Source organism: Zonotrichia leucophrys, chromosome 2, assembly GCF_028769735.1.
Source record: "Zonotrichia leucophrys gambelii isolate GWCS_2022_RI chromosome 2, RI_Zleu_2.0, whole genome shotgun sequence".
Taxonomy (NCBI): Eukaryota; Metazoa; Chordata; class Aves; order Passeriformes; family Passerellidae; genus Zonotrichia; species Zonotrichia leucophrys.
In genome coordinates, this window is record NC_088171.1 from 136,834,085 (window position 1) to 136,906,173 (window position 72,089).

Sequence of the window (72,089 nt, forward strand, 5' to 3'; positions counted from 1 at the left end):
ACATTGAGGGGCTGGAGGGTGTCCAGAGAAGGGCAACGGAGCTGGGGAAGCTGCAGCACAAGTCTGATGAGGAGCAGCTGAGGAAGCTGGTGGTGTTTAGCCTGGAGAAAAGGAGGCTCAAGGGAGATTTTATCAATCTGTACAGCTCCCTGAAAGGTGGCTGTAGCCAGGTGGGGGTCGGGCTCTTCTCCCAGGTCACAAGGGACAGGAAAGCAGGAAATGGCCTTAAGCTGCACCAAGGAAAGCTTAGTTTGGATATTAGGAAAAGTTTCTTCATGGAAAGGGTTATCAAACATTGAACAGGCTGCCCAGTGGTTTAGTTGCCATTCCTGGAGGTATTTAAAAGATGTGCAAATGTAGCACTTGGGACATGGTTTAGTGGTGGGCTAGGCAGTGATGGATTAGGGGTTGGACCCAAGGATCTTAAAGGTCTTTTCCAACGGATTCTGTGATTCTGAAACTGTAACATATAACAGTGACCTTGCTACTTGCATGTAAGTTGTGTGCTGATGAAATTGCTAACAGTAATAGTGAGAAAAGTCAAAACAGCTTCTGAACAAGCTTCTCCAAAATCAGCCTCTGCCTTACAAAAACCATCCCCCTGCATCAGGTCCCCTCTAGTCTTTTCAGTTTATTTGTGACTGAAAAAGGCTCTACCCTCATCTGTGAAGAGTTTGCTTCAGTTAAGCTTGGAAGAATAAAGATAATAAAACACTTTTTGTGTGTTGTGTCCCCTGAGGAGAAGGACTGATACTCATAAGAGGATTAGAGAAACAACTTCAGTGAACTGATGTGGATTGCATTCATCCTTATATTAAACTTTATATTAAGGCCTCAATTTCACCTTCTAATGAGAATTTATGGGTAAGGTTGGTGCTTCTTGGAAGTTTGTACTCCAGACTGATTCATCTTAACCTGTTAAGATCTCAATGCTGGCATGTCCAGGTATAAGACTGAGGAAAGTTTTGATACAGGTTCCCAAAGCTCCTACTGAAATGACATTATTCCTCCATGGCTGATTCCTTTGGTCAAAGTCTGGTTTGCAATTGTAATTTCAGAGTCCCCCAGCAGAAGAAAGGCATTTACAGACTGGAGAAAGTCAATGAACAGAGCAACAAAATGGTTGGGGGTTCAAGCACATGACTAGGAACAAAGGCAGAGAGGGCTGGATTTCTTTCAACCTGGAGAAGAGACAGCCTAGGGAGATCTTACTGCTCTCTGAAACTGCCTAATGGGAGGGTGCAGAGAAGACAAGACTCTTTCAGAGCTGTGTGCAGCAGCAGGATCAGAAGGCAACAGACTCAATATGAATTTTGGGAAATTTTTCTTTGATACAGGGAAAACTTTTATTGAGTCAGTGATCAAATATTGGAATAAGTGGCCATGAGAGGAGTGGAACATCCATCCTTGGAGACATCTGAAACTCAGCTGGAGTCGAGCAGCTTCCTCTAATTAGGCCTGCATTGAACTGGGTGACTGCATTGAACTGTTGAGCTTGGTGACCTCCACAAATCCCGTCCAATGTAAGTTATTCTGTGGGTTTAGGGGCCAGGAAAACAAGAGGTTTTCCCTGGGTGATTCAAAGACTTTGATTTCCGGTGTTGGCAGAGTGCAAATCCCAGGGGAGAGTGGAAACCTTGCTCCCAGCTTCTGCTACAGTGGGTACCAGCATGACCTGCTTGGATCTTCACAGTCCTGGGCAAGACCAGACCACCTTCAGGCAGAAGGAAGGGGCTGAATGGCAGGACCACAGGTGACAGCTAAATTCAGCATTTGGAGTATAAAAGCTTTGTTCATTTAGCTGTGCTATGCCCCTTTTTATTCAAGTGGAAGGATAAGGTCTTTGGAAGTCTTGTAAAATATCTTGTAAAATGTTTCAGCTGCAGCTGCTGGTTCAGACTCTTAGGAGGACAAGAGAAAGTGGTTAAGGCCATTTGGTATAACTACAATGAAATAGAAATATATAAATACTCTGATATGACCAAGCCTACTTCTTTAGAAGCCTGAGGGAAGTAAGTCAAGTGAGATAAACAGAAGTAGATGAGACCTGAGAGCATTTCACCTTGCTTTTCCCTAAGAACCAAGCATTACTCTGTTTTTCAGGTTAATCTTGGACCTTCATCTCATGTCACACTGGCATGCTTGCAGATCAAGGGAATATTTAGGTAGAATAATTCACAGCACTCTTTTTCTTCCTTTATGAACCGATTTCTTTTTTTTTCTTTTCTCCACACTCCCCATACACATTCACCAACCCAAATTCTGCTTGTTACATAAGCTGTCAAATTATCTGTATAATATTGTGTTAAGGATTTAGCTAGAGAAACAAATTCCCTTGGTGTGTGAGTCAGATTAGAACAGCAAGTGTGTGTGATGGATTTGTGGACTAAAAACTCATTCCATTTTATTTTGATTATGAAGGCAAGGTTAAATATGAATGATATTAGCAGAAGTATAAGCATGACTCTTGAAAAACTCATGAACTTTAAAATCTCTGCAAACCTGTGTTTGGTGCAGCAACATCACATTAAAATTGGCATGTACTTCCACACTAGTTTCCATTTCTTCCCTTAAGCAACTAGAATTGCTAAATGCTTCAGGAATCAGCTTTCTAGCCCAACTTATCTTTCTCAAAGCCAAATCTTCTGGATACCCTCACAAGAAGAGTTAGTGTGTGCTTTTTGAAAGACAAGAGAGAGCAAGACAAAAGCCCTGACTGATGCTGCATCTTGGCATCATTGACACCATTGCCACAGAAACACCTTGAAAGTGTCTCAGGAGTGCCCTAAGCTCTGGAAATGGCCAAAACACACTGATGCAAGAGACTATGCAGCAGCAGTGAGTCTGAAGCTCACTGAAACTGCTCTCAAGCCCCTGTCTACTGTTTCTGCCTTTGGAGCAGTCAGAAAACATAAGTCAGGAAGGACAGGCTTGATGTCATGTAATTTATTGTCTACAGGTGTCCCCAGCCCAAAGGCGCCCTAAGCATCAAGAGGCCCCCGGTGTTAGCTATGAATGGGGCACATATGACTGAGTGAAACACTTCCCATCCAAATGTCAGGTCTGTATAGGACACCAGTGTAACTGAGGCTGCCACACCGTATTTCATGGTGTTTCCAGATGCAGAAACATGTCAGCTGGAGTGGTCCCTTAAGCCCAAACTCCCCACAAGTCTGCTGAATTGACTAAACTTAGGGAAAAGTCTGTATTTGATCTCACTGTAAAAAGTAGATTTTGATAGTAATTTTAAATAGACACACTCACATTGCCAGAATCATTCCAGTCTGCTGATTGTTGCTACTTAAGTGACTTTCTGCAGGTACCTACTTCTAAATAGCAAGATACATTTCTCTGTTAGAGAGCAACATGACCACTGACATGGAATTCAAAGCTTCTCCATATTCCGCTACAAGAAAAGTGAGCAAATAAATCCATGCTTATGACCTGTGGTGGCCAATTTCCTTTCTTGTGTGTGCTCTTGTTAATGATCTACAGAATGATGGAAAAACATTTAACAGGCAAACTGAGACTTGAAGTCTTCTCCTTGCAAAGTCTTCTCCATGTTTCTGTGGGAGTTGGACTGCATTTTGCTCTTTAGCTGTTGGAATAAAAGCCTTACAACCTAAAAGCCTTTGCACTTTGAACACCTCCAGTCAGAGGAGACAGTAAAGTTGACACCAACAACAGTTTTAGATCTGCTATAACTCTTTCTATCACCTGGTTTTGTGATATAAGGAATTGTTTGCAAACTGGAATTGAACACTGGCAGCCCCAAAATTTCTTCTCAATATGCCAACTGCTTTGTCTCATTATCTGTATTCTGTGATGGCAGAGATTTCAGTCCCTGTTCCTTGTCAGAAAGTTTGGTCATCTGCAGAGGGCGAAAGGCATGATGCATACTTCACTGTGGATTTACTGTTATTTCATGTCACAAAGTGCTGTGCTTTGAAATACAGCCTTTGGCTCCTGGCTTAAGGGCAGATTCACATGCCTTTATGCTCCAAGTTATGTGCAGGTAAAGCAGCTTGGTTAAACACAGCTTTTTAAGTAGAGAACAAATAATTGGTGATCACTGTAGCTGTTCTAGGAAGTGGGGTAGGTGTTAAGATCAAGGGAGCAAAGCTGCACTGAAACAACCGCCTGTCCTCTGGCGTCAGTAGGTGCAAGTGATGGAAGTTGCTTCAAGTTCTGGAACACACCTGGGAGACACTAAAAGCAAGAGAGAGCTCTGCCTGACATCTCAGATACTGCAATTACAAGACAGGAAAACAGATTTTCCAGGCTGCTTCTGACTAAACACTAACAGGTAGCTTGACACATAACTTGAAACTTCAGCATCATCAAAACTGAAGCTACAAAAATGTCACCTTGAGCAACCAAACACCTAGAATCCACTGCTCCTCATCAGTATGTTTTCTCCCTGTTACTAGCAGTGCTAGTTCCTGCTGTGAACTGGTCAAAGTTTAAGAAATATTGAAATCTCAACAGCTATGCAAGATATTAGCATATAAATCATAATACATGGGTCATGACATTTTCAGCTTCTTCTGGTCAGACTTATATTCCAGTCGGAGTATGAGAAGTGAAGGACTTAGAGCAGAGCCTTTTGACAGCAGCCATGGTTGTTCAATATCCATGATTTTGAGTATTACAACAAAATTGAGTTTGGATGGTGGTGGTGGTGGTTTGTTTGGGGAGACTGGGTTTTTGTTTGGTTGTCGTTGTTATTTAAGAAATGAGAGAAGTATTAAGTAAGGATTTCTCAGTTTATCAGAGGGTTTCTAAACCCCAGAGAACTGAAGGCTAGGTGTTGCTGGAATGCAGCAGATTTTTTTCCTTATCATATTTTTTCACATAACACAGCAAAGCTACAATTTGAGCTAAAGCTGCAAGTAAAAATTATCCCTACCTTATTTAACCAAAGCTGTCTCCTCTGGTACTAGCAACATTATAATCCTGTTTATTCTCCAGTGAGTTTGGTTTGTGGGTTCTTTCAGGGGAAAAGACTTTGCTAAAGCAAAATAAAACACTGAGGGAAAATTCCACATTTTTATTCCTTAAGCAAAAAAGATAAAGCTCCAGACTTCTCCCCTTCTGCAAATCCTCTTTGAAATAGCCCAATGAATTCAATGGTTTAATGGTTCAAACTGAGAACAAACACATACCCACTTACTCTTTTGAACAAACACATAAAACATAGAGCTGTGGTGATAAGGTAAGGTTACTGAGGCACTTTGTACTTACTAGAGCTTTAGCCTCTCTTATTTGATGGACTCCTAACCAGCTTTGACTTTTCATTGACTTTCCTCACCTTTAATTTAAGACTGCATTGACTTTTCCTGTCACCTTAATCCATTTCTAGCATTAAATTGCTGCACAGCTAGCTATAATGCTACTCAGTATTGATTATATTCTTTCCTCTCAATAATATTTTGTTACATACATTGAAAAATAGCCCAAGAAGGCTCCTGCTGCTTTGCTGGTTTTTAGTAGTTAATAATCCCACTTTTTTTTTTGTTTTGTTTTTACTATTTCATTGCCCGCTTAAACCCAGGTCAGTGTTTTGGAGAAAGGAAAGCTGTAAATTACATGTGCTGCAGTGTCTGTACAGAATGTATTTGATCTCTGGCGTTTGTTATAAATGAGAGCTGCTTGAGAGTAAATCCTTGCCAGGTGCCAGTGGTGGCTCTCCGAGACACCGAAATCTTGTTCCCATGCACAGCTGGTGTCCAGGCTGGCTCACCAGAGAAGGAGTGGGTGACAAGGAAGAATGGAACAATGAAAATTCTCTCGGCCTTGGGACTTCCCAAATCTGTAGCCAGCCCACAGGAAAGCCCAGCGCCCCTGGGGATGTGCAGTTCACCCTTCAGACACTCGGAGGACCCTCCACAGCTGCAGATGAGCTCCTCAGGGATGCAGCAATGCTCGAGAAGTGAGACCTGTCCTGTGCCAGCTTTGCACAGACAGAGCCTGCAAAGGCCAGCCCTCATTTCCTCCATGTCCTTGCCCTAAAATGGTGGCAATAGTTCCTTTTTACGCGTGCATTTTTTCATGCAGGTTTTTATGTTAAGGTAGGACCTTACCTCCATTACAAAAACCCAAGCCTGATTAATAGGCATTTATTTCTTATGAAAAAACTGGAATTACAGAAGTGAAAGGTTGAAACAAAATACAGTATTCTGCAGGCAACTACCAAATGGAATAACACTGTGTTAGCTGAGGCTTGAAATACTCTCTGAAAACTTAAAAGTTGCCTGAAGAATTACACAAGGAAAGATAAAATCTTTTTTTCCAGCCCCAGGATTTAAGCCTGAATTTATTGTTCCATGACAGGGTGTCTCCTCTCACCATTTGTGGATCATAAAAAGAATACTTAAATTTTCTTGTAAAAAAATGAGTCATGTTTTCAGCCAGGCTCAGTTATGTGGCTGGGTAGGTCTTCAATGCTTTTTTGGTAAAGAAAGTATGGGATATATCCATGATAAATATAAAATGGTTTTTGGTTTTTTTGCAGGAAAAAGTACTGTGTTTTACAGGAAAAATACTGTGTTCATTGCTGTCTGTCTGCTTGACTGTGCTGTCACTCTGCAGGCTCATTCCCTTTCTTGGGCATCATGCAGGGATGTAACACAGGGCTCGTGGTGAAGTCTGCAGACTCTCCCAGGGCAAAAAGGTGCACCCTTGGTTGTCCTCAAAGTCAACCTGCTTACACAACCTGTGGACACACTGCTAAAAATAAAGTAACATGAGGTGATATGTTCTAATGCACCTCCCTTAGTACCTTTAAAAGAAGCTTTTGGCTTGTTGTTTTGGTTTGTTTTTCCTTCCTGTGTCATGTGTTTGGTATTCCTTTTTTTTGTGTCACTAATGTTAAGTCCTCTCTAACTTTCCTTTCTTCTTTCCCATAACATTAACATAGCTGTCTAATGAGGCCAGTCTGCACAGGTAAGTGCTGACAGGTATTTGTGGTTATGTGTCTGTTTCTGGGCAGGCCATTAAAGCACACTCAGAGAAATCTGGTTTGCACAACAGCTTCACCACAGACCTCAGATATGACCTCACAAAAATCACTCTGATTTCCTTCATCAGGCTCCCTCTCCTGTCCCTGGTCTCTCCAGCCCTGGCAGGGCAGAGCCCATCTCTGACCACAAAAACCTGAGCTGTGCCCGCTACAAACTCTGTGTGCTGGGAGAATACAAATTAATGACATTAAACTGCTATTGAAAAGCCTTATTGACTCACGTCCTTTATACCATACTGAAGCCTGTATGACTCTTAAGCCTCTGTCACAGTTAATACCAGCTTTCAGTCATATCTTTGCAATTGAAACTCAGCAGGAGACTAATGGATGACCAGCTATTTTCTGCTAATACACCATAGAAATGAGTGTGCCTGATCAATTCTTGAAAACACTCAGAGTGCAGAAAGTACCCAGAGAAAGTGGAAACTATTATTTTTAAGAGAACATTTTTTTATGCTCCCTGATTCTGCATTTAATTCTGTAAGTGTAGTTAGGGGCAAAGGGAGTTTTTAAATTTCATTTCACATTCAGACTCTTCTCCTGTTGGCACTCCTGTGGAATTGTTGCTGCTGCTCATGCATATTGAGGGGCAATGTGCACCTTTGCAGGCAGAGTACATCTCTGCAGCTCATTCCCAGCCTTTTCCCAGGTGCATGGCACTGTGAGAACATTGCAGCCCATGGGGTTTCCCATTTATACTCTTATAATTTTTCTTCTATCCTACAAAGGATTTCCTTCTGCAAAAACTGTCTGTATGGTAGGGGAGAGCTGGATGCAATGTCCTCAGCTCATCAGCAGTTCATGCTGCTCCTTCAAAGTGCACCACATCCTTCAAAGCACAGCATGTCTTCCAAAGCACTGCTAATGCTTGCCTGTCAGCAAATGAGAAAGCAGGGCAGGAGCCAAAAGTTAAAGACCCAGGCTGCAGGCTGCTGCTGGGAAGCACACTGTTTCCAAGCATTTTGATATCAGAATTACTGCCGAGACCAGGAGCTAGCCCACAGTGCCTTGTGCCTCTTTGTGGATTAGCAGGTTGTGCCATGATTAATGAATTCCTGCTCTTTCTTATTTAGACAGAAGGTACATGAACTGTTCCAGTCAGCTTCAGCCTCCAAGAAAAAAATGAGCACAGAATACAATGCCACAGTAAGAAGAAAGGAGCTGGTGCTTCACCAAAGCCTGGGTGATGGCTCTGCCCTTGCAATTCACGAGGAGTCCCAGTAGGTGAGAAGCTCACAGCTTGTAGGAGGGACAGCACAGCTGGCAGAGCACTAGCAGTGCAGTTTGGGAGGCAAAGCTACAGAGCCCTGCTGTTGGACTGCAAGCCATGGGGTAAAATCTCTGCTGCCACCAGGAGTGTTTCACAATACAACCCTTCTAGCTTCTGTTCATTCATTTCTTTTCATCCTTTTTTCAAAAATTCAAAGTCAAACCCTGAGACTGTAGTGAAAAGCAGACATGTCTCTCATCAACATAACACCTGGGATGGAAAATCCTGAATGTGCACAGCAACCATGCTAAAAACCCTCTGTTGTGCTTCTGTTCCAGACACTGTTCTCACCGGGCTGCTGTCCAAAACTTCCTTTGCTGCAGTGCACTCCTGCTAGACACTGACTGTCTGACACAAAGTCCAAGCAGAGAAAAGTCAAAGGAGGCAGTTAAGCAACTGGAAGTCTGTAATTTCTTTCTTGCTTGAACTGTGTGTACTCAAGTGAGAAAGGATTTTGGTTTTTTTAGCTGAAAGAGATTATCAGAGAGCTTGAGAACATGAAAGAGTACCTTAAGCTGGAGAGGGTTCAGATAATTTTTTTGCTATGAACATTCTAAATAAGTTTAGTACAAAGTAAATATATAGCAATATTGGACATGTGCTAATATGTGATGTCTGGAATGGCTGTTGCTCTTTGTTTTTATTAAGTTCCTGTTGTGAAAAAAGATGCATCACTATGCCACATTTTCAACAATCATGGAGCAAAAGGCAGTTTCTTTCTGAGGAGCTTTTATCTAACCACACAGGTTGAAGAGGAATGGGAAGAGTTGTAACTAGAAAGGATATGCTCCAAGTACATGTTGGCATTGAAATTTGAATAGATGGGGAATAGAGGCATTGATGAAAAAAGAGACATGGGCAAGAATAAAAGAGCAAAGCAGAAGGGAACAATAGTCAAAGGGAATGGAAAAGGGAGGAGAAAGTATCTGCTCTGGCTGAGGGGAAGGCTCTGGGGAATGTGTCTTGGGGCATGCTAGCTGTTACAACAGAGGAGAAAATGCTCCAAGACAAAGTTGATAAAACCTCTTGACATTGGAAAGAGACATTGCAGACCTGCACAGTCCTTGTTCCTTAGGCCACCATTTGCTGCCATGGACAGGGATATCTGTTTGCCTTCCTCTGGAGATGATGAATTACTGTTGTGATTTCTCACACTAAGTGGACAATATAATCCTTGATTTCATGTACAGTTCTCATAATAACATCTCAGGAGAACACAGAACTATGTCTATGACCTTAGCTGCAGTAAGACACTATTTTATTGGTGATAATAATAGATTTTTTCCTTAACTCTTCCCAGTTTGAATAATTATAAATACTTCTGTCAGTGCTTGGTGGTCATCTCAGCACACTATTGGCACTTTGAGCTTTTTTCCACTGCTGAATGAGGAAAGTTTAGCTTTGCATTTTACTATTTCAAGATTTCTACTCCAAAATGTCTTGAGTTCTACAAGCTCCTTATCCCTTCTGGAAAGTGAAGAGAGAGTATTTTTGGGGATCAGAGAAATACATAATTTACAAGCTGCATAATGACTACCTTAAAATGTAGAGGAAAATAAGTATACACATGTTCATAGAATTTCAGTATGGGCTACTCAGTAAAGTCTGTACTTGCCCATATGAACTGAACTCCATCAGAAAACAGTCAGGCATGGAAAACAGGCCCCTTACATGAGAAACACTTCCATTTCACAGTGGCTCCAAGAATAATTTAGACAGAGCAATTTTTGGTCAGTTTTTGCGTAGTTATTCTTCTGACAGTCAAAAAGATGTAAAATTAATAAAAGCAGACAAGTCTAGAAATTGTCTCTGACCTCTGCATATCTCAGTAGCATTTCTGCAGAAATCCTCCCCAGTCAGACAGTATTCTGAAGACAACCTTGTACCAAGATCATAACCCTGAGGATCAGACTAGACAGGAATGGAGAACAAACATACATTTTACATTTATTTACATTTGCATATGCACAGCAGGAACATTAAAAATTCAGCTCCTTATAGCAATATTTATAACTACAAGTAAATATTTTCTCTAAATTCATCTTCAATCTATCATATTTAGGTAAAATTCCCTTAGGTCTCTAGCTTTAGCTAAAGACATGTGGTTAAATTCTTTTTGCTTGAAATATATTTACTGCTGCTAACAAACCCAGACTTCTCCTCTGCCTCCCTAATCCTGCCCTGCCCTTTGCTACTCACATACCCAGGCTACACTACTGTGGATGGAAGCTGCTGCCTCACCTCCTACTTAAAACTTTTTTACCACTTTCCCCTCACTCTCTTTCATTTCAGATCATTATTTCATGTGAACTCCTTTCCTTACATCCCTGCATTTCACTGCTCCTTTTTCCAAAGCATAATGAAACACTTTCCCACTTTCCCTTTCAATTAATTTGCCTGATGGCCTCAGCAGTCCTGTGCTGACTGCCGAATCTCCTTTTTCCCAGCCCCTCTTTTGTTGCTTCCATCCAGGTTTTTCACAGCTCTACTACTCAGCATAACTTTCTTAGTGGACCATATCACTGGCCCATTTAAATCCTTTCCAAAATCCACTCTTGCTCTTAAAATTCTGGTCTTTTTCCCTACCTCAGCCTTAATCTCAGAACTAAATCCATGTCCTATATGGATGTTTCTGTCACCCACATGTTGTCTTTTACACTGTCCTTGACCACAAAACTCTTCCTCAGAATTCCCTATTATATTCAGGTCTATGCCCTCATTTTATTCCAAACACTTGGAAAGACATTTTCTTTCATATGAAGGCCACACTATTAACTTGTCCTCTCTAAGTAATGAAAAGAATACTCAGGTTACCTGACAAGCACTGCTGAGTTGCCTTTGGAAGGAAGCAACTATGCTAAATTACACCAGCAGAGAAACTGGCTGAAATACAAGTGAACTTCGTCATTTAGAATTTCTTACTGTGCTTTGATTTATTTGTGTCTTATCTTCTGGAGCTTCAGCTGTGAAGGGCAAGAATTGTCTTTATCACTGTACTGAATATCACTGCCATAACTTCAGCTCTTTCAACCGATAAATAATGAGATACTCATGAAATTCCTAGCGGGTGTTTTGTTTTAATACCTCATCTGATTTCAGTGGGAGGTTTACCTGAGTAAGATCTTCCACTAAGCAGAATAATTTCCTGTTCCCCCTACCAGGTAACAAATGCCAGCTTAATACATCAATCCATCATCACGTAGTTATGTCTTATCTGTAGTCAAAAGCTCCAATAAAAAATTCTAATCTCCTTAGAATGATAAAGGAGAAAACTAATGTGAACCTATTGCTAATAAAACTGAATTTCCTAAAAAGCAAGGGCCATTTATACCTTAATAATACAATGGTCCTTCCATCTATCAGTCTGGAAAGTCAGTACCTCTTGGTATCACATAATTTATTTTGTTCTAACAAACCTGTTAGTAAAGTGAGCCCTACAGCTGTTGGAGAGAGAACTGTGGAGTGGGAAAACATTATGTCTAGTTCTGCATGGTAAGCACTGTTAGGGCCAGGGGCAGAATTGAAGCTGTTTTTTGGAGCACTGGAGCATGCATTTTGAAGTGCAGCCCTTGCTTTTGCCAGGAGGTGAGAGTTTAATTCAGTTGGTTGGATAAAAATAGAGGGATTGCAGAAAGACCTGACTCTTTGTTCTCAGTTCTGCTGTAAGCATTGCCAGGTATGTAAAAGAGGAATATTTAACACATTCTCCTGGCTCTGGCCAGGGCAGGGTTAATTTTTGCAGCAGCCAGGAGGAGGCATGGCCAGGAGCTGGAGGTTATTCTATACCACCTCCTATCATTCCCAGGGATGGGGAAAGGAGTCAGTAGTGTGGCAGCAGGGTGGGGAATTGCCAGGGGTGAGCACTCACATGTGAAACATTTGCCTCTTGTATGCTCTGTCATTGCTATTGCTGCAGTTGCTGTTCATTTTCTTACTTCATTGCTGTTTCCAGTAAATGGTTCTTATCCCAGCCCATAACCTTTCCCTTTTGTGCCTCCAATGCTCCTCCAGTCCACCACAGGGGAAGGGGAGGGGGAATGTGGGAGTGAGTGAGCAGTGGTTTGGGGTGGTTTTGGTGGAAACACTCAGCTGGGGAAGCCACGACTCACATCTTGTTAGGAAATGTGGGAATTAGTTACCTGAAGGAGAAGTATGTCACTTCCCTTTATAGTGAATGGCAGTGTGATATGCCAAAGGGGTTTTTTTATTATCTGGTATAACTTCAGGGATTGGGGTGTCACTGGGTAACACCCCACAGGCCACTCTGAGCTGTGACACCACACAGGATGTTCACAGTGGGTCACAGTTTTCCCTTGCCCTAATTATTTTTCCATTTCTAAGAGCACCTGGTCTGTTTTATTGTCATGACTCAGTGGTATCTTGTGACATGGACACACAGAAATCCACCTTAACCCTTCTCTCATAACTTATGGTGCAGCGCTACTCAAGTTATGGGTTTAGTTCAGAGTACTGCTTATGCCTGGCAGAAAAGAGCTTGCCTGAAGGCTGAAAACATAAATAGGGCTAGCTAAAAAACCAAAGAGCTGTTTGCCAAATAAGAATGGAATGAACTCTCTTGTGAGCCATTCTCTTGACATCCATTCTCTTGTGATCCATAGTACCTGTCTGATACTTCCCTTGGTAGGCAGGAAGAGGAGCGTCTGCCAGAAGGCAGGGAAAACATCACCACTTTCTTCCCCCGATTTCTTCAACTCCGGTAGTAATTTAAATTTTCTCTTTCACCCTGAGTGCTGAATTTGCTAACACCAAACTCACATTTCATTACAGCTGTGATAATTTGTCTGTTGGTAATTTGAAGGTTGATTAGTTTTTTGTTACCTGTAATTACAGACAGTCACTCTGAATGTTGCTTTACTGCCAATCTGCTGGTCTAGTCAAGAATAATTTGGATATTTCTCCTCTAATTGAAAGAAACAGCTGATGGACAGACAGTCTAGCAAATGGCTGGATTTAATCCTTGTTCTCTCATGGCAGATGATACCAACAAAGAAAAGCCCATGCTCTGCTTGCAATGGCAGGGCTTGCTATGTCAGCTAATTACCATTTGCTGTTAATCAATCACACTCAACCAGCACATACAGCCTTTATTGACCTGTAAGAGGGGTGGTGGTTATTTGGCACAGCACGGTGCTCCCTTTAATCCCTGGGCTCTTGGCAGAAGACACAGTCTGGTTTCTGATCCTGCCCTGATTCAATCTGAATGGTGACGGAGTGGAAGCTGTACTGCTCAAACAGGGCTTGGGTGACATCTCTCAAAATCTTCTGGCTGTCTGTTGAGTCTGCTGCAGATATCAAGAAGAAAATAATCAAAACATACATTTTGATAATACTTTACAGTATTGCATAGTTCTAATATAGACATTGATAGCTAATATAGATATTGTATACTTCTAGGAGAGAAACTTTTAACAAGAAGTTTGTTTGAAAAGCGTTTCTTGTCCTTTTTATCCTCCTTTCAGGAACCTCCATGTCAGCAAACCTTTGTTCATTCAAATGTGGTTGGAATATGCAATTTTGGCAAGAGTTAAGCTAAGTAATCACCATAGAAATTCAGATTGGCAGAAGACTGGAGGAAAGCAGAAATACTTAATAAAGATTAGTTCATCCAGTCAGGGAGTAGCAGCAGTGCCAAGTGATTTGGGTGGCTGATAGACCCTCTGTTTTTGGAAAGTGAGGACTCCGTGGAGGACTTCACCTCTAGCCCTGTCCTTGGCCAAACACAGCTGGCTTTTTTTTCCTAATACATTAAAAGCTTACAGACAGATAAGAAAATTGACCTGAGTAATGGACAGTTTGTCAATTGGGATAAGAACTACAATTTAAAATAATATTTTAAAAGATGAACTGGAGCTACCTCTAAACTCCACCTAGTTTTAAAGATTGTTTTACTTTTGCAGATACCTCAGGAATGCATAATGGCCCTGTAAGGTCTTCTTGTAGAGATCAACAGTTTTCATGTTTGACAGAATTGTGATAAAAATCCGGTTTTAGTCTAATTCTTTTAATTTATTTTAAATATCTTGCCATTTACATCATTGTCCCACAAACTCTTAAGTTTTCAAGTTTTGGGCTAAGTAGAGGTCCCTGTTGTTTAGACAAGGTTTCTGGGAGGAGGATCTGAGAGCTTTATTTGTTATTATTGTTGATTTTGATTTTCCAACAAAATTATGATGATTTTTTTAAACAAGTAACCGATATACAGTCAGCTTAATCTGAATCAAGAAAGACTGACCTTTACTAGACAGCAGCTGAATAGTCACTCCCTGCTTACAGAAATTTACTGACCTGTGGCAATGTGAGCAGAGAGAGCAGTTTGATTCATTGTCAGAGCCCAAACATGAAGGTCGTGAACAGACTCCACTTTTTCAACTGTTAAAATTCTTGCTTTTACAGCATCATAAGCAAATCCTTTTGATGTTCCTGAAAAGGAGAAATTGATAGAAAACCAATATTTTTATGGGATAAGAATTGTGATCAATAGAGGAAAATGAATCATGGACCTTTATTCACTTAGATGTATCATTTTTATAAAAGTATTCAATGCTTTGGAAAGCCCATCTATTTCAGAGTTCACTGTGCTATATAATCTCATCCCTTGGTTTAAACTTCTCCATGGAGGGTTGAGACTCATGCTTGTTTTAGGGGACAAGTCTGAATGTCCAGTTTACACAGGTAGTGAGCTGTTTAGCCAGATCATGTCACAGTTTTGCACCAACATCTTTTGTGAGTGCATCCCTATCCCTCTGTGAACAGCATGAACTCATCCTGCTCCACTTGGACAAGTAACCTGAAACAGCAGCTCCAACATCCAATTTCTTTTCAGCAAATTCTGGGCAGAATATTCTGCTTAGGAGATAGGACACTCCCCAGAGAGTTCCCAGGAGGAGAGTGGCCTTGGTGCAGAGGGGAACAGGCACTGCTGACTGTGGCATGTCAGCACTGCTCACAGAAGCTGGGAGTCACTGCTTTAAGAAAGAGATTCCTCAGTGTCAGGGGTTGATCCCCCTTCCTGGTAGTTTGATTTTTATTTTTGTTCAGTAACCAAGAGATCTGCTTTTTGGCAGCCAAAATAGAGTCAGTTGCCATGCTCTTGCCTGGGTACACTTCTACATGGAAGTGTCTCTATCTCACAGTCACTGAAATCAAACCAACCCTCAAATGAAACTACTGTAACAATGTTTTATAGCAGATATTTTATTTTTATTTTTTAATGGATATTTTATTTCCTGAAACAGCAGTAGGTGCAAGTGAAAGAGAGGAGAAATAGCCACACAGGCAGTCACATTGAGTACTCATATAAAACCTGCACTTTTAGAGCTACTTTTCCTTTTAATCCTCATGCCTTCACAGCTGAGAAAGAGGTTGCATTATATTATTCAATGTGGGTAAGGCAGAAATATGCATCTGTGACTGCTCAAGTCATTTGGCCTTGCAAATCAAATATTCAGGCCCATAGCTGACAGGATTAAAGATTGCTAAGCCTGGTTCTTCTTGCTGCTGCTGTGCTGAGAATTGTCTATTCCCATGCCCTGGAATGCAACTGGAAAGCTCCAACAGCTTGCTTTTCTGGACTCAGGTGACTAAAAATCTTTTAAACTTCTGTCTCTTGCACTCAGCCTATCTCACAGACACAGTTCAAAGCACAGTCAAAGCACTTTTTCTTGGCAAAGATTTATGTTTCACATGGGTAAAGGAAGTAAACAATGAACAAGGTGAGTAGGCATCTCATATGCCAAAGGGGTGATAGAAAAAAATGCTACACATATGGCAAACAAAAGCAACTCAGAGCTCATTAGCAAAATACCAGTACAAAGGTTTTCACAAAAACTGGCATATATGTAAGTGTAATTTAATGATAGAAAACAATTTTGATTAAAATTAGAAGTAGGTTTAAAGTATGATCAGAATTATGAGACTATTGGAAACTGATACAGAAATGTACTATTATACTTTTTTTTAAACATATATAAGCATTATGGATAAAGCAACAGAAAAAAAATCAAAATGCAATTATTGATTCTGGAATCAGGTCCTACCTTCCATTAATATAGTTAAAATATCCCTTAAAATCGTGATGGTAGTTGCCAAAACAAAGATGGAAAACACAAATGTGCAGATTGGGTCGGCTATTTTGTACTGTGGCTAGAAAAATATGAACACACCACTTTGTTAATTTCATTCTTGTTGGTTATTGTCATTTTTAATTAGCATGAAAGAATAATAAATTGCATTTATTTAGTACAGAATGAATGCTGGCCCTCTTTGTCAGTTAGAGAGCCTCAGCATAGGGAATGAAGGTGCTACAGATGAAGAAAGGGAGACACCAAAGTATCCAGTTGAAACAGCAAGAAGCAAGGGTTACACTCTCAACAGTTATTTCAGTTCCCAAGAATAATTTTCTTTAATACAATTACAGTGTGCATGATTAAGACAGAGGAAATATTTACATAGTACCTAGTGTCACAACGCTGTGAAAATAGCACTTATCCCTGATTGCAAGGCAGGCATATGAACGAATAAAACCAACCTTAAAGAAGATGATAAGTGCACTAATTAGCACACTAATGCTCTGGAATAGATCTCCAATGGCATGCACAAAGGCTGCCTGCAGGCTGGCATTGCTCAGAGCTGGCTCCAGAGGGGCTGAGGTGCCTTCCCTGCCTTGTGCCCCGTGGCTGTGCCCGTGGCCAGTCTGGTGCAGAATCAGGCTTAGCCTGCAAGAGATGGAAAGCTGCAAATATCAGAGGATTCACTGCATCTCTGAAAGCAGTGAGGCCATACACATCACCACCCCTGTCACTTCTGAATGCTGAACAGTAAAATCTGACACATTAAGTAGAAATGCAGAGGTGGCCGAGCAGACAGTTCCTAGGTTTTCAGTGATTTGCATAATCAGGAAAGTCTGTGAATGGGGTAATTATTGAGGCCTCATTTTCTAGAGAGTTCTTGAATATTCTGACATCTAATAAAAAGTGAGATGGAGATTAATCTTCTCCTGGGGTTTGTAGATTCATAATTTTCCTTCCCAGTGTGGCAGCTAACAGAAAGGAGGAGAACAACTGCAACTTCCAATGAGTAGCAGGACCTCTTTTTTGGACCCCCTTCCATATCCTCATGGAGCTCATAAACACGTAATATTTTTGAGGCCATTATCTCTCTATAGTTTTTTAAATTGAATTACAGCAGCATGTTCAAGGTTCCAATGTCACATGAGAGGAGAACAAAAGAACTTACAGGATGTTGGTGAGCACAGCACAAGCAGAGGTAATGAGCATCACTGTAGCATCAATATCATAATCCGGGTGTAGCAGCCTCATGCAAGCCAAATATATCAACACACCAGTCACCATCCAAACTATGATCATAGACATCAAAGCTCCCAGAATTTCTAGGAATGAAAAAAATCTGATTTTAACAGTCAGAATAGGAAAGCAAAAAATTTTAAGAGGTTGATGATAATAGTTCCAGGTGTATGAGCTTTACAGTCAGAAGAGCTGCTTCTTGTATGCTGGCAGCCTTAAAGCTCACAAAGAATGGGCCAAGCTCCTTTCTGACCACAGCAAATCCAGTGGCTGTCCAGGGTAACCCTGTGCATGTGGTGGCCTAATCCTGTTCTACCTGCCCCTACTTCTGTCCCCTTTCCAGTGCTGAGTTCATGCAACATTCTAAGAAATTGGAGAGGTGTAAAAGATCATTTGGGGAGTTCTGGGAGGAGCAAAAGGAGTTTGTCTGTGGTGTGAAACCCATAAAGACCAGCCCTCCTCTCCCAACAAGATTATCACAGGAGCAGAGGTTTGAAGGAAGGAGAGAGGCACAGCCTCCCCTGTTCCTACACACCTCTCACCACTTCACCTTTCAGAGAGACAATAGCAGCTCTCAACGAGGTCCTGTCAGCAAAACTTATCCTGGAACTCATTCTGCCAATGCCACAAAGTCATTTTTGTGCCACCAGCTGTGACGAGAACAAAAGAAGTTATTTTTTCCCCGGGGTAGCAAAATTTAATTTTGTCTCTATTGGCTTTGAGTTGAGCTCAAATAAATCCAGTCCCCAAGGCCAGCTTTTATTGCACTGTTATGGGAGAGGTCCAGGGAAGTGCATATGAACATGCAGCATGCTTTTAATAGGATATGGAACTAGTAATTGCCATGTGACTTGAATGGGTAAATGAGAACAACTGAGACAATACCAAAGAAAATGCAAGCTCACAGTAAAGTGAAAGGCAGTAGACAGCCAGAAAGCACTTGCACAGGCCTCCACTGACAAGCCATTAAAAAAGCTTATGATTTTTAATATAATTTTATGGGGATCCCTTCTTTTGCAGGCTGCAAAAGCTTATCAAATGACTGTTTTGCCTAAAACTGGAAAATAATAAATCAAAGTGCACTAAGAGGGGAATTTAGTTTTGCTTAAATGTAGATAGAAGCAGACATAAATCATACCATTTTTTTTTCTGCAAGTTGCAGGTTGAACCCCTGCAAACTGAAGGTGTTGATGGCCATGCTATCATTGCCATGAAAGCAGCCAAGAGCTCTTGTGAACACATGTATCCACCTGTGTGGATTTATGCATATCTTCAATAACAGAACATGTTAGTGATCATTACATATTAATTTTCAATGGAGTATCTTGGCAAAAGTTTAGTTAAGCTTACAGATCAGTTCAGCAGCACTAAATACTTCACTTGAGATGTTCTCTGTTTTTTCAGAACTGCTGGCACTAACAGAGCACAGCAAACAATAGTGTAGGATTGGGTGGGAATCTCTGAGTACAGCTGAGGAGAATTAAGGTGCAAGAAAGGTTTTGTAACTGAAAATAGTTTGGCTCACACTATCAATCTTTTTCAATATTGTGTTTCTGTGTTTGTGGAAGTAGCTGCACTGCTTTGGCATGGAGGGCAGGAGGCATTCAGATGGCTAAACCTGAGCACTGCCATGAAGAGTCTTTTCATGACAATATCTATCAGTCTGAGAGAAGCAGTGAAGAAACATCTTCCTGTGTCATGGAGGGCTGCACCTGAAAGACCTTGCTAGTCAGTGGAGAGTGACTTTGCCACCTGACTGCCCTCAGCTGCTCTATTAAGGTGCCCACCTGCATATTAAACTGAGAATACAGCTGGGAAAATAAGCAAGAAACAGGATAACAATCGTGGAATACAATTAAATAACTTCTAACATTTGATGCAAGGCTCTTTCACTACCAGGATAAAAAGGGCAATAAAGGATTGGTTTTGAAGTTCTGCATTGCAATGACAAAATAAAAATAATTTAGTTCAGACTGAGGATGAAGTTACATGAAGTGGCTGAGCCTGCCTACATCATCAAGAGAGGAATCTCTTTCACTTTTCTCCCCCCAGGATAAGAGATAATAAATGTGAAAGGTAATGGTAAATCAACTGATGTTAAGTTGTAGTTTACTAAGGCTGCAAAATTCAGCTGTGTGCTGTCTCCATAATGCCAGCCATGCTTGGGCCATGCTGAACCTTCCACTCACCCAGCAGAGCAGGTAGGATACACTTAGGGAGCTGCAGAAAGGCAGGATGAGGGTGGCACATGCCTGGTACTCTGTGCAGCTACAACCAACCCTGGCCTACAGATATTCGAATCAGAATCTGTTTCTGGCCTTTGCTGCTGAACATCCTTGAAGCATTTATCATCTGAGTCTTTGGTTCTGGTGCACAGGTGTCTGGAGCCGTTTGAGGTACACGGACACCTCCATGCATGGCCTGACACAGGGTGTATCATTGACCCACAGACTTCCAGAGTGACAACTGGATTTCAAATGGCACAAATCATTATATATAAGCAACAAAACTGAGCTCTGAGACATCCAACATGAGACTTATTTTCGGATAGAGACAACTAAATGGCCTACCTGTAGGCACTACCTAAAGTGTCTAAGCTCCCTCTGTGGACATCAAATTAATGGTGATTGACACAGTTCCCTCCTTCACTGGCTGACTGGGAACACTGACTGGTTTTGAGCTATGAGTGTCTGGTCACATTTGACAGGCCCTGATTTTGTGCTTGGCACCTTGTGCAGGCTCCTACAGGTCTTGTGCAACAGCTGCCATTCCCATGCCTAAACCTCTGACATCCTAGGGATGTAACACTGGACTTCCATGTTTAGGAAGCTGAATGGAGCCAAGATTTCTGTTGAATATATCAGAGACTTGGACCCTGTGCTTAAAGGTGCTCATGTGCATGTAGGCATAGATATTTAGGTGTCTAAATCTTGAACAGACTCACACTCTCAGAAAATTATTCTCATGGTTAGCATTTTGCTAGTGTCTTGTCTTTTGAAAAACACTTGTGTTTGATTGTCAGGCTTTTGGTGTTAGGTATCATCTGTAAAATGGGTGGTTTAGGTCAAGGACAGAGTACTTTAAAAACCTGTTTGCATCTACAAAACCCAACAGTGATAAAGAGATATGAAAGGAGAAAATCTAGAAAAGGGTAAATGTTAAAGGATCTCACTTTTCTACAAATGTAACATTGTGAACTTTTAAAAATTATTTAATCATTTGCTTTAGAAATGGAGAAAACCCTAATTTTTATGGTTATTGTTGCTTTTATAGAAACTTGTTTCATAACAAGTTGAGAGCCCAGTCCTCCACATACTCAAGTCACTGAGAGAAGTTGCTCTTATTTCAACCAAAGTTAGCACCAACCCAAAACTGTGGTAATTAATGAACTGAAAGACATGCTTTTAAATAAGGAGTGACTCCTTACTTCTTTGAAATTCACTGTTTTACTGTGTTTCAAGTCCTGAGATCTGTGGGAGCATTAGCACAGTGTCTCTAAACGCCTGCAGTCCCACGTTGGACATCAGCACGTTCTCCAGTCCCTGGCTGGGATAACTTCCTTTTCCCATTCCTCACGTTCGTAACAGGACATGTTTGCTACCTGCTCGGTGCCAGCCAAAGGTGCACTGTTTGGTGGGAGGTTTGGAGGTGAGGCACAGCGAGAGGAGGCTGATGAGGAAGCTGGTGAGGTCCACCAGGATGTGCGCCGCGTCGCTGAGCACGGCCAGGCTGCCCGCGATGTGCCCGCCTGTGTGAAACAAACACCGCGGGGTCACAGCTCTGCTCACGGGTCTGAGCCAGCCAGAGCCAGCTCAAGGCCTGTTCTGCTGAGAATCAAAGGGAACACTCAATTTTTAGCCATCATACACAAGACCCAAACCTCTTCAAAGATAATTTCATTTTGTACCTTGTTCATGCAGTGAAAGGGATGAATTAATAGAAATACATAAGCCAAATTTCTTAGTTAGAGAGAGACCTAAGAAAAATGAGAGTTGTGATACATTAGTTCTGTAGTTACATTGCTATTGTACCGTTTGACTATTTTAATATCAGATTTTTTTTTGTGAAAAGCCATATTTTTATGAAATTCCATATTAAGCATCACATTTCCAGTATCCTCCCACTATCTTTTAACAGAACACTGATATTTTTATGTATGTACAACAGTTCAGAGACCTAGCTTGTGGGATTAATTTCCTATTTGTTGCAGGAAAATATGCATGTTCTTCCTGCTGCCTGACTGTTTATCTGTCACAGGCAACACTAAAAGAGGAATACATGGAAAGATCCCTATAGAAGAACTGTGATAAGCAATCAGCCATTTTAGTGAGGGCATAGAGAAAAATGTTCTGTTCTCAGAACCAATCTATCATTTTGAATCTGTAATGCATGACTTAACTTTCCTGCTAGAGCTCAAAAATGTGGCTGAATATCATTTTACTCTGTGAAAGTTTGGATTTAAGTGGATTCTGAAGGAAAAACCCACCAAATTAAAATATTTTTGGGATATTTTAATTCTCATTTCTTTTACTCAGTAAGCCAAATATCATTATTTTGCCAAATTCTTCTAGCCATATCTCAGGGGTAAAGTCAAATCCAAATAAACTCAAAGTTTACATTAAACAGCCCCAACTCCTTGTGGCTGCAGAAGACAAGGATCCCAGGCAGGACACTGTCCTTCCAACACATTACAGCAGAGGAATCTTTTCATCAAAGCACAATGTAAAAAAGTGGATGTGAAATAACAAAGCCAAAACACTTAGCTTCTGCATTTGCCAATGCATTTTCATTCTTCAGTCATTTAATTAATTTCAGCTCACTCATTTCTCCTGTCCACAACCTGTATGAGAATTAATGAATCCTGAAAAACATCATAAAATGCCTCATTCAAATCTTTGGCAGCATATCACTGCCAAAAGGACATGTAGATATATCTCTTGTTTCCTTATAGTTGGAGCTTTTTCATGCCAGCAGGATGGACTCTCTGTTTAATTTCCTCCTGTATGCATATTTTAGATTAGAATAGCTAACACCATAAGTTTTTTCAGCACCGAATTTTGCTCAAAGTTACTTCCCAAAAGGGAGAAAACATGGCTGCAGAATTTGGGGGCATCTCATTCCTTGTGGTAAAATGAAAAATTCATCTGAATAAGTATTTCCCAGAGCATGTTCAAGTGAAAATGCACACATACTTTTTGGTCATGGCACATCTCTTAGACTTCCACTGTTTTCAGGATAACTGTATCTCAAGAGGGAGGTGGTTCTGCTGAGCAGGGGGAAGAAGGCTTGTCTGGCAGTGCCGATGTTAATAACCCAGGCATCAGGTTTCTTTCAGCAAACAAATATGTATATCACAAGCTGTGGGCAAAACCCTATTGCATTTTATATACTCTATTTCCATTTCTATTTTCTGTTTCTATTTCTGTGGGACAGCATCTCAAAAGCTAGCTGCTAGCCTACTGCCTTTGAAAAATGTTTGCAAATTATTATTTTATGTACTGCTGGCATAACTAATGCCTTGGGTGAGTTTCAGAGATCTCAGTCTGCTTAACTGAGCAACTTGTCTCACTGATCAAGTTTTTCTGTCCTGCTCTGACATGAGGCCACATGCAGTGTTCATCTCTCTTTCTACGGCCCAAGTGGAAGTGCTTTGAAATCCATTGGTTCTTAATCACCAAAAATCTTTGGAAAGCACTTTTATAGCTGGGCTCCACACTGGGTAGCACTGGTCTGACTGTTATCTTCAGATCGGGGGAGATTGTGATGGAACTGCCTTAGAAGAACAGAAGGTAAATGTCTTTCCAAGACAGTTAGTGGTGTGTCAGGTTCAACCAGCAGTGCCCCATTTGGGAAAGCAGAAATGGCCAGCACAGATGGTTTGAGAAAAATATCATGGAAAGGTCTAGGCATTCAAAGAATAACAACTTTTCAACCTCTCTGAGAGTGATGCAGCTTTGTTTCTTCTGTTTAGCAGAATAATGTCCACGGAAGCTGTTTGCCCTCAGAGGGCAAGGAAGGGAGGGGAAGATACTCTTTATCTTCAGGAGTAAAATAAGTGTCATAGTTAAAGGCTTTTACAGCTTTTTATCAATACTCCCTACAAGTGGCCTTTAAGACTCACCATTGCCTGTAATGGATGTTTATAGATTTATAGACCACAAGCAGTAGAAATTGTCAGTCACTCAATGGTCAATCATCAGGCACAGCAGTCTTGCCTAATGATTAAAAATATTAAATGTATGGTTCATAATTACAAAAATCTCCACAGAGAGCTGTCTGTAACTGCAGTTAATAACTGGTTTGTCAAAGTTTAATGGTCTGAAGCAAAACGGTCTTCAAGCCTGTTACTTAAGCTGTCACTGCAAAAAAGCTGCATGATTCATTAAGCAAAACGAAACATTTAGTTAACATATCATCTGTCCTTCCAATTACCCTCTAGCACAGCCACATTCACCAAACTTAAGCCTACTGATTAGATGGTTTTGTTAATAATGCATTACTTCTGGCCCTGGGAATTACTGCATGGGGATTAGCAGCATGCACTGGTTTTCCTGGGGGAAATGCAGGTGACCTACAAACAACAGGGCTCCATGCAGAGGGAGCACAGGGGAGGGAAGAGATGGAGAAGTCCCTGCTGGGTTTGGTAGCCAGAGCAGAAGGCAGAAATGCAGCAACTCTTTCAGTGCCTCCACTTCTCACTTGCAAGGAAGACAAAGCCTTTCTGTTTCACTTTCATGGGGCTCCAGAGATGTCTGAGCTGGGAAAATATGGGTTTCAGAGGCCTTCCTGGCTGATTTTTGTTACATCTGCTGGAACACATATGGCAAAAGTCTGTGGGATTCCCCATGCCTCGCTTACCTCAGCTCACTGCAGGGAAGGGCAAATTAAAGAGCCAAGAGCTATCGGGTGGATATAAATATCACAGAATCCATGGAGAGAGCAGAGCAGTGAGACAAAATGAAAGCCAATACTCTATGAGCAAGCCAAGTACTTATATTGGATGTTGTAGGGTGGGTCCAGAAATGAAAGCTAATTAGGTAGGGGAATAATCTTCCATTGATCCAGAGGCACACCAGCAGGCCAATTTAAATGATGAACGTGCCCCGATATAAATACATTGACTTAGCTGTAGAAAAACAGATGGTGAATCTGGCCCTGGATTTCCCTGGATTTTGAAAAGACTCTCGCATTTATTTTCAGATCTACTGCTAGCAGCCTCTATCAGTGCTGAGGTCTCATTGGCCTAGATAAATATGTAAAATCTTTTAATCTTTTTAAAGGATATAGCTCAATTTATTAGAAAACCTTTGTGATGCCAAGACATGCATCAGTCAAGCTTAAAGACCTGGAAGAACAGTTCAGACCATTAACTGGTCTTTGTATTCCTACCCAGATGAAATCCTTGAGTGAATATATGAAAATATTTTGATAATTTCACTTAAACCCTGTCCTCCCCCCAGTTCTTTTAATGACCAGGGACAAAGGAGAGTTGTTTAGTGCCAGGTGGGTTCATCCCTGGCATGGTCCCTGCAGTCAGGGTGCACTCAAGGCAGGGATGTGCCTGTGCTGGGCACCAGACTGGGCTCTTTTTGAGCACACATACTTCCCTGTTATCTCAGCAATCATGAAGAAGGTGCAAATTACTGATGCTACACAGAGCTTCCTCCTGGCTTGATGCTGCTCCCTCTGTCTGTTCTCATAGGCCTGGGAGTAGCTGTGACAGTGATATGCTGGATTAGCTCCTGTAACTTCTGCTTCCTGCTGCTGCCTCTCTTCATTTGAATTCTTCTGATGCCAGTTCATCCTTTGGGATAGAAAGAAATGGGAGGTTAAAAAAGAAAAACCCTGGTTATTCAGGCATCTGGCCCTACTGCCCCAGAAATGATGTAATTAATGCTTTCAAAGGATAAAAGCAGCATTGGGAACAGCAGAGCAGGTCACAGAAGAGGCTTGCTCACACAAGCAAGGCTCTGTGGGAGGGAGCTGCACATGAAATGAGTGTTCTGGCTGTGTTTCCCAGCTCTTTGGGCTCTCCTACATCATTTAGCTGTTTATGAAGCACAGGGTGGCTTTCTGAGGCTGTGTATCTCACACACACTACATGACTTTGAAGAAATTGTACCTCATGCAAATAGCTACCAAGTTCAGCACAACTTGGAAAAATTCTACTAAAAAAAATCAGGATTTTATTCCCAACAGCTTTGTCAGGAAAACTAGTCAAAAAAACACCCCAAACTTCTTTTTCTTAAATATAATCAGCTGAAAATATTTCTCTCCTCTCTTTGCACATAGAACTATTTTATCTCAAATTTCCACATATGTACAAAATCTACCAATATTCCAGAAGAGTCTGAGCACTGAAAATATTTGTCAAAAAATCTCAAAGGTATTCAAAAATCATAGTTCATAGTTTTCATCAAAAATCATAGTTTTCGTTCAAAAATCACTCTCCAAAGTACATATAACCCACAGTACACATAGAACCCTTTATGCCACTGAGTTCATGGTAAGAGGAGAAGTCCAGCAGAAATGGCTCTTTAAGCATTGCTCCATCACAAAGTGATTTTTCAGCCAAGTCTGCTCTGCCACAAACCCTCAGTATTGTGCCTCTCAGGGTTCCTACACAGGAACCACAGGGTGGAGGTACAGAGGTCTGGGCCCAAGCTCGTTGCACAGCAGCTCCGGAAGCTCCTGGATGACCACGATGTTTGGTGCTCTCAGCAGAGCAACCAAGAGACTCCCTCTGGGAGGCCCCAAGGTGGTTTGCTGAGCAAGGATGTTCCCTTCTCCTTTTCTCTCAACAGAAAAGAGCCCAAATTGCAAAAAAACCCTCTAAACCCCCTCCCAGGGGGACTCAAAACCATTCTGTCTCTCCCAATACAACACTTGTTGCCAGAGCTGCTCCTGATGTGATGAGTGCACTGGGCCTGTGGCACCAGAAGGAGAATTCTGCCAAAATGCACATGCACAGTCCCTAAACCACATGGTGCAGCTGTTTGGGGTCTGTGTGTGCAGGGGCTACCCAGGAACACAGCAAACTCCACTGCTTTTTTTCCAAATTAGCCTGGAGACAGGATGTGGGACTGGGCTTAGTTGCCCCAGTGATAACAGTGGCTTTCCCCCATTTTGACTTCAGACTTTCCTCTGGGACTAGGAAGAATTGTTTCTTCAGCTGAAGGAAACCTGTGCTCCAGGAAGTAACACGGATCCTGGTGACTTTCTCTAGCGTTTCTGCACTGTTTGTAGAAGTGTCAAGATGCCTGAATTCTCACTGGAAAGAAATTAGCTGGTGGCTGCCAACCTGCAGTAGTCTGTCCAGAAAAAAAACTGTGCTGAAATCACAAGCTTTTTCCAGCTGCTTCTTTTGGGTGGCCTGAGGGGGCTGCAGCTGCTCAGCAGGTTTGAAGTCCTGCCAGATGCCCCACACTGGTGGGCAAGAGGCAAAGGCACCTGCAGAGCTGATGTCTCGGCCTTTTGTGTTCATCAACATCACAGAGGTACTGACGAAAGAAGAGCTGACCCACCTTGGCAGCCCAGCCCTGCAAGTGCAGATAATCAATGTGGATTTGGTTCTGTAAATATTGAGATGTGCCAAGGGTGCCACGTTCCCCTGAGTCAGCCAGTTTCCCAGCCAGGTTAGCATGTGGTCTCTGTTTGCTCAGTGGAGGTGGCTGATCCCCCTGTACGTGAGGAGCTTGTGTCAAACAGCAACTGGTCACATTAAATGTGTGATGCTTGGAGACAGGGAATTTTCTGAGTCCTTTTGTCAGCATTTTCCTTTATTTTCCTCACATCAACAAACAAATAGGAGTTGGACTGTCTAGGGAACGAGTTGTCCATCTGGCGGCTGGGGTCCCCACCAGCCAGTCCTTCTCCAGTCCTTTAGTTTTCCATTTATCGGGTTCACTGTGTCATTTTTGTACAATATTTTACTGATGAATTAGACACAGAAGGTACCACAAATTAATTCCTTCCAGATGGCTGAATAAAATGCTGTAGTTCTCTCACTCTCCTCTGGAGATCAGGACAGGCAAGGTTTTCTTTCTCATGATCTCTCTCTGGAGTTAACTTCCAATGCTTTTCTATCGTTTTCATGTAAAATTAATTTCCCCTTACCTCAATTTTCATCATCTGGCATTGAACATTAAAATCATCTTAATGACATGAGTCATGATCAGCTCAACAGCCTCTCAGGCAGGAATGCCAAAATTACCATTGCATATTCTGAGTCACCAAGTCCTTTCCTTGTTGTTAACAAAATAGGTCGCTCTGTGATCTCACTCTCTTTTGTTTTTTGTCTTTAAGTGTCTCTGTCAACTAACAAAGCCTCAGGGCATCACTGAGGGGCAGGAAAGCTCTGTCCCCAGATCTTGCTGGACAGAATGCAAAAGCAAACAGAGACTGTATAAACCCACAAATGTCACATTTTTCTGTCTAAAGGGTACCTAAATAGAAGTGCCCTGGTTGCCAGAGGTGGCGAGCATTCACTGCTCCCTTTGAACTTGCAGAAGAGCATCTGGCCTGATGAGTTGGGAAAACTCCTGCCAGCTCCTGTATGTAACCATTATTTTTCTCTTTAAAAAGCTGCCTGCCACTAATTAAAAGAATCTAAGAATCTAGGAGGCAGTTTTATAAAATGTGAATCAAAAGCTTAAGGTGCAAAGATCAGCTCTGTTAGACCAGAAACTCCTTCACAGTGTTTTAGAGCAAGATGTAGCCTTTGAGCTTCAGGTCTCTGTGCCAGCATATTGCAGAGTCACAGATTAAAAAATAATCTTTTCTCCATTTCAAATTCTCTTTTCTTTGTAAAAAAGATAGTCAGGGGAATGTCACTGAAAGGCTCCTACTGAGTCATGGCCGGAAGGGAGAAGCAGAGAATATTAATACATATTGCAGATTTCACACAAATCATTAGCAAAAGCTTTTTATTACAACTTCCTTTCTGTTTATTTTCACTTGGTCTGCTGGGTGCCTTGATCTCCAGGCTTGTGGGAATAATTGCTATCCTCCTAGACCATTATGAGTTCCCCAGCCACAAGAGGAAAATGTGGAATCACTGCTCTTTCCACAGGAGATCATCTCCTTCATGAGGGAAAATAGTAATTTTCTGGTGCCTGAAAGGATAATGAAACTACCTTCAGAGAAAAATTTATCAAAGCCATAGTCACCTCCCTTATGCTGGCACCATTCTGATTTCAATTGATGTACCAATCTTGAATATTTTCAAGGTAGTTAAGACCCTGTTAATAACCTGGCCATCCAGTTTCTCCTTTTCCTTACTGTGGGCACAAAATAAAGGCAAATATTTATATGCTTGCATACTTTTAGATCTCCAGTAGATAGGAATTCATGCCTTAGTTATCTTATGTGCCTCATTTTGAGGGCCTGGCCCTGTATGCATAAATGTATTGTCAAAAGTTTTCCTTCTCCATAACACTATAACAATACAGGCCTGAAGAGTTTTCCTTCTCCTATAATAATAGCTGCCTGGAGACAGACCAGAGGCGCTGGTAGCCAAGCATGCAAATTCTGTCATGAACATGAAAGAATACATAAGGTTAAAGTACCAAAGAGGAACATTCCCAGAGAGTTACTGCTCCCCAGTTCTGAACCAGAGCTCCTGTCCAACATCTCTTTACAGATCTTTATTCCACAAACCCAGCTGGCTTGAAAGTATTGAGTACCACAATTTAATTATGATGTGTGTAAAAATAATGCGTCTTTTGTCACTCTGGAGCTGTCTGCCTGCTATTTTAATTAGTTCTAATATCGTTAGAAATGACTGACTATTCCCTGTTTACCTGCCTCCCATCATTCATGATTTTATGTATCATTGTTATACCTCTGAACCATCAATTTTCTGAGCTGATGCCCCAGCTATTTAATTTTTGTTTCATGTAACTCACTACCTTGGTTCTAATTTTCTTTTTGAGATGAAGTGGGCAAAACTGAATCAGGCATGATGGAGATGGCATATTGCCAGTGCTGGGAAGCCACAGCCCATTCTTCAGGGTGCTGGTGTCAGCTGCAGGGGGGCACAGGCACTGGGTTTGGGTGTGCTGAGTCTGCTGAGTTTCTGCGTGCTACTGGGCTAGCTGGCAAGCCAGTGCAAAGGAGGCAACCACAGGGCCCTCAGCTAAAACAGTCCAGAGATCACAAGAAACCACTCATCATCTTCCTGAGCATTGATTCTGTAAAGGATAAGGAGTGGTGGAAAGCCTATTTTTGATGAGGACTCTTTGATCTCGTAAGAGTTTTCATATCACCTGCAGTAAAGGAAAAAAAGAACAAAATATTTCTTATGTGCTTGCTATAGAAAATCACTCTTCATCTGAAGAAATCATCTCCCAGGTTCACTTCAAACCTTTTGCTTGCTGGTATGGGCCTGGCACACAGGAACCAATTAGGAGTCCAAGGCCTATAGACAAGAAAATCTACAGGTAAATGCCCTCTGTTTAAAACTTCTGCATGAAGACAAACCCTAACATTTCCACACAACTTTCCTGCTATCAGCATTTTCCGCCCCTGGGTTTTTCCCCACCTTGTCTCTTGTCTCAGAGACAAATAAAAACCAAAACTTTGAGACTTAAAGCCTTGAGTTTCATTTGTGTGATAGTATTCAAAATCTCAATATAAAACAGATAAAAAACATAATAAGAAATCTATGCTGGATCAACGCAAAATCTAGCTCATAGCATAGCTGGCACAATCAGATGCAAATCCACTGATTTATGAAGTAGAATATTGAATATTTCTGGTCAATTTACAGTGATCTGTTGCCAGCAAGAAATAAAAAAACTCTTGCCTGTCTTCATTCATGGAAACTTGAAGAATTTGGTCAAACCATTACCTAAACTATGATAAAGGGTTATCTAGATCACTATATAGGTGATAACAAATAGAAAAAAATAGAATATGAATTATTAGTCATTAGAAGAACTTACTCTCTTTTAATACCATTGACTGTGAAAAGGCCATACAAAACTATCTCAGAGACCTAGTTCACACCTAATTTAAAGACAGATGCTGTATGACTTACGGACAACACATTTTGCATGAAGCAGGAGGTTCTGAGTGCTCAGCTTCAGACCCTGTAACCACCATGGTTCATAACCTTCCTCAAGCCTGGTGGGAAGTGGTGTCCTGCCCTGAGACCCATCCTGTGTGATGCCTTCCTCTGTTTCCTGAGACCCATCCTGTGTGATGCCTTCCTCTGTTTCCTGGAGCAGGAGGTATAGGGCACCCTGATCACGGTGGCAGATGATGCCAACCTGAGGTGCAGCTGACAGATTGGAGGGCAAGGCTGCCATGAGCAGTCAGGAGAAAGAGCTCAAGAGGAGCTGCTCAATTTCACAAGAACAAATATAAAGTCCTGCACCTGGGACAGACAGATTTGTGAGACTATATCTACAATATCATGTCCTGCTTTGGGGTTCTTAGCACAGGAAGGATCAGTAAATCAGAGCAGGTTCAGCAGAGGGTGACCTGGATAATTAAAGGCTGGAGCACTTCTGGGGGACTGGACTTTTTGTGAGCACCCAGATGCAACCTGCCAATATTCCTGAGGAGGCTATTGAGAAGATGGAGCTTTATTGCTCTACATGGAGCAAGGATGAGGTCATTGGTCATAAATTGAAACAAGTTCCAATTGAATATGAGGGTAAGAAAAAAAGATTGTGAAGTTAATACCCTGTTGAAGCAGATCGCCCAGGAAGGTTGTGGAGTTTCTATCCTGAGAGATTTTTTTCAAGACTAGACTGGAGACAACCCCGAGCAACATTATTCAATCTCTTGGGTGAACCAGAGACATTCTTAAGGTCTCTCCCAATATGAATTGTACTATAAACCTACAACTGACTTGAGAGGGCTCAGCTGAAGCCCACCCACTTTTAAGCATTTCAAGTTTGACATGGAAAGCCTTAATGCATCCAAACTATCTAGTGAATACAGACAGGTCTGGCACGTGCAAAACACTCTCCTCCACAACCCCGAGTGCAGGGAAAGGGGTCAGCTTTCAGGCTTCCTACTCACATGGTCAAGATAAAACTAGTTTTGTTCCCTGTGTATTGTAATGATGGCATTTATTAAAAAGAAAGAGGCTGGGGGATGGCAAGGAAATAGGCAATCTGTGTGCAAAATACATTCTGCTGAAAGCACTAGAGCTGCTCATTAAGGCTACACATGGGGGACAGAAAAATGTGGTAATTTATACCAAAGGCTAAGATGAGCCTATTGCTACTGTTGGCTTAAGGCAGCTGCTGTGTGAGCCCAGGCCCAGAGGGCTGCATCCCCTAATGGGCTGGCTGTGGCTCATGGGCTGGCACCCTGTGTGACTGGGCTGGCACCCCAGATCACTAGGCTGGTACCCTGTGTCACTGAGCTGGCACCCTGGGTCACTGGGCTAGCACCCCAGATCACTAGGCTGGTACCCTGTGTCACTGAACTGGCACCCTGGGTTACTGGGCTGGTACCCTGGGTCACTGGGCTGGCACCCTGTGTCACTGCGCTGGCACCCCGGGTCACTGAGATTGCATGCTAGGTCACTGGGCTGGCACCCCAAGCTGCTGGGTGCAATGGGAAGCAGGGCAAGGGCTTCCCCTGTGCTACCAGCTCTTTCCAACAGGAGGGAGGGAGACTCTGGCTCTCAGCCCCCATTTCTGGTAATTTCTGGAACAGAGTAATTAAATTGTGCACTTAATCAAATTTCATCTGGCAGAAAAAGCAAAATGGAGAAGCACTACAAAAGCCACATGGCTGGATGACAAGTCCTCTTCATTTTGCAGAGCTACCTCCTCCATCATTCAGCCACCTCAGGACCACCACTGCAGAGCCCTCCTGGGACCAGCCCTCCAGCTCAGGGGCTATTGCATGTAGCTGCAGCATCAGTCCAAAAACTGCAATTGCTGCAGCAATTCATCACAACTAATTTCAATCCTAAATTAAGAAATAATTATCAGAAAACAATTGACTCCAGAAAGTGTGTCAGCTCTCAGATGGGAGGATCAGAGGCCAGGGATTCTTGCCCCCAGTGTGCATCCTGCCCTTATGGTTAGCAAGGATATTCCCCATAACCAGTGATCCAGGGGAAAAATGCTTCCTCACCAGGCAGCCTAACAGCTGTCCCTGTCTCAGGGGACCATATAAAGGGTTTGCCCAGTTTTGTCCTCTGTGTCCAGAGGTTGCAAGGGGCCTAAGGACCTCAAGCACTGAAGCTGTGCACACAAAATTGCAAACTTTAAAAAAACCACTGTCCCAAATAACTAAAATGAACTGCAGAATCATACGGGATCTTTTTGAAATATAAATATTACCACAGAAGTCATTTTGGACAGTGCCATCTATATTTATGGAGCCATGAAATAATATTTAAATAATAACCCAGACGTTAAAATGACTAAAATACGATGGCACTGACCCCAGTGTAAGAACATGAAGAGACAGATTTCCATTTGAACTGACAGTGTTTACGCCAAGTTTCTGTCCCGCATGTTTTAAGAGAGCCAAGCAATAAATAACCTGAAAACCAATGAGATAATGGAAATGTCAAGAGGTGCTAAGCTGTAACTGAGCAGTTTTTTTCTTTTAAAGATACTTGCTAGTCTGAGTTAAGAGGAAGAATGAAAAAAGGTTAAACTACAAAACTATTTTGTGATGGACATTTATACTCTTTTTTTAACCCCATCTACAGTATCATATGTTTTCAGAAGATCTTTCCTCACTCAACAAAACGTTTACTCACCAGACCTCTGGCATACAAGAGTTACATTAACTCTAAGCCCAACAGGCAATCCAGAAGAATAAAGCATTGCCTTTCTTACAAACCAAATGGATAATTCAGACATTCAAGCATGAAGGAGCCTTGAACCAAACATGGTGTCAATAGCACAATTATAATTCAGCCTAAAATTGCAGCATAATCCATGAGGTTTTGCATCCTACAATAAATCTACTAAGCTTATAAAATACATAGCAAGAGACACTTGCTTCAGAAGTAGATTGGTTCAATCCATCACAGACACAGACATATCAGACTGCTGTCTAGTAAGCGCTTCAAATATCTAATAAGAAAGTTTTGGAAGAAAAAAATTGAACAAAACATTTTGAAAGTAGTAAAATGTATGCATGATGAAACTCTCCAGACTTTGACTCCTGCAATCGGTCGGCAGATTGGTGATCTCATATTGCTCTGACACAGAAATGTCAGTGAAGGAAACAAAGAGTTGTGTTACCTGTCTAGGGCCAAGGAGTACTTCTTGGTGTCCTTCTCACTCACAAGGCAAGTTCTTTCAAGACCCCTTTCAGTAGCCATGAAGAAAGTCAATGGGTTTCTGCTGTTTTTTCCCTTTAAACTCTCTTTTCTCTGTCTGAAGTGATATGGGCAGAAATGTCCTCTTGACTTCTGCAGAAGTCTCTGCCAAATATTTTAAAATGAAAATGTTTGAATAATCTTCCCAATAAACCCGAGAGAAGCTGCGAGGGAAAGCTTTTTTCCTTATGCTGGTGGCGTCATTCCCATGCCAACCAGTAACTTGCTGAGCATGTCAGATTGGAGACTTTGGGCCTCCCTCCCTGTTTTTCTTTTTTTCCTTCCATGTTTGATGCTGGATCTGCTCTTTGGTCACGCAGGGGGTGTGTGCTCTCCCAGGCCCAGGGTCCAGCACACGCGGACGTGCACAAAGGAGCTCGCGTGGATGCACTGAAAGAGAGAACCAAGGTCATTTAAACTGCCTGATTTGCCTGGAAACAGCCAAACCCCTGTTTGCCTTTCTGCATGCTTGGCTTGGGAGGAAAGTCAACCTCCCTCACTCCAGCTTTGTGCAAGCCTTTTAATCTGAACAATCACTCCAAGGACTGATTTTTTCCCCTGGCATCTTCTCTCCTAATGGTTTGAAACAGAAGAGGCTGCTTATTATTGCCATTTGCAGCACAGGTTATTGAAATCTTCATTTCAGCAGGAAAGACTGCAGGTTGTTATTTCTGCCTTATTCAGTTTGTTAGTTCTATCAACAGCTGCAGTCCCTGGAGGGGAGGAGAAGCCCTCCAGCCTCACCTCTCTCACAGCCTGACCTCAGACATTTGCTTCAGCACTAATGGGAAATCTCTCACAGGCGTTGGTTGTGTTTTACCATATCATTATTCTGGCAGAAGCAGACTGTGAGTGAGAGCACTACCTGTGCACTGCTTTCGTGGGAGAGATGAGAACAAGGCAGTGGGAGGCTGAACTTAAATTCTGCAACAAAAATATCTTTTTTTACCACTGGTACTCTAATATCATTATGATGAACTGGGATTGCCCCTTCCTTCCCTCAGCTCTCAGAGCGCATACTCTGAAATTCATGGGAACAGGTGGCACATCTGTACATACAAAAGTAAATAATTGGGCTTATGCCATCAGAGATCCACATGTTGCCTCCCACATGTGAGCTGTGCAAACATTTCCCTGGAACCTGTGAGCCAAGGAGCTGACTGTATATCAGGCATTTTTCTGAACAGCCACAGCAGAAATGCATATTTTTTCCACAATGTGCTGTCATCTTTGCTGCTCAAATGCCCTTTTCTTGAGAGCCTTTTCCCAGGTTCTAATACCCGCTTATGCACTCTGATTAGGTGGAAGAGATTGATTTTATTACTCATTCCTGGAACTTCCTATCTTCACTGGAACTGTAAAATGTTGCTCTTTTATGTTTTTTAAAGTTGATGCCACATGCTGGACCTGAAAATGTTTTTGTCCAGCAAGGCTGGTTTGAGAAGAGATTCAGGTCCAAGGATGTGTAGTATGAACCCAGGGCATTTGCAGAAATCTTACAAAACAGAAGTACCACATTTCTTGTCACCCCACCAAGGAGCAACTTTATTCTGCTGCCAAGAGGGTGTAAGGGAGGAAAATGTAGATGGCCTTTCCAGCTGGGCACCCCAGAACCTGACACAGGCCTATAATTCACACCCAGTGAGAGATTCTCCTGGCTCCCCATCCCATAAGTGTCACCATTATTGCAGTGTCTCTGTAAGCATCTCAACTTATCTTTCCTTCAGAAATTACCAAATAGCAACATCCTTTTGCAGACTCAGGATATCAGAAAAATAAACCTGACCTGGAACCTGATTTGCAGTGGATCTCAGCTTTTCTAGGGTGCTAAGCCAAAGTATCAAGTCTAAGCACCTTCAATTAAGGAAAATTTAAAATCCACTTCAGAAGATTACAGGTAAAGCCAGTTTCTGTTTCAAATCACTGTAGGCATGTAACTTTTGTTAGTGAGATAGATGAGCTTCCATCATTTTGCAAGAGGATCTTGAGCCTCAGGTGCATACCAGTAAAAGAAAGCCATAGATCATTCACAGCATTTAATCTAGACTTCTGTTTTGTGTTTATTATTGTCAGTACTGATGGCTGTGCTTCTCAGGAGACAGGCTGTGAGGCAGGATAGAAAGAAATCCCTTCTGAGCTATCCACAAAGACTTGGGTTTCCTCTTTATCAGACTCTGAAACTCATTAAGAGAGAGACAGCAGCTGTCTGTGGAAGTTCTGTTTCAGAAAAATTATTCAGATCATCTCAATACATTCATCTCAGGCTTTCAATAATAATGCAGTTTGTTTCTGAGCCTACATTAAAAATGCCACAAATCCAATCATACCAGTTTTAATGACCCTAGTCAAGGACATTTCTCAAGATTTTCATCCAATACAGACACGTGAGGCATCACACTGGCTTTTGCAATTGAAAGCTCTTCGTCATTATTATCCAAAATCTCCATTAGTAAAAAAGCATATCCTTGATCCCATTTCAACTTTAATCAGCTACACTTTAAACACTAAGAAAATCCAATCCCTCTCATCCTGTCATTATGGGAGCAGATACTGACAGCTTAAATGTACAGAGGAAAAATCAGTGCATCTATTAATTGAAAATGCCACTGAAGTAGATCATTTTTATGAGCCATGAGACATCTTGATGATCATCTGCAAAGAGTTTCTCTACCTTCCTCTGGCATCAGCTTTAGTAGCTCTGTACTACATCACCAGCAACCTGCGGATCCAGGCATTTGTGATTTCTGGGGCTTGGTTATTACAGTTTTCACATTTGTAGTGAGAATATGCTTTTTCCACCCAGTGAAGCTCCAGTGCCTTCCAGCCATGTGTCATTTTGGGATCCAAGGCTGGAAGCAAGATAGATTTAAAGAAAATCCACTTTCCTCTTCTTGTGAACCCATCAATGCAGTAACCCATTATAAGTGAGTGTCAAAAGGAAAATATCTACCCCGATTTCGATCCAATTTAAAAATCATTAAAGGATGTTAATGTTCAATATTTTAAAATACTAAATTTTTAAACATCAATATTTTTATCTTAGGTTTGCTGCCAATTTTTCAAAAGAATGAAGACTTTTGATAGTAACTGACTGAGGGGTAAAAGTCATCTGCAATGTTTTAGATGGATATTTTAGATTGCACAAAGTCATTGAGGAGAAAAAGATTTTTGAGGCCCTTGCCAAAAAAACTCAAACTTGCATTGGGAGTGAGGATCTAGCAGGAACAGCGTACTACTCTGAGTTATACTCCTTTCCTTCCATCAGTAAAAGTATATGCTGCTACCAAATCAAGTAGAAATCCTTCAGCAGAGCCTCGAGCTTCAGGCCAGGACATCTAATCCTCACATGAGCAGAGTTTCCAGAGCATCCAGAGTTTCTCCTGGTAAAGCCAGTGGTATGAGACAGCCCCTCCCAAGACAGGAGTCTCTGGAGGAGCTCAAGGCCTTGCTATGGACGGTGAGAGAGCCCAGGGTGCCCAGGCTGGGCAGGGAGCACTGGGAAATAGATGGAGGAGATAGGGATGAACCTAGAACCAGCATGGGAATCCTGAAGAATTCACACCACAAACATGACTCTTTCACAGCTACAAACTTCCTCTGGCCCATGCAAGGCCTCCTGAAGGTTTTTTCCTCCAAGCTATGATATGAATATGGGTCTAATCTGTGTGGTGGGATGAGGGAAGGAGGGAAAGCAACCTTTAGCATTTTTTGTCCTTTTTATCTTATTTATTCAAACTTTTATCTTGATCTCACTTTCTTAGACCAACATTTCACAAGTGCTCAGAATTATCTTCCCAGTGTCTCAGGTCTCAAGGATGAACCTCCACTGTACAAATAACCCAGCTGTCATTAAGTTCCTTGGAGGGACCAGACCTTCAGAAGTAAATAGCGCCAAGAAATGCTTTGATACAAAGCTACTCTGCTTTTCTGGGAGTATGGCAAGGTACTTTGCTGTCTGAGTGTCCCAAAAGGCCTGTCCAGGAGTAGCACAGCCAAAACTTAGAAGAAGTTTTTCATTCTGTAGCTGAAAAGAAAAAGACAATGCAGTTGAAAAACTAATGCCAATGTCATGTCAAATGTTACTGTCAAAGACTGTGTCAGCTTTTGTTATAAAAATATATTATCTTTCTCTGAACACCTAGTGGTTTTCTCTTCTCCACTGCAATTGCAAAGGGCTTCTGCTTGGTTTTGTTTTTATGATGTCTGAAGCTGGTTGGGGAATTAAGCCTGTAATTGCATTGCTAACAAGTATTTCTTAGATACATTTATTTTTCCTTGGGGAAAGAGACTGTTAGGAAGAGAGTACACATATTTCGGCAGCAAAAGAGACAGCTATGACATTTGGCTGCTAAGTTACTACCTGGATATCATTTTAATTGTTTTCTTCTACTCATAAAATATAGTAACTTTACTGCATTAGTTCCTTTATTACACTTCCAACATACATTTCATTGTCATGCTCTTCCTAAGTATATTTGGGTCATGAAGATACATTACAATACATTGAGAGCCACTTTGTTAAAAACACAAGAAGTCCTGCATTATTTCTCACCAGTGCAAAACTAATTGGTTTTTCTCAGCTGCTGCATATATATTTATTTTCCACTTTATCATCTCTGTAATTGCAGTTTGAATTAGGAAAAGGATAGAACAACCTGGTAAAAGCAGTTGCAGGGACAATTTGTGTTGTGTTTCCCAGCAATCAGGATTTCTCAAGCCTGGTGAATTGCAGTGGGTGTTGAAACAGTGCTCACATCCCTCTTGCCTGGGCCATACTGGCCATTGCTCAAACACTTTTTCTTTCTTCTGAAATTTTCTTTGCAATAATGTGTATTTCTGGGAAGAAGGAAGACAGGGCTCACAATTCAAATGTTCAAGAACACTGAAACTTTGAAGAAATGAGATGTTTTTTCCTTATCCCCTTTCCGGTTTCTGAGTATGCACAATGCACTCAGGGCCCAGGGCCAGGACAGCTGAGCTGCAGTGTGAGGGCTCCCCAGGCACACCTGAGCCATGGCACAGGGATGGCACACCTGAAAATTCCTGCTGGGAGGCAGGTAGCCCTCTTTGCTTTGTCTCCTGGAAATTGCTACTGGGTAAGATTTTCTTTGCAGCCACATATTTTCTCTCTCTTTTCTGCTAAAGAAAAACTGAAAAGTCCAGTGTAAGTTCAGGGCTGGGACTTCAAAGACTGGCACTCTTGCCCTGCATTGTGGCAAGCAGCAATGCACCCATGAGGAAAGGGATCCAAATGGGACACTGGCTGTATGTCAAGGCAGAAAACACATAGGGATTCTGCATCTGGCATCTCAGAGGGCAGCACATCTGTGATCCCCAAGCAGTGCCCGCCTGCACTCCCAGACAACTTGAAGGGACATCAGCCTTGCAGCCTGAAGCTAACCCTGTGGAAAGAGTTGAAACACTTCTAGTTTAGGGAAGCAAAGCACACTAGATAAGCTATAACTTTAATGGCATTTTCCACACATGCATACCTTTGAGCTGCCTACCATAAGTCTGTTTCCTGCCTGGATTCTCTGGATACCTTTTATGTGGTGCATATGAAGCATCTGGAAATTAAATGAAGAGTTAAATAATGGCTCTCTTGTGTATGGAGCACAGTAAAAATTACGCAGAGAGTTTTTATAACTTTTTTAATATAATAAATTTAAAGAGACTGAATGCTGGTTTTATGATATGAGATTTCCAGATTGCTCCCAAGTCAGTAACAAGCTATTCATAATCTTTTATTATAGCATTGTCATGATGACTGTAATCAAGTCCCTGAGCTACCTGATGATACCAGGGGTAGCATCAAGCTGGTGAATATGGATAAGTTTGCATTTAATATAATGTTTAAAGACTCTGGCTCCTGCTTTTTTCTAATATTAAAACTCTGTTGATAAATTTGGATCTGGTTTTCTCTTTAAATTATTTGGGTCTTGTAGGTTTCTGTAAGATACCAATGTATGAGCTGATTTGGTAAAATACAAGTTTGTGTTCCTACTAGAACAAACTTCTTTGCCAGTCTTCCTCTACTGTCCCCCACTGTCTGGGGTTTTCAAATACAAATAAAAATTTGATCTAAGCAAAATCTGTTAGGAAGGCATCTAAGTAAGAGCATGCTGATTATTACAAAGGTTGGTGGCACTCACCTGCTAGGCTTTTTGGCTTTTTCTGGCATATCAATACTAGAACACTACAGCATCAGCTGGACTCCAATTCCTGCAGAGCATATGGGCTGACCTCTTACCAAGGGCTGAGTCAGAGGATTTGCTTTGATGCCCTGTTTGTGTGTTTCAACATTCTGGGGTGCCATCTGTAAAAACAGGCCTTCTGTTAGGGTTTGCACACAAATTAATTGCTCCAGGTCATCTTGTGCTAGTGCTCTACAGACAGCAGTGTGTTACAGACATGAGATTTGCATTTGGAAAATGTAAATATTCTCCTCTTGCTAGCACGCAAATCAGAAGAACCCTTCCCCCTTTTCAGCCCCATGGCTGGGCAGCCCATTCCTTTCCAGCTTACACAGCCTTCTCTTTAAGCCTGCAGTGATGGATATTCCTCATGCAGTCTATTTCTGTGCTTAATTACTTTTGCTATTAGAAAGCTTTTCCAAATGCCTAACTTAAACCTCACTGTAATTTAAGCCTTTATTTCATAATGGAGAATTAATTCCTTCCCTTCCTGTAGTCACCTTTTATATGTTAGAAGCTGCAGTCGTGCCTCTCTTTTTTCTTTTAGCAAGCAGCTCCAGTTCCTTTGAGCTGTTGTTTTGGACTGTTCTGCCCTGGACACTCACCAGAGGCTGGATTGCTTCTTAGCATCAGTAGCTGGGCACAAGTTCCAGCTGGGGCCATGCCAGTGCTGAAAGAAGAAAGATTTCCACCACGTCTCACATAGACAAAATCCTGCTTATAAAACTCAAGACAATGGACACTTCTCTGGAAACAGTATAATGTTACTTACCTTGTTACATCTTGTGATTTACTGAGTGCCCTTTCTACCCAGACAGGCCTTCTCCTTTCATACTGGTGCTTATTCTGTTTTGGCTATTGCATATTTGAGGAGACAATTGCCACTACCTGTGTATAAATACTTTTCACTCAATTTATTTTCACCTTCTATTTTGTCTTTGTTTTAATTGTTTATTCAATTTGTCAAAAGTATTCTGAATTCCAATCCTATTTTTCAGTCCTTCAGGGAACACTTTCCAGACTGGGGTCATCTGAAAAATTAATAAACACATCCTCTGTGCCTCTGTTCATAGCAATAATGAAAATCCTGAATGATGCTGGTGAAGGACAGACCACAATGAAACCCTGGTTTAATGAATTAAAGTGCATGTGTACACAATGTGCAATTGATTTAGCACAGAACTCACAGATGGGGATGCCTACCTGTGGTCACTATGGTGATGCTGTAATATAGAGCTGCAAGTCCAACAGAAGGAATGATAGCACATTGCTATAAGGAAGTTACCTTTATTTTCTAACAGAAGTCTAAATGCTTTCCTGGAACCATGTTTTGACCAGGGTAATAGATGGTGTCCTGGAAAAAGGCCTGAGGACTTAATTTTTAACACCTGTGCCCAAGAACATGGGGGAATATTGGTCTGCATCTGTTATTTTTCTGAGTTTGCCATTCCCATTTGTCACATGGAAAGAATCAGATCAAGGCCTTGAGAGGGGGTTAATTGTGGAGATTTGGTGCTGCAGTTCCACACCAGTAACCTGCTGAGTGCTGAGTACATGTTCCTGCTCGTGTGGCTCTACAGGACCCTCTTTGTATCAGGCTTCCTTCTCCCTGAAACTCACAGGGCTCCTCACCTTATCTACACGGTATGCAAAGAATTTGATTTGTTTCAAAAGAATTGCACTTTAAAATGAGATCAAGAATCCTTTATTTATTTTTATATATCATGAATTAGGCAAAATAAAGGAAAACATCTCCTATGCACTCAAGAACTTTTTCTGTTGAAAGAGGTAAAAGAAAACAAATGAGAAATTCCTATGAAAAGGTTTGTTTTACTTTAGAAAAAAAGTGTTTCAGAAAAAAGTTCAAGTGGTTCTATGCAATGTCATGTCATCTGCCTCTGAAACCCCTGTAATGACTTTGGCTGTTCTTGATCAGCAAACAACATATAATGGCTTATTACATGAAGGGCAGCAGTGTCAAAATCAAAGAGCAATCACCTTTGGAAGGCATCCAAAGGAAGGCACCAATGAACAGAGGGAGTTCAGCTGAGGGCCACCAAGATGCTCAGGGTGGGAGCACTCGCCCTGTGAGGATGTGAGGACAGGCTGAAGGAGCAGCACTGGCTCATCCCAAGGAAGAGACAACTTGGGATATACCTAAAAGTAGCTCCTGATGCCCTCAAGTTCATCAAAGAGATGAAATTTTGCACAGCTGGGTGCCTGGCGGGAAGATGAGAGATAATAACCATAAAATGAAAAAAAAAAAAGAAAGAGAAATTCAGTCTGGATATGAGCAGGAGGACAGGGCAGAGAGATCCTTAGGTTCCTTCCAGCATGAACTTTTCATGGTCCTGTGAGCTGTACACTGCCCAAGACATGGTTGTGATTTTAACTTCCACTTTGGATCTTCTCATTCCTTTCGGTCGGGATCGCATGGAGTCAAATATATTACTGAGTGTTTTCCATGGTGTAAATTGTCTGAGCAGCACCCACTGAGGCAACACTGGTTGCAATGTAAAAGTAAACAGCCTGCTTTGAGAGAGAGAAATACATCATGCAGTTTGAGGAAACATCTGCAATTAAAATAATCACTGTGCTGTGCTGGAACATGGCACTGATTCAGGAAGAGCCATAGGTAGGGAAAAACAATTGTAATACATCATTTTTCTAGCACCCAATCTACAGCAGTTCTACACCACAGATCTGCAGTTTAAAACTTTCGAGTGCAGTGAAAGATTATTTATGTGATCTATATGGTACAGTTCAAATGTCTTGTGATAAAAATGAGCTATTGATCTGAGGAGATTCTAATTTAGATCTGCTCACTTAAAAAGAGTAATAAACTGAAACAGTCTGGAAAGCTTATGTTTCAAATGACTTATCAAGGAGTCAAAAAATTTAGTAGCCTGAGCCAGCAATAACTTTAACAGTAGCCAGAATCCCAGATTTTACTGGGGCAAGTTTTCCTGAATTATTCACAGAAGTATGTGGATAACAGTTCTTTCTGTTACACTGATGTCAAGAGAGATGCTCAGTTGTAGTAGATCTTATGAAAATACATGAAAAGTGAAATACATTCTGGAGAGTTCAAAATGTAACTGTAGCAGTGATAGCAAGTAATAGCTTTTCAGGCATAAAATGTTAGTAAAGTATGAAGAGATCAGCCCCATTTTCCAATAGATTTTGCACTGCTGAAACTTGAGCTTTTGCCAAGGATTTGGTGAGATTTCTAAAAAAGCTTGATTAATGTTTTGTTGCTGAAAATCTGACCAAATAGGTACTTTGGCCATCCAGTTCTCACAATCACACTTTGTTTTTAACTCTCTACCCTGTATAGCTCTGTTTTTTCAATGACGTTTATGAAATGAGTATGAATTTAGTGTAATCAAACACTATAAAGTGAATGTAGTAATTGCTGTAAGATTGCACTCAATTTTCAATAACACACAGGCTCTATCCTACACAGTAGGATGTATGTGCTGTGCCATACCCCCGTCAGCAGCCTGGATAACAAAAAAGCACAGATGTCCTCAAATGTGAAAATAATGAACAAACAGGAACTAAAAGCACTTGAGAGTGTTAGAATTTAAAACAATACTTTGGAGAAGTGATCTGAAGTTAGGAAGATGGAGGTGGCATAGACAAGAGCAAGAAGTACTACACTTGGAAAGGAAAAAAAATGAAAAGGAAAAATAACTGGGCAGCAACACAGTAGAAAAGATGGCTACAAAGAGTTGTAATGTAAACATAAATGATGCCATGCAGTTGCAAGAAAGGCACCTTAAAACCTGGAAAATGGGCAGTAGCTCTCCTCTCATCATCACTTCTGAACCTTGACAAGGAGTGCCATGTCCTGGTTTAGATGTCACACATTCAGAGATAAAGACCTTTGGCTTGATGTTAAGAAAAGCAGCACTTTGAAAATATTTTCTGTAGAGCATGACTGAAATAGAATAGGTTTGACTTAGATTAGCAGGCTGGTAGAGAGGCAGAAGGTGGTATTGCAGAGTGAATGCAGAGAACAAGGACAAGCAGCAGATTAGGACAATGTGCAGCAAAAGAGAAAGCTGAGCAAGAAACTGTCTAGTTAGAGGAATAGTTATTCAATGGAACAGGTAACCAAGGGCACAAACCTTCCATCACCAAAAGTTTTGAGAAGAGTTTTAAACAGATATTAATTTCTCCTTCAAAATGCACCCTACAAGGGGAGACATGCCCTCCTAGCTCTTGAGTAGACTCTCATTAGTAAGAGGAGTCCCAAGCAAGATGGCAGAGAATATTGCAAGAGATCTTACCCAAAGTTACAAAGATGGACTCCTGAGATATGAAGGATACATGTTTAACTATCCATGACAAGATTTTATTCAATTCCCCCTGTTGGGAGACTGTTTAATCACCACATGATACCTATAAGCTGGCAGAAAATATTTCTTACAGATCCCCCTTCCAGTAAAGCAATTAAATATACACTAGCACAAGAGCTGGGGTCCAAAACAGGAGTATCAGGAGTAAGATGGAGGCTATCTTTGCTTTCTATGAAAAGGACAGCTGCTCAAATAGAGGTGAAATCAGGTTTCTCTTTCTTTGTGTGGAATGTGTCAGGGGCTGCTCTATGCAAGTTCTGCCAGTGCCCCGGTACCATTGCACCACTGTTGCAGCGACGCTCACAGAGCACTTGTTGAAACTAAACAGATTTGAGGCGTTGTTTCCATGGGGTAATGCTCCAATCCCTCAAACAGCATGGTTGGTTACTGTCCAGATGGTGATGGGAGTCACTGCTGTGAGAGTCCTTCCAACAGCATCTTCAGCTGGACCTGGTGAGGCGCCCCAAACTTCTGCTCATGTTTTATGATCCATCTGGGCATTGGTCCTGCATGACCACTCCAGCACATGTATGGTCTGTTTCTACTGATAATATTAAATTATGCACAAAATATGTATCTCAACTTTGTACCAAATGCTGAGCTGTATGTCCATTTCTGCATCTGCACAGCTTCCACTGTTTACAAGTATCTTACCTGTGCACAGTCTGGTCACTTCTGTATCAGAAACTGCCTGGGTGAGTCATTTGGATGGCCAGGTTCCTGGCCAGGATGATCAACACATCTAACACCTAAATACTGCCTGTCAGTCCATCCAGGCACAGCAGAAGCTGCCCAGGGAATCTCCAGGCCAGTCTGACACTTCTGGACGGCTCCTGCAGCAGGTGCCCAACAGCTCTGCTGTGCAGGGGCTGGAGCTGAGGCAATGCCTTCCTTACAAGGTAGTGTCTTGCCTTGGAACATTCCCTTGTTTCATGCATGCAGCAGCTCTGGGACCAGGAATTAAGGGTGAAGTGCTGCACACTCAGGCCATTCCTCAATCCCCAGCTACACCACACTTACAGCTTACAGCAAGAAAACTTGAAATTCAAATGTAGGTGTTGTGTTTGACTGAAGTTCCATGGCTTTTACTCCACATATACTCACAGGGCAAAGGGCACAGCTAAGCTTGAGTAGAGTCCTGGGTATGCTGAGCATCTTCTGCACCAATTATCACCTCATTAATTCCCACAGCAAAAGAACACATTCCCTATGCTTTCACTACTTGTCATGGTAAAACTGAAGCTCTTTGTTAAAATCTTCACTCAATGAACATACGTAGAAGCACATAAACCTGATAAGATAGCAAATTAATAATGGCTTGACTGCATCAGCAAGTAATAGAATTTTTTAGTTTAAATTACTGTTTCAGGGTTGGTAGATGAGACCTTTCATCTCCTTTATGCAAACCAAACTTCCTGACCCAAAAATGATGTCTGTCATTAACAAGCACAAAGCCCTACTTGTATTTAATCCTTGTACACATTTCTCAGAATGCAGACTTTAATACATCCTTGAAGGTTCTTTCCCCATGACTCTTCCTACATATGTAGTGTAGGTAGGACAATGATGGTACAAAATTCAGTTCAAAACATTGCAACTCCTACTTTGCAACTCCACCAGCCATGTGAGAGATACTTTTCTTAGCATTATCTGTGCAATTAAGTTAAATGAATTTAATTACCTGCAAATGAAATGGTTTCACATCATGACTGGTACTTTCAAAATAAAGGGCCACACTGTAGTTTGGAGATTTGGATGGGAAAAAGATAAGAGGAAAGATATTTCAAGGTGGGGAGGGAAGAAATTTGCCATTTTTTTGGAAAATAAAGGATTGTCTGCTTTGAGGAGATAATTATAGGTTTTTGGGTCTGAAACATATTCTCCAGTTCTTGCCTAAACACAGACTGGAAGTTTTGGAAGAAGGAAGGAGATCCACACTGAGAAAACTTCAGAGAATCAAAGGTCAAGTGTTTGGCTTTGTACATAAAATAAGATAGCTAATTTCTTAATTTTTTTCCTAGTTAGACAGCAAACTAAATAGTGGAATAACTTTCCTGGAATTAATTTTTCATTTACAAACCAGAATCCAAGTCCCCTCTTGGATGTAGAGGTGTGAATGTATTAATAGTTTGAGGTCACATATCATATAATCATAAATCATAGACTCATTTGGGTTGGAAGAAACCTTATCTATAATTTGGTTCCAGCCCTCTTGCCATGGGCACTGCCATGGGCATCTTCCACCAGACCAGGTTGCTCAGAGCCACATCCAGCCTTGCCTTGAACACTGCCAAGGAGGGAGCACAGCATCTCTGGACAGCCTCTGTCAGTGCCTCACAACCTCAGAGTACACAATTTCTTCCTGATACCTAATCTAAACCTGCTTCTTTCTGTTTGAGGCCATTTCCCCTTGTCCTGACATTTCGTGTCTATGGTTGGTCCCCTTTAGGTACTGGGAGGTGCTATAAGATCTTCCTGGAGCATTCTCTTCTTCAGGCTGAGCAATCCCAACTCTCACAGCCTGTCTCTATAGAAGAGGTGCTCCATCCCTCTGATTATTTTCATGCTCCTCATCTGTACTCACTCCAACAGCTCCATGTCCTTCCTTCCTTCCTTCCTTCCTCAGGGCCCCAGAGCTGGATGCAGCACTGCAGGTGGAGTCTCATGAGAGCAAAGCAGAGAGGAGAATCCCATCCCTCACCCTGCTGGTCACATCATGTCTTCAGAAACATCAGTGACAGCTCTTCAGAAGAGCTAATTCCTAAAGAAGTTCATTTCATCACCATCCACTGGGAAGTGCAGTGAACACAAGTGTGCATGGCTAAGAATATTGGAACTGAAATATACCAGGATGGCTCATGGAGATGAAATTCTGAGGATTTGAGTTTCTGTAGCTGTAAAAGCCAAAAAATGTCACTGGTCTTCTCAGGAAAACATTTTGAGATAAAAGCAGCCTGATAGCATTGTAGGAGAAAAGCCAATTTGGAATCAGGAAATTGCCATACTTCAGTGGATACTCCAGCCATATAAATATCCACTGGCTGTGGAAAGCTGCTTTCAAATAAATGGAAATAACATATTTTTGCAGTATTTTAAGGGAAAAAGAATCTCGTTTTTACCAAACAGACTTACTCTTTATATGAGAATAGGGGATTTCTACAGCTTTCAGCATCACACCATCTGAATGAAGGATTATATTTATAATCATAAACGCAAAGAACCCCAAAAATGCCACTCTGCTTCATACTCAGGACTTCACAGATACAACCAGAAGAGAGCTCCAAAGCTCACTGGAAATGACTATACTATTTCAGTGGCCTTCAAACCAGAGCACAGGGGCACAGGCTACTTGAGTCGAAGCATTCCTCTTTTGTTACACCACTGTTTGGTCCTCACACTGGATTGACAGTGCTTTATGCCTCACATGATGCTATAAATAAAAAATCTCTTTAATAAATCAATTAAATAAAAAAGTCCTTGCAATACGTGACAGATAGCTGCTGGTAGTTCCGATAAGGGTGGACAAGAAAGGGGTTAATGACCTGCAGGAAAGCCCCTGAAGGTGCCTCCAGCCACACAGGCATCTGCCCTCCAACCCATCAGGGGTAGTCACAGCAGCAGGACTGGGTACTATAGAGACAGAAACTGAAATATTAGACCTCTTAAAGCCATATTCATTAGCAGTCACTTCTGTGGATTTTCAGAGTATTTGGGATGCTAGCTGGAAAAATACAGGTGATTTTCTGCACATGAAAAGCCACTAGACTTTTTAAAGTGCAAAAATACCAGTGTTTCTACTTACACAGCAGGAAAAAGTCATGTTGTTTTCCACAGCTAGTAAAGGGGTAATAAATACCCCATGAACAGCAACCAAATTTCCAGATTTAAGGAGGATTTTGGCTATTTCATGCAAGAAGGACACATGCACGAGATATACACACTCATGGCTGGGTGTCTAAATCAGCCTGAATTATTGCAAATGATTCCTAGTAGGAAGGTACCCAAAAGGAGTGTATAAAACTGGATTATTAATTTGAACTGAAGTATGCTGGGTACCTGTCCCATCTCCTGAAGCTCCCACCTGCTTGCACTTGTGAGCTGTATCAACATCACTCTGTCACTTGATTAGTTGTATTTAGTCAAGGGGTGTTTCATTTGTGCCTTATTTTGTCACTGTAAACCAAATTTTATTCTTATTAACAAAATGCTACTTACTTGACATCAGCACAGTAACTCCGGTGCAAGAGGAAACAGGCTGTGTTTACACTCACTTTGCTGCTGATTATTTAGACCTCATAAGGGAACTTGGGAAAAGGCCAGGCAGTCTATCAGCTATTAACTTACAGGCTATTTCACACTTCATATGTCTTTTCTCTGCTTTCAGAACTGTGTTGCTCAAAAAGGCTTGTCAAATTCCAGTGACTTTTGCAGCTTGTGCTCAGGCTGCCTGTGTTAGTTCAGTGAGTATGGATTTCCAATAACTCTTTTACATTTTCATGTTTTTTTACAATTATATATCTCTTCTATCATTATCTGGAATAGCCAGATGCCAATTTTCTTCTGTCCTAATTGCTGCTAATGACTTATTGATGTAAGCAGCTGCTTTCTATCTCTTACTGCCTTAGAGGTATTTATATAAAGCTCTTTAATGCAGTATCAGGAGAAATATTTCTTGGTGAGAGCTAAGGTCTGGCATAACTTTCTTGATTCTACTTCTGTACAGATTTACTGAATACCTTCCAAGATGGTGGAGGTCAAAACACTTAGAATTGTAGGTCCATTCCCTAAGTGTTTTTGTTCATAATGAGTAAGCATGTCACTACAGAACGTGCTACAAAACTATTACACAAATAATATACCCTACTCTGTGCCTATGGTGTTCAGTGCTGGGATTCAGTGTTACTGGCAGCATTATAAGTGGGACAAGCACTTTCATGGCCACAAGTGGCTCCTGTTGAACTGCAAAACTCCACCAACATCACAGAATTTTCCATCAGATCACATAACGCAATAAGTTGGTCTGTGATATCTAAAGCCATTCCCATTCAGGTCCCTGATTTGGGATTTCTAGAAGCCTCTTATCTTTCACAGAAGAGAGCTCCTCAGTGGCAGCCCTACAGAAATTTCCAGAGCTTCTCACTACTTGTCCACAAGTCCTGCTGTTGGTGCAATCTGTGTGAGACGTCCTGACTGCAGGGTGATGCCTCAGAAAGCTAAAATCAGACTTGTGGAGGATCCAGCACATGACCACAGAAAATCTCACTTAGGCAATCACAGGAAGAGTGAATACAGAAAGTAAAGCAAGAATCTGAGGCACTCAGTCTAATTAATGCTTGGCTGGACACATGTAGCAGGGAACTTTTTGATTTTTATTCCAAACCATAGAACAACCTCTGATAATTATCTCAATAAATGCAGAGGTGACAAGTCAAATAGAACACAATTTTATGTTCTTAAAAGGAAGAATATATTTTCTGTTTGCAGCATTTTAACACTTAGGAAGGAGGTCTTAAGTTATATTTCATATTATTGGTATGGCACTGTCTTGTAAAAGTGTTTCTAAATAATTGTCTCTACTTCTAAAGAACGGTGCTAAAAGTAGATATCAAAAAAGTTAAACTCACTGAATGGTTAAGACAGAAAGTGGGTTTTGGCATGTACAATTAGAAATTTTGTCAATTTTGCAAACTATTCCATTTTATGTATATTTGTATCAATTTCTGTAATTAAGCACCTCACACAACATACATTTAATGTGGAATTTTTATTTATCAAATTTGACTTTCATTTTTAATTTATGGGTAATTTTTTTCTTTTACCTTTGTATTTCATTAAATGCAAACTCTTATAACTTTAAACCCTTAAAATTCTTAGGTTTTTTTCTTCAAGTTATATTTAATGTTTTAATTCTGGTTTAAACAAGGGCAGTAGTGGCATCTGTCAGACAAATGCTGCCAATAAAATTCAGTGCATTTTTTTCAGCAGAGACTATAAAGAACACCTCTGACTACAATGTCATTCAGAAACATGGTTGTAAAAGATGCTCATATCTTCCTGTTTACTCTCACCTTGAGATTTATCATGATAGAAGTTATGGAAGTGGAAGTGTCATAAGAAAATTCAAGGTTGTTTTCTTCCAAGCACCTCCTGTAAATTGCACTGAGTAGCAGAAGAGAATTGTTTTTAATAGTGTAAGAAACAGGAAGGCTAATTTTGGAAGCATTTAAAATATTCTGCCATTGAATATTATCTCTTTCTGTCAAGCATGTGGTAGATACTCCTGACTGAAACAAAAGGGCACAATCAAGTTCAGATTATTTTTAATGCAGTGGTTGGTGCTTAAAGCAAATTGTGTTAATAAAAGAGCAGGACAATTATGAAAAAAACTGTCCTTGTATTTGGAGCAGCTTTGGCCTACAGCTGCTCACTGATGTAAGTCTTCCTTAGAAGAGGCACTGTTTCACCTCAAGCAGTGGAATGTAGAAAGAGAAAATTGCCTTTTTGTAGTCACCTTTGTCCTAGACATGGCATCCACTGAAACATTCGGAGGGGGGCTGGCGCCAGCTGATATTTGGAGTGCCTGTTGAGTCCTTGCAAAGGCATTCACATAGCAGTTTCCTCTCATCAGCACATTCTGCCTTCCATTTCTGAATTCATCCTTTCTTGCAGCAGACATGTCATGGGTCGGTCTTAGTTTGGGATGAAGACACCCAAAATTAGGTGTTTGCAAGTAAAGGTCTGCATGTGAACTTGGTGCCCAAATCAGTACCCTCAGGGAGGCGTAGACAGATCAATCTGCCAACCTGGTGAGAGCTGAATCTCTCTACTGACTCTCTCTATGTTCCTCAATCTAAGAGTAGTTAGGGTTCTATTCAGTTAGTGAACATGTGCCATTTCAGATGACCTAGGACACCCACACAGCTGGCAGATACAGCCATGACCTGCAGGAATTCTGCTTCTAGAATTCCAGCCGAAGGCCAAATGAGCATCTCAACATATTCACAAGGGTGTCTTGAAAAGCACTAGGCACCTATGTTTAGGCAACTGAATCAAGATCCTACATTTAGACATCTTAATTTAGATGTCTCGGTCTTGAGCTAAATGCCTGCACTGCAGAGGATTTTTGAATGTGAGTTACCTTTAATCACTAAAGAAGTCTGTAAGAATCACATGTTCCTCAGAGGGAGGTAGACACCCCTTCTGTAGTACCACATTATGGGGAGGACCTTTATGGATACTAAATCTTTCCATGTGGAAAGAACTGTTGGCGAGCTTAAGATGCTAAAGAAATCCAATTTCAGAACTGGAGAATTAGAGTGGCCATATACAGTTTCATCTGCTCACACAAAGATACTGACTGCTTCTGTTAAACTGGGAATTAGATAAAGAATCAATGTTGCCGTTATTTTAAACAGTCTTAATGCATTTTTTCAAATTAGATGAATCAGTAAGTGGGAAAACAGGTTTTCAGAGCACCTTTAGCAGAATACTGTTAGCATAATTATTAACAGTTAGCAACCCACATATTCTCAGTGAATAAAGGTTTACTGAAGCAAAATGAATAAAAAGTAGAAAAGGTCTATTCAAATCCCAAACAAACAGAAGCTTCTTTTTTGCCACAGGAACTGAGAGATAACTACCATCTCTGAAAATTACTTCATTGATTTTGACAACTACATATGATTCAGGTACTTCTGCCTAGATGATTCTATCCTTACTGGTCTCCATAAAATACTACCATGGAAATAGAAAAAAGACATGTCTTGGATTCCTAGAAGTGGCAAGATAGACAATTGCTCTGATGAATAAATATTTTGAAGGTACAATTCAGTACTGAACCTCTACTGGGTCATGGCTCAGATGGACAAGGAAATGCACTGGATCTGTTGAATTGTGAAACCATTTTTACTGCTTTAAGTATCTTATCTTTACCCTGATTTCTTCTCCTGAGCTCTGTTTTAAATCTTGGTAAGTCCCCAAAGACAGCAGAACCCAAGTTTCAGCCTGGCTGTGGTTACAGACTTCACCCAGGATCTTTTCTCCACCTGCGAGCTGAGAAGTTGCAGTCAACCAACTCTCTACTGGCATGGGTTGTTGAGGTTGTCTTGACTCCAGAATCAGAGATCATAATCGTGTCTTCAGCCTTCTTCACCAGAAAAAGAATGGAAAAACTAGCAACTACTTCCTTTACTTAACCTGCTGCTTCACTTGTTTCCCAAGAGTAACCATGACCCAAATGAGGAGGTCAACGTGACCAGTTCTTCCCAGCAGAAAGAGCAGCTGAAGGAAAGGTACCTTTTCTTCCCAGAAGGTTTTGTGGTAGGAACATTGCAAACAGTATCTGAGCAGTCATGTCTCTCTGTGCAGGAATGAAACACAAGCATGCTTCTCCTTAATGTATGGTGAGCCAATATGTGCATTTATGCAATGTGTGCTGAAAGCACTCTGCGTTTGGTGAGTGGAAAATCTCCAGTAGGAGTCATGGTTGCTCCATGAAACAGGAAAAGCAAGGTCACACAAAGCTCACTGCCTTCTCTCACACCTCAAGAAGATGGAAAGTAGCCAAACAGATGAGAAACACGTCGTGTGGGAGTGTGCAGCACATTTTCAGACAATCTTCACAGGTCTCTCGGCCATGGCATGAGTGACGTGAGCTCCATGCCCCCACACTGTGGAGCTCTTTTGTTGTCTGAGGAGCACTGTCCACCTCCCACCCTACCTATTGATGGACACCTGGTGAACCTGCTTCATGGTCCTGCTTAGATCTCATCCTTTCAATAACAAGGATTTGAAACTTCAGATATTTTCAGAGGCCCAAGGAACAGACGGGCTTGGTGCGGTTTTGATATCAGACCTTAGGAGGAGAGCTACTTCTGGTACGTGAGGGGGTGGTGAGACATTTTAAGTGAGTAGTCAGATGTATTCCTGTCTTCTTGAACCTGCACAATGACATTAGAAGAAAGAGTGTTAGGAGTGTGCTTGAAAAGGGAACACAAGTTTTTTAAAACTTTCACAGAAAATAGTCCATAAGGAATTCTGAAAGTTAAAAAGAATTGAGGGAAACTGTAGGGAAGATCTGTGACCTGAAGAGAGAAAACGAAAGGAGGTGAACTTACTTAGTCTTTGGAAGCCAAAGAATATTGCAGAGTGGTTAAAAGTGTCTATAAGAGGAGGATATCAGATAACAGCATGATTTTAAAAGAAATAGCAGGTCATTCCTTAACAACAATATCAAATAGCTGGAGGCTGAAGTTTGAAAATAAATTGAAGAATTAATTAAACTGCCAGCTAAAATAATTGAAAATAGAACAATTCCGTTTGTTTTCCAGATAAATGACTTTGCAACCAAAAGTTTTCTCTGTGGAAATGTGGATGTGTTTTTATTTATTTTCCGTACAAATTTGCTGTTCCATGGTTCAACTTTTACTGGCATGTTGCCCTGCTGGCATGAACATTACATTTCTTATTATGGCCTGTTGCAAAAAGGTCTCATGATGTATATGGCTTCTCAACAAGAAAGGGAGAGACAAGTATACCAAAGTATGGAAATTAATCAGATTTGATTACGGTGAGTTTGAGAGAATCACACCTCCTGTGTTTGGAGTTGTTTTCAGAAGCATTCTGAGAATCAGTTACACTGATTTCAGGATTCAAAATAATTAAAAGGGAGGGAAACATTTTTTAAACAACTCTAGTTAGTACATGCTAGCTGAATAAGCACATGATTAAGTATCTGTTTCTCAGACCCCTCTTAATCAAGACTTGCTATCTCTTTAAAATATGTCTTCACTTAGTTTCTTTCATATACATGAAACTCTGGTTGAATATAAATCCTTACTCGAAAACTAGGCAAATTTTAGTCAAGCCTATCTGATTTTCCTTGAATTGAACTGTAAATAACGGAAAACTGTAGAATCTAATTTTTTTTACATCTACTTATTGATGCCAACTTTTCTGTCAAATATGTTTCAGTAAATATAATAAAAGAAGTCTGTATGTCTGATGATATTTCAAAAGTTCACACAAAAAGAGCAGGAGGACAGGTCAGATGAACTTTATGGAGCATAGGTCAGTTTGCAAACTTAAAAAGAAAAAAGAGAAAGAAAGACAATAAAGAAAAGACAAAAGCAAAGTTCCACAGAGAGAAGGGACCAGCAACATGGAAACCTGGTGAGGTCTGTCTTTGCTGAAGTTCCTTCCTTTGAACTATTTAGGTGCCTTCTTCAACTTGGTTCCTAGTAATGCTCTACGTAAAAGTTACACACATGGCAGAAATTTCCTACAAGAAGAATTTACTGTCATTCCTCCCATTAATAGATGGGAATGCAATATTCATTAAAAAGATTTCAGACTCCAGTCATTCCCTAATGATCATGCAAATTCTGTCATCGATGCATAATAGAACAAAAGAGATCTGTGCATTAGGAATTACTTCTACCACTTTCCATGGCATTCATTAAAATGTCATCTTTCAAACAACATTTTGCAGAAGTTACTTATCAGATTTGCTTATGGGACACATCAGAAAGAGGAGGAAATGGCAGATGTTTCCCTGCAGTTCTGCTTTGTTTTTCTTGGCTTAGCTGGACTTCGATGTGCCACAGGTAAAATACAGCATAAAATATTTATGCTTGGTGTTGAACTTTATTTCTGCAATATAAACAAAACATCAGGATTTCCTTTAGGATGTGGGAAGATTTCATGAAAATCCTTGCAGACCCAAGAGGTAGAAAACAGCAAAAAGAAAATCTGTGCTACTTGTGCCCACACTCTCTTGAGCAATGACAGGAAGGTATCTTTAACTGAGGTGCTGGTTTGTAGTGATTTTTATGACTTAGGTTGCTTTCCATAATGTTTTTACTTACAGTAGTACAGATCTCTCTCAAAAAAAAAATTTTACATCATATGCCCTGTCATCTGCCCACAGTCATGGACAGTGGTGAGAAGAAGCTGCAGTGAATTACACTTCAAAAGTAAATATTGCAGAAAGAATCTCAAGTCAAAGTTAGTCTGGGAAACTGGGCTGCCACTAGGAGGGAAGGATTAAAAGGATGGACACCTGAAATTTAGTCCAGTTTAGGTTCCTGCTCTGAATTGGTGTCAGGATGCACTTTCCCTTGACTACATGGGGAGCCCACAGACTAAACCTGTAACATAGGTAAGGTGTATTAAAACTCCTTACATTGACCAAGATCTCTCCTCTCAAGTGCATTTCAGCTATTACTTGCCTGGGATAGCTGTGAGGAAATCGTATATGATTGCTGCTTTCCTTCTGCTGGAAAAACCTAAAACTTAATTCACCATGAAATAAGACCATGAGTTTAAATGATAGCTAAAATGGCTGATAAGCTGCTCAAGTTTTGTGAGAAGTGAAAAATCCATGAAATGCCTGAAGGAGGATAGTAAAACAGTAGTCCCCTGATGGTGTGTCCTTCTGGTCAGTGTACCATGCTCAGGGGTTAGGAGAGCATCACTCAGGTCACTTCACACCAGGAACAACCACCCACTTAGGGCTGACCTGATTGCTGTAAGATGTCTAGAGCACTTCAGTGAGCAGCAATAATATTTTTTAGGTGAGAAATGCAATGTAAACCCCTTGACCTTGCTGTGCTTATCCACCTCTGAGGATAGGAAATTCATTTTCTCTTTGTTTGTAACAGCATGAGTGAAAATAACAAGGCAATCCTCACCTGGATTCATCTCAGGTGAGGTTAATTTATCAGGTACCAAGTTGCTCTAAAAACAATTCAACTTCTACATAACAGAGAGTTAGTTAGCTTTTTTGCTAACTTTCTGTCAATGTATGTGAGCAAAAGAACATTTCAATATCAGGGTTTTTCTTTATTTGATGATGACACTATTTGAAAGGGAGCAGGGTTGAGGTGAAGAATACAAAGTCATGCTTGAGTAACTTTAATCATTAAGAACTTGCTCTTTCATAATTGGCTAAAAATCCTCCCATGTTTCACTTGTTAGTTCAATGGATTAACAGCACAAGGACACTGACCTGCCGTGTCTTTTCAGGAGGACCTTGCTGAGTAGAGATCCAGGAGCATTGAGCTCATTATGCATCCTAGGCAGGGGAGGATCAATCCTACTTCAGAGAGGGAAGATGGAGAGCAGAAAATGTGGGAGAATTAATGGAAAGGCACCTTTTTTCATTCTTTTTTTTTCTTCTTTTTTCTTCTTTTTCCTTTCTCTCTTTTTTTTACCCCAAACTTTAGAATCTCTAAAGTAAAAAAAAAGGAATCTGTGTTAGGTCTGAAAGTAAGACTAGGTACAAAACCAGCTTGTGACATTTTAAGGGAAAAACATCACTGTAAGAATTACTTTGGCTTGTTAAAAATTTTGGGGAGAAAAGAGACTACAACCAAGCAAGCAATAGATTTAAACCATATCAGATTTGGGAAGAAATGACCACTGCAAGAGCTCTTTAAGACAGGAAATGCTTTGCTGAGTAAATTATTTACAACCATTCCTGGTTTCTACAAGTAATAAAGAAATCTGATTTTCACCATCTTCTTGCTGCAGTTTAGAAAAGTGAAAAATTATGACAAGGTTTTTGCTGTGGGACACTAACAGGGCTCTTGTGGGTCAGCACACTCCTGTTCTCTGGACCAAGAGCTAAAGCTGAGGAAGTTGGTGGCTCTAATCTGGCATTGCTGTTACAGGGATCAAAGAAGTCAGTCTGGTTACTGGCTTCCATCAGTCAGGGCCCTGTACCAGAGATTAATCACCCTACAAGAATTAAACTCAGAGAAAGAGTTTGACCAAAGCTCAGCAACTCTAACCCAGTTTGATTGCAGCCAATTTTTAGTATACCCATTTGCAAGATCAGAATCTTTAAGCTAGAGACAGCTGACAAAACAGTTCTTGAATTGGTAAATGCATTTGTATTAAATGTTTAGAGGACAATTTGATTGCATTTTTCAGAGGGAAAAAGTCCAGCTGCCTTGTTCTGAGAGGCAGAATACATACAAAATTCATACAAAAATGCTTTTTGTATTTCTGTTTAAAATTTATTCAATAAATTAGATATTGTGCATTGTAGGAAACTTTTTTCCTAATATGTGGCATTATCACAATTGAAAGGTTTTGCTGTTTTTAACTTAAACTAACTGAAATTTCATTGAATGGGAAGTTTCACCAAGCTGGCTCTAAGTTTTCATTTACAATTGAGAATAACGACAGGGAAGTCACTATTTCCTAGAGAACAAGAATAAACCCATGGATTTTCATCCAGGTGTACCACTAACAATAATTGGAGAGAAACTGGGGAGAAATTTGAAAGGGATTTGAAAATGGAAGCAACACTCAAAGCAATAATATTTTTGACATATTCATATTAGTATGATAGCTCATTCTGCTTTGTCAGATGCTAGGTTGATAATCTAGTGGAAGGCTGCTGCCTACTAAAAGATAAATTTTCTTATCTAGTATATACAATATTTTCACCCCTATTGCCTATTTTAGGGTTTATAGATTGTCTTCAAATCTGAGTAATGACAACATATACCAAGTCTCAAACTGAATTCCTAACTGGAATTCAATTTCAGTACTTTGCCCATCAGTGTTCCTGGTGTAGAGTGTGGTGGTATTCTGCTCTGATGCTGGCATCCAAAAATTACATGGTTGCATGTAACTCAGACAAAGTGTCATTGTTACAGGAGATAAATGGTCTCAAAGGATCTACCAAAGGTAGACATTTACCACTGACTTCCATTTAATCAGGAAGATTAAGGTAAGTAAATACAAATCTGTTATAAAAACAACTTCTGAAATGTATTGTGTTTTTGAGGAAAAGTACAAATATCTTTCAAGCAAATCCAGAACTTTTTTGAGAGCAAGAAAAACAATATCATTGGGTGTCACCCTGAAGATTGTTTTTACCTAGGTACACACCAAAGTTCCTGCTCTAAGGAAGGAAACTATGTAGATTTACAAAAGACTAGCATTTTATACAACAGAGCCATGCCATCACTTTCAGACTGTTATTATAAAGAGTGGTGCATTTATTATTTGAGAGACAAAAATGCTATTACTGGACTTGGTTTCCTTAAGTCTATAGACTAGATTCACAGACTTCAAAGCTCTAGGTTCAGCACTTTTGTCTTTTTTACCAGATAAAGCATGATGACAGAGCTCTAGCCTTCTACTGAGTCAGAGAATCTCCTGAGAAAGATTTACATGAGGACAGACTGCTTGCACATGTCTGCCACAGATGGATTTCTTCAGCTTTCTATATTGCTGTTACTCATAGCTACTTTACACATCACTTGTTTTAGTTTTGATGCAAAGACAGTTTTGGATTTGTTAATGTACAGCCTACAGCTTAATCAAAACTCACAGCTTTCAATACTCAAAGGAGGCTTATAAGAAAGATGAGTACAAACTTTTTAACAGAGCCTGTTACACTAGGACAAGAGATAATGGTTTCAACCTAAAAGTGGGACGGCTCAGGCTAGATATAAGGAAGACATTTTTTACAATGAGGATGGTACAACACTGGCACAGGGTGCCCAGAGAGGCTGTAGAAGCCCCATCCCTGAAAACATTCTGGGTCAGGCTGGACTGAGCGCTGAGTAACTTGATCCAGTTGAAGATGGCCCTGCTCATTGCAGGAGGGTTGGAGCTAGATAACTGTCGCAGACATCTTTTCATTAAAAATCATTTCTTAAGATTTTTTTCCTTTTGAGAAGCTGAGAGCCCTCAGAAACAAAATGTAAACAATGGTTATCTGCTGCTGTGGAATGCAACAGGTGGATCTGTGATTGGTCTCATGTGGATGTTTGGAATTAATGGCCAATCACAGCACAGCTGGCTCTCTCTCCGTCCGAGCCACAGATCTTTGTTATTCTTTCCTTTCTATTCTTAGCTGAGCTAGCCTTCTGAGATGAAATCTTTTCTTCTATTCTTTTAGTGCAGTTTTAATGTAATATATATCATAAAATAATAAATCAAGCCTTCTGAAATATGGAGTCAAATTCTTGTCTCTTCCCTCAGCCTGAGACTCCTGTGACCACCGTCACAGATAACCTCTGAAGGTATCTTCCAGTTCAAACCATTCCATGATTCTGTGAATTTATCTGAATATTGCTTTTTACCCATTTATATCATTGCACTTCAAAACACTTAACTAAGAATGTAATAGCTTTTGAGGCAACAGAAACAAATAAAACCCACATATGTTTATATGTTTATATGACATGGTCACCATCATCCAGCAGGAAGTAGCAGAGCCTGGCTGCAGGCAGGCCTGTGTGCAGTTTTCCAAGCAATGCTGCATCCAGGATTTATCTGACTGCTATTTGGGGTTTTTCAAAAAAATCATGAAAATAAGAACAAATACCAGAGGGTGGAGCATGATATGAAGGCTGTGAGGCTGCCAGAGGTGCTCAGAATTGGCCTGAATCATTCCTGTGGGACAGCAGCTAAAAGGGGCTGAGTGCTGGGTAATGAACTTTCTCTCAAATATATTTGCCTTGTGAGCATATAACATGGCCTTGCCCTCAGTGCATAACTTGGAGCTCTATTTCTAGCTATGATTTGCAGCCAGTCCATTTTTCGCTCATGTAAGAACTGCAGAATGATTAATATTTCCAAGTGTTTGTCACATCAAGAAGAAACAAATGTGTATTTATATTTGTCTTGTATTTATGGATAAAATTCCTAGGGACCCTATTCTGACATACAGCTGCAGATAGACACAGGAACCTGGCACAAAAAAGATTTCTTTATTAAGGTGTGCGGCAGCATGCTGGGGCAATGAGTGCCCCAACAATATTCAGTGACAGAGATGCTTGGGAAAATGAAGGACAGCAACCAAACAGCATTTAAGGGCTTTGGGAAATGTTTGCACTGAGAAGATGCTGCTAATCAGGAGATACTCCCCAGGAATACAGGAGTCCATAGACAACAGGTCATATTTCACATAAGAAATTATTTACAGCCTTTCTCCAGCCTTGTCAAAGCAATAAAGAAATAGAGAGGATGGAATTACCTGTGACCCCAATAATGTTTGATCTTGGCTGGGAGAACCACGATGAGCAGTAATCAGGGCTGATGTCAGAAGGCCCCCTGTGAGCACCAGGATGGGATTTTCTGGGGGCAGAGCTGCAGCTCACCGCATTGCAGAGGCTCCAGGCAGCTCCCACCAGCCTGTCCTGCTCCAAGTGCTCTCCAGCTCTGTTTGGATGATTTCCTTGTGCTGTGTAATTGCAAGATCCTTCTAGCTCCTTACACACACCCACACTGCGGGTTCATTATTTAAGCCCTCTCTTTACCCAAACGCTCTCCTCGGAGCAGTCCCACGCAAAGCTCACAGTAAACATTCCCAATTGCACCAGAACTCTTTTTATACTCAAGCCAACAAGCACCCTGTAAAAAAAGCCACACAAAATCTAGTTATAAGTGGGAAGTTGTGAAATAGGTGTAGCATGAAGAGAAAGGAAAGGAACTGGTTTCATAAGTATATTAGCGGGGAGAAACACCAAACAAGGAACTCTCTACAGCAGTGAAATTTGGAGCCTAAATCAAGAAGATATCCACAAAGAGGCAACACAGATATTGCTGTTCCTGTGATTGCTGAGGCTGCTATTAGGCCTCCTGCCATTCAGCAAAGAAACTGCTGTTGTCTTTGGGAGAACCAACTCAGAATCTGCTTCAGTGGCTGTAATTTAATAGTAAAGGCATCAGAGGCAGAAAATGGGGAACTTGGCAGGAATGCCTGGGAGAAGAGAGTTTTTTGTGTGCAAATAACTGAACCTCCAAATGCCTTCTGCAAGTCTGCTTCCTTCAGTCTTTTTTTCAGGAAATGTACAGTCTCAGCATGTCAAAAATGAGAAGCATGGATAACCAGCCAGTGCTAAAATCACAGAGCTTTATACTGAGGTGCAAAGTCAATTTGAGAAAAATTAGAGACTCCCAGGAGGCAGAGCCCTTCTTTCTGCCCTCTTCATGGATGCTTCTCTTGAACTAGGCTCTGGACTGCAGGCTGTGCAGCTTCATTACAGATTTAGGCAGCAAACTCCAGGCTCCAGGGCAGGGTTTGTTGAAACTCATGGCCATGTTTCCAGGGCTCACAGAGATGCTGTGGCTCAGGTGTTTGCATTCCCTGAGCCCTCAGCGAGCATGAGCCAGCACAGCTCAGCTCCACCAGCAAAGTGTTGGGCTGTGCAGAGCTGGAGCAAAGGCTGGAGCACCTGTGAGTGACTTAACCAGACTGGGCACTGTCCAAGCCAACAGCAGCCAAGAGAGCCACACTGGCTCCAAAGGAGCCAGCACTGCTCTGGGTGCTTTATAAATCATTACTAAACATTACATGAAAAGCAGCATCCATCTCTTCTTCACCATCTCCTAATTCACATATGAAATTGGCATCATTTTATTGGGCATTTTTCCTAGGTGACCCAGCTTTGGGCATAATTTTGTTTTTGCCTGTTGACTCTGCATCATCCACAGACACTTGGCAGCTTGGCTGGTGTCTAAGCCCACAGCAAAGGCCAGTGCAGTGAACTTTTCCTGGTCCCAGGGAATGTCACCCTCTTCTGCTCTTCCAGTTCTCATTTAAATAAAAGCTCTGGTAAGTCAAGAAAGCACTAATGCTGCTGAGCCTTCCCAGGCCTCTTCTGTCAGGCTGACAGTCACGATGCACTTGATAAATTTTCAAAAAGACAGTGTATCCTGTTGGTGCTATCTGGAGTTAACATATCAGGATGAGGTATTTTGCTAGGTTCAGAACTAAGATGAAGCCCCAGCACTTGAGTCTGATGCCCATGGTAGTTTAAGCACTGACCTGAATGCAGGACATGGCTGTAGCTGAGACAGGTTATGGTGGTGAGCTTCCCCAGGAACATGGAACACAAAATTCTCCACTCAACCACATGAATACATAAATAGAGTGGCTGCTGCTGAATTTTGCTGTGAGAGAGACAAATCCCCACAACAAAGAGGGGAAAAGTGAGAGGCTTAAGTGCCCATGTGCATGTAAGCCTCAAGTCTACCCCAGAGCACCTGCTGGTGGGGCCAGGCTAGTCTGCAGCTGTGCTGGCCAGGGCCTTGAGCAGAAATCCTAGCTGTAGGACAGGGATGAGATCTCCAGCCAAAACTTTTTTTATTTCTCATAAACAACCTGCATTAAAAAAAAAATTAAAGAACTCACATTTTCCAAAGAACATAGTTTTTACTGAAAAAAAAAAATCCAAAATTGTGTCTGTGAGTGATGCTACTATATGTACAAAAATATACAAATACATTCCCTCTTTTCCCCAGTTCTCTTCCTCTGTGATCCATGGAGACAAGGCAGGGTTCTGCAGCTGGAACCTGCTGTTCAGTTTATAGAATCTCTAAAATAAAAAGAAAGTACATTCTGGAAGGTCTCTTTAACACAAGGGTGCCTATAGCTGATGCTGAATCATACTCTGAGGAGCTTTAAAAAGAAAAGAAAAGAAAACGCAAGTGACTTCAAACACCACTGCAACTGTAACTGATATTCTATTTGAATTAAACATTCCATTTACTCTGCCACAGTGACTGTGACCTTTTCAACTGCAGTTTGGCTCTAAATGACTGATGTTCTTCACGTCACACATGAGGCTTAACAGACTTGTTCTGTCAAAGAATGAAAATAGCTCTGTGGGTATTTTGTCTCCATGTTTCACAGAGAGATAACAGTGAATGCAATAAAAAGTAATGGTGTGGAAGAGATCATGCTGCTGCTTTCCAAGGGTCATGTATATATGGCTGATGAGGAACCTTGGCACTTCAGCTGTCTACTGAATTAAAAAAACAGTGATGGGCAGCAGCCACTGTGCAACTGAAAACGTGCCACACAGCTCCCGTGTCTTCAGAGTCAACGTGACCTCGGCAGAAAATTCAGGTTACACTCCTAGGGATGAACTTTCAGAATAAATGTTCTCTGAGTTGGGTGAACACTTGAAACCCTTTGTTTCTTCATTGGCTAGGGTCTACAGGTGGATTGAAATGATTTTATGGGGAGAATGGCCCACCTGTCCCCCTACTCTCAGTGTTACACAGCCCCTTATCAGAAGGGAGCAGTGCCAGAGCTTGAAGGGAGTTTCAAGTAGTTTGCCCACACTGTGTAGCTGGTGATTTTATTTGTCTCCTCTCAGAGAACTGAGCATCTTCTTCCAGAAAAGAGAAATAGCAAAATACTTTTATATATGTCTGCATTAGTGAGCCCTCAGGATTATTTGGTTGGAACAGCATCAAAACCCATTTTCATATTGTACTTTTCCTATTTTTCAGATTAAGTCTCTTTGAAAGCACCTTAAGGAGAGAAAGTCCCTCTCTGGACGCCAAAAGTCCCCGTGGCACAGGGAGAGGTGACATCAGGTGCCTCAGCAAGACACACACAGCCTGGAGCACTTGAAAAACAGACTTGGAAGATGGAATAAAAGGCATAAAAGCTGTAACTGGCTGGTTTCTTTGGGGTGCCACAGAGTCACCTGTGGTTACCTGTGTCACTCTCCATCACTGACAGCAAAAGGCACAGCTGAATGCAGCTGGATGGCTTGGGGCTGGAACTGAACACAGGGAAGGAGATAACCACAGAATCATAGATTCAGCTAGGTTCGAAAATACCTTTGAGATCACCAATTCCAACTTATGAACAAACACCAACTTGTCAACTAGACCATGGCACAAAGTGCCACATCCAGTCTTTCCTTAAACGCCTCCAGAGACAGTGACTCTGGGCAACCCATTCTGATGCCAAATCACCGTCTGTGAAGAAATCCCTTCTAATGTCCAATCTAAACCTTTCCTGGCACAGCTTTAGACTGTGTCTCTGGTTCCTATTGCTGGTTGCCTGGAAGAAGAGACTGACCCTCAGCTGGCTACACCCTCCTTTCAGGGAGCTGTAGAGAACATTAAGGTCTCCTCTGAGCCTTCTGCAGAAGAACAACCCCAGCTCCCTCAGCCATTCTTCAAAGAATTTGTATTCCTGACCCTTCACCAGCCTTGTTGCTCTTCTCTGGATACTCTCCAGCACCTCAACATCCCTTCTAAATTAAGGGGCCCAGAAATGAATGCAGTCCTCAAGGTGTAGCCACACCAGTGCTAAGGGGAAGAATCACTTCCCAAGTCCTGCTGGCCAAACTATTCCTGATACAGGCCAGGAAAATGTGGAAGCAGAAGTGGTTGAGTTGGGATGAGAAGGGACAATACAATTTCTTTTAGCACCTCTGCTGGCTTTCAGTGCTTGTTGAACTATAGCCTGATTTTAACACACAGAGATACACCAGAGATCAGCTGCTGCTCAGGAAGGAATAGCCCAAGAGTGTGCACAGGCCAGTGTCAGGTGTACACAGTGTCATGTAATGAGCAGCAGAAAAGTACTGTCAGGTCCTGTGCAATATTGTGAAATCCCAGCTCGACAAATATCACTTCTGCCAAGGGTACATTCACTTTTCAGTCAAGGGCTGCTGCAATGTTGGCAAAAGGAACCAATTGGAGAATACTACAGGAAAAAGAAGAGTCAGGAAAGAGAAATTATTGGATCTGATATGGACAGTCGGTTCAGTCTTCATTGCAGAAGCATCATCCCATGGATATTCACTGAGAATCAAAAGGCTTGGCTATAATAGGCATAACACTCTGTGCTGGTGTGGATAAGCTGGAAAGATGAGCAACTGGTGGGAATAGTGCACTGATACCCCTGAGAGGAACGCAAGTAGGACTCCAAAGCAGCCAAGAGGTGGGAAAGTAGGAGGCAGCCTTTTCCACGACATTTTCATTCACTGAGGGGGAGTGCCAGAGGTCTCTGGACATAGGTAGAAGTCCAGCCCACTAGAGACCCACCAAGGAGACCAGAGGAACCACCAGAGGAGGTAGACTAAGCTGTATTTTAATATAGGCTATGAAATTAACTTCATACTCTAAAAATAAGGGGAAAGGAAACTGAGGAAACTCAGGTCTGGAGAGCTCACAGTCAGACAGCAGACTGACATTAATGAGCACAGAGAGTATCCAATCAATCTTTATGGACCCCAGCCAGTACTTTGACAGATTATTCTTTTTTAGTGGATTTCATGGACTAGTCCTTTGAAGCAAGCACACAAATTTCTCATCACACATGGGGGCAAGGAGTTTCACAGGTTTCAAAAGGGAGATCCAATCCTAATATATGTACCTAAAATCATAACCCATTTGACTAATTGCTCATAACTGACACAAAACCTCACAGGTACCATGGCTGCTGGCTCCAGAAGTAAGGCTTGCACCAAGTCTGGCAGTCATCTGGGGATGGAAACCAGCAACACATAACACCACAAAGGGCATGTCTGTTGGCCAAGGCAAACCCCATCAGTGGTCAGCTCTGCTTTCTCACATTTTCTTGTATTAGCAGAGTACAGGGAGGATGCCCACACACAGTTAATTCACCTCCATACTTTGACTGCAAAAAACTATCTGTGCTGCAGGTGAATAATTTTTATATTCTCCGCGTTTTATATTACAGCACAGTGTGAGTTGAGAGCCAGGCTTACCTCCCACACACATACCTTGTAATATCAATATGTGTGACTCACCCTTCAGCTGCTCCTATAAGAAACCAAGAAATATTTCATAAAAACCTACCCAGAGATTTATTAGTATTCAGAAAAAAAAAAATTGTAAGCCATGTGCCCTTCCTTTTTTTTTTTTTAATTCAAGCTTTATCTCAGAGTAATGCATTTTGCCCAAAGCTTTCTGCACACTCATAAATACCATAGGTATGGGAATTCATTGAACAATTATTCTTTGTGCTGCCCTATCCAATTCCTTTTTTTTTTTTTTTTTTTTTTTATTTGCAGAAGCAGTTTTCTTTTAGGAAATACACATATAGTTAAGCAAATCCATAACCCTTCTTCTCTGCTTTCCAAGACCTTCCATCCTTATTCTTGTCTCTTTACAACTTATTTCCCTGCACCAAGAAGCACAGAACATTCTGTACCCTGTTTGTAGCTCTTACTGATGTGCTGTTTTCCAAGTTGTCTTTTTTATTTTTTACTTTATCACCATTATTGTAAAAATTGACAGGAACTCCTATACAGACTGTAAAATCAACATGCTTGTAGATGTGCAGTCAAAACTTGCAATGGTTAGTTACAAGGTGATTATCCATAGCAACTGTCAGCTTGTTTCAGAGCCCAGTTATTAGGCAAGCAGACTGTTTATTCTGTGCATATTTGCAGCATTTTGTTAGGTTTTGCCAGTAGATAATTGCTGCTTCTTATCTTCTCTAAGGAAAGATCATGTATGGGCCTCTTGCCACAGACACATTGATTGCCATAAAAAAATCTCAGTATGGGTTTCAGTTACTTAGCACTGTTTTCCCATATTTAGAGGACAGGATATGAGGGCTCTCTTACAGCTAAGAGATAATTCAGTATTTCTCCAGTTCTATTTAAATTATTTAGTCCTATTACATACATCAATTATGCTCTCAAAATTTAGACTGTCATCACAATTAGCATTGTGCCTGGCACTTTGCAGAACTGCAGAGGAACAAGGTGTCTGCTCTAAAGAACCTTACAGACCAAGGGCTGCAATGGGAGCAACCAAACGGTGTGACACTGTAAGCAGGGCAGAGGGATGTGTGTGAAAGGCTGCCTGATGCTCTGAATGGAGAGAGAGCAGGGTGAGTGTTCCCAGTGCCAGCACCAGTTTGCCTGTCTGACGGGGCTGTGCTCCTGTCCTGGTGCTGTTAGCCTGCTGGGGGATGTCCTGCCTGGCTGAGGGAGTGCCCTGGCTGAGGGAGCGCAGTGGTTGAGGGAGTGCACTGGCTGAGGTGACCCCTAGGACTGGGCTGAGCCAGCTGCTGCTGCAGCACCACATGTGTCACAGAAACACGAGCCAGCTGGCATGCTTGGTGGCTGTGTGAAATGCACAGCCTCCCTCCTTCAACTTTAATGGCATAAACCACTAGTGAAGGGTTTCAAGTCAATCCCAAGCAGAAATACAGGCTGGGCAGAGAACAGACTGAGAGCAGCCCTGAGGAGAAAGGCTTGGGGTGGGTTGTTGTTGAAAAGCTTGACACGACCCAGCAATGTGTGCTTGCAATCCAGAAAGTCAAACGTGTCCTGGGCTGCATCAAAAGCAGTGTGGTCAGAAGGTCGGTGATGGAAACTCTCTCCTCTGCTCTGCTCTCCTGAGACCCCACCTGGAGTGCTGCATCCAATTCTGGGGTGCTAAGGGGACGTGAACCTTTTGGAGTGAGTACAGATGAGGGCCATGATCAGAGGGATGGGGCACCTCTTTTGTGAAGACAGCTTGAGAGAGTTGGGGTTTTTCAGCCTGGAGAAGAAGTTCAGGCTGAAAAGTTCTATAAGCTCCAGGCTGAGCTTATAGAAGCATTCTAGTGCCTAAAGTGGCCTACAAAAAAGACAGAAAGGAACTTTTGACAAGTGTGTGCTGTGAAAAGACAAGGAGTGACAGCTTCAAACTGATAGAGAGTAGGTTTAGATTAAATATAAGGAATAAATTCTTTTCTACAGGAGTGGTAAGGGAGTTGAACAGGTTGTCCAGAGATGTTGTTGATGTGACATCCCTGGAAGTGCTCAAGGCCAGCTGGGATAGGGCTTTGAGCAACTTGGGCTGGTGTAAGGCATTCTTGCCCATGGCAGGGGGGTGGAACAAGGTGATCCTTAAGGTCCCCTCCCACCAAACCGTTCTGCGACTCTATGAAGTCAGGGATTTTTGGCATCTCGGGCATTGCTTGGGTTACTGAAAATGCCCAGAGAAGCAAAGCGCCCCTCACAAGGCTGCCATTGCCCTCCCTGCACGGCTCACATTTGGCTAACAAGACCCTTTTCCCTTCCATCGCCCTTTCGCTCCGCTCCACCGTGTCCTCGCTCTCTGAGCAGCTGCCCGTGGCCGGGAACGGAGCCGTCCATGCCCAGCCAGCCGTGGAGCGGGCAGGGGCAGAGGCGGAGTGCAGGGCGGGCAGGCCCCGCCGCCCTCAGCCGGGTGCGCCGGGAGCTCTGGGCGGGCAGACGCGGCCGCCCTCAGCCGAGCTGTGCCGGGAGCTCAGGGCGGGCAGGTCCCGCCGCCCTCAGCCGAGCTGTGCCGGGAGCTCTGGGCGGGCAGACCCCGCCGCCCTCAGCCGGGCAATGCCGGAGCCCGGCCCGGTCCCGCTCGGCGGCACCAGGGGGCAGCAGCGGCCCGCGTTCGGCAGCTCCGTTCTCCCTGCCGCGGGCCGCCGCTGCCGTTTGTTCTGTCAAGGTGCTCTGCACCTCATTTTCCAGCCATTTTGTGAAAACCAGTGTTGCGATAAAGAGGGGAGAAGCTGGCCTTTTTCACTCGGTCTGCGCTTAACTTGTCCGTGCGCTGGGAACAGAACCCGGCCATGTTCCCGCTCGCTTAGAGCTCTGCTCCAGCCAGACGTGTCACTTCAGTGCGATGTGGTGAGAGAGAAAATTTAAATCCCGCTCGGGAAAGCTGCTCAGCCTCAAACCGGAGCTCTCAGGAGCTCGCTGCTCGTCAGTGCCCCGTGCAGAATAAATGTGAGCGGAAGCCAGCGACGGTTCCCGCTGTGGGCGCCCTGGGAGCAGCGGCTCCCATGGAGGGAGCGGCTCCAGCGCCGATCTCAGCCGCGGCCGCCCCGCCTGTGCCTGCCGGGGATGTACGGCCGGTTTAATCTCTGGATTTAAATTCTACTTCTCATTTAATTGCTTTGCCAGAGAGGACCCACGTCCATTGACTGCAGTGGAATTCATCCCGTGTTTTTATACCACTGTTCAATTGCAATATTGCATTTCATTGAGGAACTCTTCTGTAATTAGAAGGGCGTGTAAAAATACATTGTATTATGCAGCTGCTTCCAGCACAAACCGCTCAGCTTGTGGAGTTTGAATAAATCTTTAGATCAAGTTCACCTCCTGAATGACCCATAGATCAGTGCTGAGCTCTGCTGTGGTATTCAATTATTTATTCATTATGTTTTCCTCATTCTCATGACAAAAAGAAAGATTTAAAGAGTCATTATGGTGTTTATGGAAGTGTTAACCAATTAAAAGCTCAAGGTTGCATGCTATTTCTTCTGAACAACGAAGTAAAAAAAAATAAGGAGAATGATTGATACAGTTAATATATTTATTGGCATTAGTACATTCTCTTTTATTGCTGGGATCAGAGTGACATCATTCATCATAAAGACAGCATAATTGTCTCTGAATGTTATAAAAGGTGAAATTCATTCTCCTGGAAATTAAAGAGAACACTGCAAAGCTTCAGTTTAAAAAAAAAAAGAAAAAAGAACTGAATGATACAGATGATAAAATGTACTGTCTTTAAATTTCTGTCCATAAACCTGGAATAAAGCTACTGAGAATTAGTCCAAAATGAAGATTGTAATGCAATAACTTGAAATTAGTTTAGGCATTCCTCTAATCTCATTTTTCATGGGATAGGACTATTCATCATAAAATCTGTTTTCTTTCATTGGCAGTATTTCAGCTGTCTACTCACTGAATGAAAACAGTAAAGGAGTGAAGACACCAAATGAAATACATGTTATTTGTTCTGGCAGAATTATCTCACTCTCAGCAAAGCAAAGTAGACACAGCAGCATCCTCTACCTGGTCTTTGCTCCCCACCCTGAGAACTACTCTGATCCCTTACTCTCCTTTTTCATGTGCACGTTTGGCTTTAGGAGCAGGTCAAGGCCTGATCAAGTGCCTCTCTCATAGGATTTTAACTTTGCTTAGATTTTGCTTTTATCTCCCTCTGTAATTTCTTATCAAAGAGACTCTGAAGACCTCTGTGCTACTCCTTTGAAGATCAACTCTGCCACTCTTGCCTGTATCAAATAATTCTCATCCTGTGAGTCTGGGTTGGGTTCTCTTCCAGTCTGATGCTGCCTAGGAGATAAGATGCAAAAAGAGAGAGGACAGGGGGAAAAAAGGCTGAAGGTTCTTACTCAGGACTCTACAGGCTCCACTAAAGCCACGTGCTCCTCCTCTCCTGAGCAAACCTTTCCAGACCTGCCTCATCTTTGCTGTGGGACTCTCATCCATACAAGTTACCCAGGGGAATGGAAGCTCCCACTGCAAGATGGCCAGCATAGTTTTTCATGCTATAAATCAAGGTAGATATCCCTAGTGACTTAGAACTAGCCTTCTGCATTATGCAATAGCTGTACATGCCTGGTTTAATCCAAGTGTGTTTAAAATTAGCCTTTAATCTTTTGCAAGCCCCAATGTTCCAAAAAATGAAATTGTCAGTGCAAACCAGACCAACTAAGCAGTATTAATTAACACCAGGAGAAAATCACAAAGGATTCTCTTTGATCATTACTTGAAGACATTTTGTACTTACCTTTAATTTCCTCTCCTGATTTGAAATAGCAAGTTCAGGTTATAGCTCTTTGTTAGAATAATAATTAAAACAATCTAGTCTCTGCATATACATTGTTTAGCTAAAGGACACTAATTATGTGCATAGGTTAAGAGACTAATTGAGGTTCAACCTGCAAGGGAGCAGCTCTTAGATTGTTCAGAAAGCAAAAATTTCTATTAAACATGGCAGTGTCAACCCAAATCTGGACTCTTAATTGTTTTCTCATTCTTCCATAGAATCCTCAAGTGTGCTTCTGAGTTATCCTCCCAAAAGGTACAGCTTTTGAAACACTTCTGGAAGGCTTTCTCTGCCCTGTAGATGTTCAGGAAGTCACCAAAAGAGTTCGGACTAAAGGGGCTTTCAGCTGATACTCACTGCAGGGTGCCCTGATAGAACCAACCAGACAGAGGAGACAGGGACACGGCCCCATGGTGTGTCCAGCCCCTGAACTAGAAATGGTAATCAGGAATGGGATGCCACTGACATTCCCCTCAGGAAATTCCCTTCACTGAGAGTTGTACCTCCACTCTTGAGGCTCAATTGGGGCCACACAGGCCAGCTGTATTGCACAGTCCCCCAACACTGAGCAGATAGGGTGTCTCACCTGACCTCTGAGCCTGCTCCTGGGTTTATCTTTACATGAAAGTGAGAAGTGTAAGAGGAGTCTCACCATGGATGCATGGAGCAGGCCACAACATTTTACCATTTTATGTCAAAACAAGGGAGATAACCTGCCAAGAAAGTCAGAGGCAAATTATCTGGAGTGAGCAAAAGGGAATTCTCACTGAGTCTATACTATGGCCAAAATTTTGAGATATGAAGAAAAAGCACAGTGCAATCTCAAAATCTGGGGTCAAGGCTTTCCCCTCCTGAAAAATCTGCAGTAATTCCATTACCCAGTGCAGCTATTCCAGGTTTTAGCACGTACAGTCCCTGACTGAACATGGACTCTGCAGCTGTCCTTGGCAGGGTAATGATTACAAGAGATAATCTTCATGTTTCGAGAAGCATTGCTGACAGAACTCAGAAAGAAATGCCTTCTCTCTCTCACGGTAGCAAGAGTATTTCATAGCTATCCAGATGCATTATGAGAACTTTATGTCTTTCTCTAAAACAAATGGTGGAAAGCATTGTCAGAGAAAGCACAGATGGATTGTGTTTCTCCCTGCCATACATCACTATGGTTAGATGAAGATTAAATTTCTCTTTTGTATTTAGGCAATCTTGCCTTTATTTTCTTACTAATAACAGCTGGAGGAAAAACGCTATAAATC

General features: G+C 41.7%; 1 protein-coding gene across 1 annotated transcript; it reads right to left on the reverse strand.

Annotated features, from left to right (window-relative positions):
* Window positions 1-13,276: 13,276 nt before the first annotated feature.
* Window positions 13,277-33,923, reverse strand: SLC30A8 (solute carrier family 30 member 8). Its single transcript, XM_064703600.1, has 8 exons — window positions 33,844-33,923; window positions 25,210-25,418; window positions 21,216-21,362; window positions 17,547-17,700; window positions 16,840-17,026; window positions 16,349-16,454; window positions 14,598-14,732; window positions 13,277-13,594 (listed from the first exon to the last, which is right to left on the reverse strand). Exons 1-8 carry the CDS (start codon window positions 33,921-33,923, stop codon window positions 13,449-13,451), a joined length of 1,164 nt encoding a protein of 387 aa, XP_064559670.1. The 3' UTR covers window positions 13,277-13,448.
* Window positions 33,924-72,089: the final 38,166 nt, after the last annotated feature.

Coding starts and splice junctions, on each gene's coding strand:
- SLC30A8 (XM_064703600.1), bottom strand. CDS start 33,923: ATGGCTACTGAAAGGGGTCTTGAAAGAACTTGCCTTGTGAGTGAGAAG. Junction 17,027..17,546: donor GCTGTGCTCACCAACATCCT/GTAAGTTCTTTT, acceptor CATCTCTTGCAG/GCTAAGCCTGATTCTGCACC. Junction 13,595..14,597: donor CTCTGCTCACATTGCCACAG/GTCAGTAAATTT, acceptor TGATATCTGCAG/CAGACTCAACAGACAGCCAG.